General features: G+C 43.5%; 1 protein-coding gene across 4 annotated transcripts; it reads left to right on the top strand.

The window, feature by feature from the left end:
* Positions 1 to 12,966: 12,966 nt before the first annotated feature.
* On the top strand, positions 12,967 to 61,126 carry LOC139410909 (vinexin-like). Of its 4 annotated transcripts, none has more exons than XM_071156567.1 (20): positions 12,967 to 13,087; positions 34,234 to 34,311; positions 35,278 to 35,472; positions 35,822 to 35,900; positions 38,891 to 39,027; positions 39,254 to 39,317; positions 42,581 to 42,616; positions 42,718 to 42,799; positions 43,154 to 43,268; positions 45,922 to 46,050; positions 49,053 to 49,163; positions 49,763 to 49,821; positions 51,276 to 51,364; positions 54,054 to 54,115; positions 55,904 to 55,950; positions 56,237 to 56,351; positions 56,448 to 56,573; positions 58,382 to 58,968; positions 59,109 to 59,215; positions 59,396 to 61,126. In XM_071156567.1, the coding sequence occupies exons 2-20, from the start codon at positions 34,300 to 34,302 to the stop codon at positions 59,455 to 59,457; spliced, it is 2,214 nt and encodes a 737-aa protein (XP_071012668.1). In that variant the 5' UTR covers positions 12,967 to 13,087; positions 34,234 to 34,299; the 3' UTR covers positions 59,458 to 61,126. The 4 variants fall into 4 exon arrangements, with proteins under 4 accessions (XP_071012668.1, XP_071012671.1, XP_071012669.1 ...); XM_071156570.1 differs by lacking the exon at positions 12,967 to 13,087 and adding an exon at positions 16,507 to 16,638 and having other exon boundaries at positions 60,084 to 61,123; XM_071156568.1 differs by lacking the exon at positions 12,967 to 13,087 and adding an exon at positions 16,511 to 16,638 and having other exon boundaries at positions 59,396 to 61,123.
* The last annotated feature ends 10,963 nt before the right edge of the window (positions 61,127 to 72,089 follow it).

The raw sequence follows: 72,089 nt of genomic DNA, 5'->3' as shown, positions 1-72,089 counted from the left end.
GTTAATGTCCACATCCAGGCTCAACCCTAACCACAACCCTAACCCTAGTTCATGTCCACACTCCAGCTCAACCCTAACCACAACCCTAACCCTAGTTCATGTCCACACTCCAGCTCAACCCTAACCACAACACTAACCCTAGCTACATGTCCACATCCAGGCTCAACCCTAACCACAACACTAACCCTAGTTCATGTCCACACTCCAGCTCAACCCTAACCACAATCCTAACCCTAGCTACATGTCCACACTCCAGCTCAACCCTAACCACAACTCTAACCCTAGCTTCATGTCCACACTCCAGCTCAACCCTAAACTTAATCATTATTAATTTATAAATTATTTTCTTGGATCTTTAGTGTGTGTTCCTTTTATTTGTATGATACTTTATGAGGGAGGCTTCTATAGCACTTCATTTGCCTCTCTTAGCACTTACACTTTTCTTTTACCTTTAGTTTGTACCTGTTTTATTTGCATGATACTTTAAGATCTTTGAATGTGTTTTTTTTCTCCAAATATATTGGAGGTTTTATTAGCATTTACTACCGTTCCCTTAATGCAATTTATTTTTTCATATTAGCACATAACTTTATGAATTATAAGACTTGTTGATTTAGTCATATTTATGATCTGTTTCTTTAAAGCTGCAATATGTAACTTCTTGGGCAACTAACTAAATTCACATTGACATATCTATAGCATCCATTTCTTTCTCATTGAAAGCAAGTCTAAGAAGCGGTAGATCTGTTCTATGTTTCTATACTTCCCATTCTTCAGTTTCAGCTTCAAACAGCTGAAAATACAATATTTTTGGTTATGGAAAAAGTATTTCACAATGGTTTAGATTGTACGATGACTCTCTACACGATACTTGATTCTTTTGTCACATAAACCGAAATTAGTCAAACTATTAGAGAATTTTAGCAAACAGGATATGGCGGAGCGATTTCTGCATTGTGCATCTTTACGGGTCTAGATATTTACAGATTTTGATTCTGTGTGGTCTCTTCTCCCAGCAAAAAGGCCTTATATTGGACTTTATTTCCACAGCTCCTGAATGCGTACAATATGAGCTTCATGCATTTGGACCACCTGTGTCCATAGGATGCCATCTAGTGGCCCTTTGTAAACACTACAGAGAACTCTTTATGGAGTCGGGTCGGAGTTTGGAGCTTTCTGGAGGATCACCACCCATGAACTCTTAACAGCTTGTAGAAATGTTCTTTTAACTAGAGGTTTATAAAATGAGTTGGCCAAGTCCCTATGTGCCAGTGCACCCTGTCTCCCTTGTGTGTAACAGACCTCAGTGCCCTTATCTAACCCTAATTTCTACTTTAGGCAACATGTTCAAAATGATATTGGGTTAATTAAATGACCGTTAAGCAGTGTTAATGAAGAACAACAGTCAACATCCACCAGTGCCCAATCATGAATGTTGATTTATTCCTACAAATGCCCACATGGCAGGAGACTTAAAATACAGGGAGGTGTTCAAGGTGAGTCAATGATTTGTCATTTTTAGAACAACATGATGTTAAATATCTTACAATTTTCAATATGTGAGAACTTCTAAATTCAAGAGGTAGCTCACAAACCCATGAGTTTAACAATCGAACAAAGCCACAACCAGTGACGTGACTGGAGCCACATTGATGCCAATGCCATAACCCACTAAATATCTCATAGACCTTTTTAAAGCATTGTTAGTGTGACTCGGGTGATGGTCATGTGCCATGATGATGAAAGTCTGGAACCGTGGGCTTTCTCTGATGAGGAGATGAGGTGGAGAGAGGAGAACAGAGAGGGATGTGACCTTTGGTTGTTGATCTCACAAGCTGTTCAATATTTATCTTGGATGGCAGACCAGAGTTGGGTGCAGTCAAGACAGAGAGAGAGTCAGAGAAAGGAAGAATTCACCAGTCCGATAGGCCTGAGGAATATCTGATGACTGAGTCAGACACTGGGAAAGACAGAAGAACCAGCCAGCCACTCAACTAGGTTGACAGGAATACTAACAGAACTAAGGAAACGCTGTGGACAGACACAAGAGCAATAACTTATCATGCCCATAGGGGGCACAAGGGCACGTGCCACCTCAGATTTGTCCTGTTTAAAAAACTTTTGATGTTGAATTAATTACTAAAATACATTTTTAAGCCAATGTTTTATCATCATTATTTATTAAAAGATCTGTCAGCTGTATTTTGCAGAGGGGCCACACCGACTGGACCAGGCAAAGAGTATCCCCATTCCCAGCAAACACAGCTGATTAAACTAATTGCATTCTAAACTGAAGATGATGATTAGTTGATTATTATAGTTAGATATAGGGGCGCAACTTTGGTTTTAGAAGTGGGGGGGGCATAACTTCATTATTATTATTTGTATTTTTTTTATCCAGTCGGATAAACACTCCAAACAGCCTACCCGACCGCTTGGAGGTGGTATAACATTCCTGGGGGGACTAAAATGCAATTTCAGAATGTGGGGGGGCAGGTCCCCTCCATCCCCAGTGAAAGTTGCGCCCCTGGTCAGATGTGTTATCTGGGGCTGGGGTAAAAGTGTGACACCAATCAGGTCCCCTAAGACTGGAGTAGCCAATCCCTGCTCTAGTGCATGCAGACACTGGTCATGTCCGAATACCCATACTTGCATCCTAAATAGTAGGCTGTTTGATAAGTTCAATAGTATGCAACATTTTGAAAATCGAGTATACTTTAAATGCCCCAATGTCATACTCTTTTCGGCTTTGACAAAAGCTGATCAATTAGATATGGGGATGCCCTACCGGAGTCAACGAATGGGAAACAACGCAATTGTGCATGACGCATTCTCAGTATGCAAAAATAATAGTAGGTTATTTTTAAATTTTTTTAATATGGTTCAAATGCCAGGATGTTATACTAATTTCAAGTATAATTTGATGCACACTTTTCCACAATGCATTGTGTTGAGGTCATGGCATATGCATACTTTTTACTAAACAGTACGTGCAAAATATTATGTGACGATGAGTACATAGTATGCAGTTTAAGTAGAGCCTGGTTCCTCTCTAGGTTTCTTCCTGGGTTGCTGCCTTTCTAGGGAGTTTTTCCAAAACACCGTGCTTCTTCATCTGCATTGCTTGCTGTTTGGGGTTTTAGCCTGAGTGTCTGTATAGCACTTTGTGACATCTGCTTGTGTAAAAAGGGTTTTATACATGCATTTGATTGAAGTACAATACCAGTCAAAAGTTTGGACACACCTACCTATGCAAGGGTTTTTCTTTATTTTTAATATTTTCTACATTGTAGAATAATAGTGAAGACATCAAACTATGAAATAACACATATGGAATCATGTAGTAACCAAAAAAGTGTTAATAGAAATCAAAATATGTTTTATATTTGAGATTCTTCAAAGTAGCCACCCTTTGCTTTGATGACAGCTTTGCACACTCGTGGCATTCTCTCAACCAGCTTCATGAGGTAGTCACCTGGAATGCATTTCAATTAACAGGTGTGCCTTGTTAAAAGTTCATTTGTGAAATTTATTTTTTCCTTAATGCGTTTGAGCCAATCAGTTGTGTTGTGACAAGGTAGGGGTGGTATACAGAATATAGCCCTATTTGGTAAAAGACCAAGTCCATATTATGTCAAGAACAGCTCAAATAAGCAAAGAGAAATGACAGTCCATCATTACTTTAAGACATGAAGGTCAGTCAATGCGGAACATTTCAAGAACTTTGAAAGTTTCTTCAAGTGCAGTCGCAAAAACCATCAATCGCTATGATGAAACTGGCTCTCATGAGGACCGCCACAGGAAAGGAAGACCCAGAGTTACCTCTGCTGCAGAGGAAAAGATCATTAGAGTTACCAGCCTCAGATTGCAGCCCAAATAATGTTTCACAGAGTTCAAGTAACAGACAAAGCTCAACATTAACTGTTCAGAGGAGACTCCATGGTCGAATTGCTGCAAGGAAACCACTACTAGAGGACACCAATAATAAAAAGAGACATGCTTGGGCCAAGAAACACGAGCAATGGACATTAGACCAGTGGAAATCTGTCCTTTGGTCTAATGAGTCCAAATTTGAGATATTTGGCTCTAACCGCTGTGTCTTTGTGAGAGTAGGTCAGCAGATGATCTTTGCATGTATAGATCCCAACATGAAGCATGGAGGAAGAGGTGTGATGGTGTGGGGGTGCTGTCTGTGATTTATTTAGAATTCAAGGCACACTTAACCAGCATGGCTACCACAGCATACTGCAGAGATATGCCATCCCATCTGGTTTGCACTTAGGGGGACTATCATTTGTTTTTCAACAGGGCAATGACCCAAAATACACCTCCAGGCTGTGTAAGGGCTATTTGACCAAGAAGGAGAGTGATGGAGTGCTACATCAGATGACCTGGCCTCCACAATCACCCGACCTCAACCCAATTGATATAGTTTGGGATGAGTTGGACCGCAGAGTGAAGGAACAGCAGCCAACAAGTGCTCAGCATATGTGGAAACTGCTTCAAGACTGTTGGAAAAGCATTCCTCATGAAGCTCGTTGAGAGAATGCCAGGAGTGTGCAAAGCTGTCATCAATTCAAAGGGTGGCTATTTTGAAGATTCCATATGTATTATTTCATAGTTTTGATGTTTTCACTGTAATTCTACAATGTAGAAAATAGAAAAATAAAGAAAACCCCTTGAATGAGTAGGTGTGTCCAAACGTTTGACTGGTACTGTATGTAGTACGCTAGTATGTTTTTATTGACACGGCCATTATCATCCGTGGTGGAGGAGAGAAAGTGTCGAGTGACACACACAGCGTTTGATTTGATTTTAGCTGCAGGTGATGTGCAGGACTCGCAGGTGCTATGTTTGTAAATGAATTTGATCGTGGCTATTGGATAAATACATCTAAAACGTTTTGTTTTTAATCTGTAATACTAGCCACCTATCTATTTATGTAATTTATGTATCACTAGCCACTTTAAACAATGCCACTTTTATATGTTTACATACCCTACATTACTCATCTAATATGTATATACCGTACTCTATACCATCTACTGCATCTTGCCTATGCCGTTCTGTACCATCACTCATTCATATATTTTTTTATGTACATATTCTTATTCATTCCTTTACACTTGTGTGTATAAGGTAATTGTTGTGAAATTGTTAGGTTAGATTACTCATGGGATATTACTGCATTGTCGGAACTAGAAGCACAAGCATTTTGCTACACTAGCATTAACATCTGCTAACCATGTGTATGTGACAAATAAAATTTGATTTGATTTTATGAAGTTGGCTTTAGCTAGCCAGCAAGCTAGGTTTCCAATCTCCCAACCTCATAACCAGCTCCCAAGCCATTTCTGGCTATCAATCGAGTTAGAGTAGCGTGTCTAACTATTTTCGTTGCCATGCCTGCTGGCAAGGTTGCTAGACTTCAGAAAAAAACAAAAATCGCTTTAATTATTGGGTTATGATACAATATACCAGTGTGGCATTAATAAAATGACAATTGAACAGGTATAGAGATATGCTTAGATAACCTATGCAGATTTTTTTTCTCCAGCAAACTAGGCATAATGATTGTGGCTCTAGAAGGCTGGTAAAATCTGCAAAAAGCTGCACCCCCCATGTTCTTCGTGCCTTCTCTAAAATAATGGGTGCATGACACCCCTTACTGTGTACCTGAATGTGTTAATTGTTCTACAGCATTATTGATACTCTAGAATTAAAAGCATTTACCAATGTGTCCACTGCAATCTACATACTATAGTAGTTTCCTCTGCCACACACTCATTTCCAAACTGGGTGGGCAAGTGAGGCTGCCTTTGCAACATGGGCATGGCTGCTCTTGGAGCAGACTGTGGAAACACTGATTCCTCTCCTCCAGCTGTGGGCATGTGTGTATGTGAGTGTGTGACTAAGTCTGTTAGAGTGAGCCCAGGTCTGGATTTTGAATTTGTGTATTTGTGTGGAGTGCAACCCTAGCCGTGTATGAATTGCTCTGTGTCAACCAACCTTGTGACTCAATGTTTATGAAAAAAAGGCTAGCTGGAGCTCATTTGAGCGGTTGGCTTTTGAGCCCTCACCCAGTATGTGCTTAGTACTGATCGTTAAGGTTCTGACTCACTATATTCTGTTCGTCAAGAACAGTATGGATGCTTCTCAGTCCAGGACTTTAATTTATCGTTGTCACCACCACACATAGTATTAACACACACACACATTTTGTTCTTCTATCTTCGTGGAGACCTAAACTTACTTTCCATTCAAAATACTATTTTCCCTAACCTCTAACCCTTCCCCTTCCTATATCCCTAACCCTAACCCAAACCCTAAACCTAACTCCTAATCCTAAAGCTAACTACTAACCCCTTACCCTAATTCTAACCCTAACCCCTAAATTTAACATAGCCTTTGTCCCCATGGGGACGTGGGAAATGTTTTCCTTGTTTTACTGTCCTTGTGGGGACTTTAACACACACACACACACACACACACACACACACACACACACACACACACACACACACACACACACACACACACACACACACACACACACACACACACACACACACACACACACACACACACACACACACTCTCTCTCTTCAGTTATTTAGAATGGACTTGTGGTTCTATAAATGAAGGAAACATAAACAAACAGAGAGACGCTCCATCATTGCGTTTGCATAGTTTAGCCCTACATATTTGTAGGGCTTAGATGTATTTTTTGTTCTGGAAAATCTTTTTTTTTTACATCAATTGTTTTATTTACGTTCAAAGCAAGAAATAGGCAGAATAAATTATTAGTGGCCTCAGTCGGCATGGGTTCGAATCCGGCCCACTGTCCTTTTGACTCCCCCTCCCTCTCCCCCTATCTTCCCCTTTCCACCACTGTTCTATCTCTTCAACAAAAGGAGTGGGACTGCCACCACTCCTTAAAAATACCCTTAAGAAAGAATGAATCATTGGACAAATAACAATTATAATAATTGTGAGGGCACATCCAACATAAAACATGATTATGAATCATACAAGGTAAGCTAAATTGATTCATAGAACACGCACAGACCAAGCAATCATCAATAGATGCTATGCTAACTGAATCCACTATTGAAAGAGAAAAAAAAAATAGAAACTAAACTCTACAGTATATGCTGAGATTCAGGTTGGAGATTTTGAGGTGAAAATTAAAAACTTCAGAGGACTTTTAAGCCTCGATTACATTGCAAGTTTGCTCTTGGAGTTCCGCCAACGGATCTTGAATTTTAAATTTGATTTAGATCGCTAATACCAGTCAAATGTTTGGACACACCTACTCATTCCATGATTTTTCTTTATTTCTTACTATTTTCTACATTGTAGAAGACATCAAAACTATGAAATCAAAATACATTTTAGATTTGAGATTCTTCAAAGTAGCCACCCTTTGCCTTCATGACAGCTTTTCACACTCTTGGCATTCTCTCAACCAACTTCATGAGGTGGAATGCATTTCAATTAACAGGTGTGTCTTGTTGGAATTTATTTCCTTCTTTAATGAGTTTGAGCCAATCAGTTGTGTTGTGACAAGGTAGGTGTAGCAGTGTAGACATTGTTTGTTGTTCTCCTGTGTAATTTTTTTTTTCTTCGTCTGTCTTTGTATATATTTCAATATATTTTAATCTCTTATAGATATTATCCTGACCAACTTGCCCTCCAAATATACCTCTGCTGGTTTCAATCAGGTTCTCAGCAATCACTGCCTCATTGCCTGCACCCGCTAGCGGTGAAACGACCACCCCTCATCACTGTCAAATGGCCCCTAAAACACTTCTGCGAGCTGGCCTTTCTAATTGACCTGGCCCGGGTATTCTGGAAGGATATTGCCCTCATCCCGTCAGTAGAGGACGCCTGGTTGTTATTTAATAGTGCTTTCCTCACCATCTTAAATAAGAATGCCTCTTTCAAAAAATGTAGAACTAAGAATAGATATAGCCCTTCACTCCAGACCTGACTGTCCTTGACCAGCACAAAAACATCCTGTGGCGGACTGCACTAGCATCGAATAGTCCCCGCGATATGCAACTTTTCAGGGAAGTCAGAAACCAATACACACGGTCAGTTAGGAAAGCAAAGGCTCGTTTTTCAAACAGAAATTTGCATCCTGTAGCTCGAACTCCAAAAAGTTTTGGGACAATGTAAAGTCCATGGAGAATAAGAGAACATCCTCACAACTGCTCAATGCACTAAGGCTAGGAAACACTGTCAGCACCGTTAAATCCATGTTAGTAGAGAATTTCAACAAGCATTTCTCTATGGCTGCTTTCCTCCTGGCTACCCGAACCCCGGCCAACTGCTCTGCATCCCCTGCAACTACTTGCCCTGCAGCTACCTGCACAAGCCTCCCTAGCTTCTCCTTCTCCCAAATCCAGATAGAAGATGTTCTGAAAGAGCTGCAAAACCTGGACCCGTACAAATCAGCTGGGCTAGACAATCTGGACCCTCTCTTTCTAAATGTTGCTCTTGGACATTTAGACTCTCTCTTTCTAGATGTCGCTCTTGCTGAGGGTGATTCCTTGATCCACCTCTATGCAGACGACACCATTCTGTATACATCTGGCCCTTCTTTGGACACTGTGTTAATAAACCTCTAATCAAGCTTCAATGCCGTACAACACTCCTTCCGTGGCCTCCAACTGCTCTTAAACCCTAGTAAAACTAAATGCATGCTCTTCAACTGATTGCTAGCCGCACCCGCCCACCCGACTAGCATCACTACTCTGGACGGTTCTAACTTAGAATATGTGGACAACTACAAATACCTAGGTGTCTGGCTAGACTGTAAACTCTCCTTCCAGACTCATATTAAACATCTCCAATCCAAAATGAAATCTAGAATCGGCTTCCTATTTCGCAACAAAGCCTCCTTCACCCATGCTGCCAAACATACCCTCGTAAAACTGACTATCCTATCGATCCTCGACTTTGGCGATGTCTTTTACAAAATAGCCTCCAACAATATACTCAGCAAATTAGATGCAGTCTATCACAGTGCCATCCGTTTTGTCACCAAAGCCCCATATACCACCCACCACTGCGACCTGTATGCTGTGACAATATTGCGTTAGGAGGTAGGTGAAGGAGTCAGGCGCAGGAGAGCAGAGATGTCCGAGATGCGTACTTTTAATGGGCAAGTCCACCAAATACAGGTAAGGCACAATACAAAAGTCAAACGCCCTCGACAACAGAGAAACCCATTAATCACGAAAGGAGGAACAAACACATCTCCTACATTTATACACACTCAGTATAAATGCGTGAAACAAAAAATGGGCACAACCGAACCGAGCAACATCACAATAAAATAATCCCACACAAACCTAGGCAGGCAACAGGGTAAATTATACACACAGAGATTAAGGCAACTGAAACCAGGTGTGAAAGAACCAAAGACAAAACAAACAGAAAAGGAAAAAGGGATCGGTGATGGCTAGTAGGCCGCCGACACCTACCGCCGAGCGCCGCCCAAACAGGGAGAGGAACTGCTTTTGGTGGAAGTCGTGACATATGCTCTCGTCGTCTTGCCCTCCCTACATATTCGTCGCCAGACCCACTGGCTCCAGGTCATCTATAAGTTTCTGCTTGGTAAAGCCCCGCCTTATCTCAGCTCACTGGTCACCATAACAACACCCACCCGTAGCACGCGCTCCAGCAGGTATATCTCACTGGTCATCCCCAACACCTCCTTTGGCCGCCTTTGCTTCCAGCTCTCTGCTGCCAATGATTGGAACGAATTGCAAAAATCGCTGGTTGGAGACTTATATCTCCCTCACTAACTTCAAGCATCAGCTATCTGTGCAGCTTACCGATCGCTGCTGCTGTACACAACCCATCTGTAAATATCCCATCCAACTACCTACCTCATCCCCAAATTGTTTTATTTATTTTTTGCTCTTTTGCACACTAGTATTCCCAGTATTTCTACTTGCACATCATCATCTGCACATCTATCACCCTAGAGTTAATTTGCTAAATTGTAATTACTTCGCTACAATCAAATCAAATTTTATTTGTCACATACACATGGTTAGCAGATGTTAATGCGAGCGTAGCGAAATGCTTGTGCTTCTAGTTCCGACAATGCAGTAATATCCAACGAGTAATCTAGCCTAACAATTTCACAACAATTACCTTATACACACAAGTGTAAAGGAATGCATAAGAATATGTACATAAACAAAAAAAGATATGAATGAGTGATGGGCAAGATGCAGTAGATGGTATAGAGTACAGTATACACGCATGAGATGAGTAATGTAGGGTATGTAAACATTATATGAAGTGGCATTGTTTAAAGTGGCTAGTGATACATGTATTACATTAAATGTTCCATTATTAAAGTGGCTGGAGTTGAGTCAGTATGTTGGCAGCAGCCACTCAATGTTAGTGATGGCTGTAGTACATCCTATTTATTGCCTTACTTCCTTACGCCACTTACATACACTGTATGTAGACTTTTTCTATTGTGTTATTGACTGTAAGTTTGTTTATTCCATGTGTAACTCTGTGTTGTTGTTTGTGTCACACTGAGTTACCTTTGCTGCAGAGGATACGTTCATTAGAGTTAACTGCACCTCAGAAATTGCAGCCCAAATAAATGCTTCACAAAGTTCAAGCAACAGACACATCTCAACATCAACTGTTCAGAAGAGACTGCGTGAATCAGGCCTTCATAGTCAAATTACTGCAAAGAAACCACTACTAAAGGACACCATTAATAAGCAGAGACTTGCTCGGGCCAAGAAACACGAGCAATGGACATTAGACCGGTGGAAATCGGTCCTTTCTGGTTCCAACCGCCGTGTCTTTGTGAGACGCAGAGTAGATGAACGGATGACCTCCGCATGTGTGGTTCCCACCGTGAAGCATGGAGGAGGAGGTGTGATGGTGATTTATTTATAATTAAAGGCACACTTAACTTGCGTGGCTACCACAGCATTCTGCAGCGATATGCCGTCCCGTCTGGTTTGCGCTTAGTGGGACTAACATTTGTTTTTCAACAGGACAATGACCCAAAACACAGCTCCAGGCTGTGTAAGGGCTATTTGACCAAGAATGTGTTTGGGTCGACGCTGGTAGAGACAAGAAGCAGGTACAGGGAGTGAACATTTAATGGCGACGGATATTGAACGGGACAGGACAGCGTCTGAACGTGAACACATAACATACATTTTTATTGTATTTTATTTATTTAACCTTTATTTAACCAGGTTGGCTAGTTGAGAACAAGTTCTCATTTACAACTGCGACCTGGCCAAGATAAAACAAAGCAATGGGACACAAACAACAACACAGAGTTACACATGGAATAAACAAACATACAGTCAATAATACAATAGAGTAAGTCTATATACAGTGTGTGCAAATGAGGTAGGATAAGGGGGGCGAGGCAATAAATAGGCCATAGTGGCGAAATGATTACAGTATGGCAAATTAAACACTGGGGTGATCGATGCAGACACAGGGAACAAACGGGGGAGCAGACAGTTATAGACGGGGCAATCAGCAAAGGGAAGGATCCCAGGTGAGTCCAATGAGCGCTGCTGCGTGTTATGATGGTGACAGGTGTGTGTTATGAAGGACAGCCAGGCGCCCTCGAGCGCCAGAGTGGGAGAGCGGGAGCAGGCGTGACAGAAGGAGAGTGATGGAGTGCTGCAACAGATGACCTGGCCTCCACAATCACCCAACCTCAACCCAATTGAGATGGTTTGGGATGAGTTGGACCGCAGAGTGAAGGAACAGCAGCTGTATATCACTTTGTGGCATCTGCAGATGTAAAAAGGGCTTTATAAATGTATTTGATTGATTGATTATCTGGTTGGCCATGAATCAAGTGCGCATGCGCACCATACCTGTCACGTTCTGACCATCGTTCGTGTGTGTTTTCCTTGTTTTAGTGTTGGTCAGGACGTGAGCTGGGTGGGCATTCTATGTTGTGTGTCTGGTTTGTCTATTTCTATGTTTGGCCTGATATGGTTCTCAATCAGAGGCAGGTGTTAGTCATTGTCTCTGATTGGGAACCATATTTAGGTAGCCTGTTTGGTGTTGGGTTTTGTGGGTGATTGTTCCTGTCTCTGTGTTTGCACCAGATAGGACTGTTTAGGTTTTCACATTTCATTATTTTGTAGTTTATTCATGTATAGTTTTTCCTTTATTAAACAAACATGAATCATTACAACGCTGCATTTTGGTCCGACTCTACTTCACCCGAAGAAAACCATTACAATACCGCTTAGAATCTTCCAGAATTGACTTACTAAACTGCCATATAGCACAATTTTTTGCTGTAATAGTAACATGCACATAATGATAAATCCAACCATGCAATGATTAACTGCCAATTCTGTACTTAGGAGATGGCATGCATTAGTTACACAGGTATTAAGTTATATATAACAAGATAACTAACACTAGCAAGGTTTCAGTAGCATGCATTAATCCTAAACAACCCCCAACAATATAAAGCGCCTATTAGAATAAACACTTAAAGCTTGGTTGCAAACTAAACTTGTGTCTTCTTCTGTTGATGACTAAAAACTATCTGAGCTAGAGTGGGCAGAGCCCAAGTCCAAATGTAAATTCAAGCACCCTGATTGGCTGGAAGGAAGGGCATTTTTTACAGTTTAGTTTAGCAAATCTGCATATCTTTCTCTCAAATAGGCCTCAGACTCTGAATGGAGCACCACACTACTACTGGATTGATCTCAAACACAAGTCTGTATATTTAGGTTGATGTGAAAATGGCCTCCTCTGTTCCTGCTCATGAAAAACAAAAGTGTGGTTCCACTGAAGCTGTGCCTGCATGGGAATTTCTATTATTTCCAGCTGCAGATGGAAACTATTACAGAGTCCCTGATGAGCTGTAGAGTGGAGTGAGGGGTGTTGCACACACACAAAACACACACACACACAAGCTGAGTCACTCGCAGAAGATAAAAGACACCCTGTTGGCCAGCAGCAGTGGTTCTCTCCCTCCCTCCTTCTCTTTCTCTCTCCCTCTGTACTATACCAAGAAGACCTCTCTACTCGGCCTGCGCTGCACTGATCTGTAAGTACAACTCTCTCTGTCTGTCTCTGCTGCTCCACGCCAAGACTAAAACACAAACAGTTCATGTTGTCAGAGTCTCCCGCTAGCTCTGGCTCTATCACCTAGAGGGCTGGAGAGATCAGGAGCGTAATGACCGGATTATACACTTGAACTGTGGGAAATGGAACTGTGTTTATCTTTAGTTCTCCATGCATGTCAATTACTTTTCTTTCTGAACATTGTTGTGCAACAGTTGAGTTGCAGCCGAATTGTTCTTGTAGGGTTCTAACATTGTCTTAGGAAGGAGCTATCTGTCTTTGGTTGAGCAGATAGGAATCAGACCTCCTCCACGGAAAGACAGGTTTCTGATGTTGTGGCTGTTGTTTTGGGCTGAGAGCTATGCTGAATGTAACCACTTCAGTACTGCTCCTCTGGTTATACTGTGCATGTTCATTTGTACATACTGTATACATTAACATGTTCATTCATTCAACACATCAGTGTTTTGTCATAATATATTTATTACCAAACGTAAAGGGAACTTAACCCATCTAAGGGTTTTTCAAGAACAGAAGTACAGTAGGATCTTCATTTGATCTCTCTTTTGTTGCTGAGAAAAATTTATCAACCCTTACAAAAATGTCCACTAATTATAATCCACATAATAATTCACATTTCCTGTTGCTGCAGGATTACCTTACTGCTGTAGCAAACTGGCTCAAATTAAGATCCCACATCTGTATTTTAAACCATAATGTCCACTTCTATGTTTGTGGTCCCTGTTGTCTTTGTTTAGCTGGGCTCTTTATACTGGAAGTAGCTAACCTTAAGAGCTCCAAATGGATTTCCTCTTTGGGCCAACAACCACGACATGCATATCTTCATGTGTCCATTCGTCTACTCTGATACTCAGTGTGCATGAGGGCTGTGAGCTCTGGTGCTGAAAGAGAGAGGGTTCTTATCATAGCTTACCTCCCATACCAGAGGAGACAAGCATTCCCCCAGAGGAGAGTCTAATATAGGCAGAGGAATGCATGGGAATGGTTGGCTTCATCATCAGTCTGCATGGCTCATACGGTTGTGGGATGCACCGACCGCTGACCAGACTGTTGTTTACATGCAAAGCAACACACAACCCCTATGGTGCTGTTGTGTCCTTCTGAAAGGCATTTTAACAACACCCGCCCCCCTAGGTTGGGAACCCCCTGATGTAGGCATAAGAAAGAAAAACAGATGAACTGACAGTTCTTTCACTTTATTGGATGTCTTTCAGTGTTAAACAATATTTAGTTACATTAAACTCTTAGTTATTAAATCTCTCTAAAAATCTGACTGCCTGATTGAAACCAAATGGCTTGTTTTATAGGCAGTTTGTTTCCAAATGCATGATGAATGTTCAGATAGTTTAGTGCTTCACTGGGAAATGTTTTCCCCAACCAGTAGAAAAGTACCCAGCCGTTAGCCATCATCAAGTTAGGTAGTTGACTGTTATGTAACAGAGCTTTATATCATGATGTATTCCCTCACTTGGTATGGTCTTTGGTTGTTGCATGGGATTTTAATGACCCATGCAATGGGTATGATTGCTTCATAGAAACATACGGAACATATTGGAACATACCACAGAGACAGAACAGGGTTTGAATGTGTTTAAAAGTTGAAAGTTGCTAGGCGGGATTTACTACTCTGGCACAGAGCTGAGAGTTGCTAAGGTTGATTCATTAGAATCCCATCACTGTTACAAATACCACACTATGGACTCGGCGGGACAGTGGAAAAAACAGGCTACAGTTCCCATCCCTCCAAATATAATATTTATCACTGGAGGGAGGTACAGACAAAATGACAGTGATGGAAAGAGAAATGTGTATGGGAGAGAAGAAGACAGGGAGGGGGGAGTGTGTTTGTGAGAGAGGTGCTGGGTCCTCGGCCAAAGCAGCAATCACCTCTTGCACCTCATTGAGCCACAGAGTGACAGGGTGTAGGATTGGGTCACAGCGGGGGACTGTGCCTGCCTGACTGCTCTAACTGGGCCCTATAGCCTCTTCCACTACAGCACAATCTATCCAGAAGCGTTCCTTCTTCTAGGGGTGAAAAACAACATTCTCAACAATCTCTGGAGCAGTGGTACAGACTCAGTAAATGGACACTGCCTGGTATTTGCCTGAGTTTCACTGTCCCAAGCCAGACCGCTGAATTATTCAAAAAGAGCTGACTCCTTCGATTCCAACCTGAAACTCTCCGAGGCATGGGGCTTACACATGCACACACACACACACACACACACACACACACACACACACACACACACACACACACACACACACACACACACACACACACACACACACACACACACACCCTGCTTACCAAATAATGTCTATTTTTTAGCTGGTGTGACTGGTTAAAAGGTTAACGTGCAATAAAGGTGAGTGTACTACCACCTACAATGTAAAACATGTAAAGGCTAACTCAGTACCTGAGACATATGAGACAGAAACAGTTATGTCAGCATGTAAATCCTCAGGTTTGTATCCTGTTTCTCTCCATTGGCAAACACTGCAGACAACCTGGAAAACCTAGTTCTAATTTGCCATGTATGGTAGCGAGAACAACTGAGGAATTTGAGAGCATGTGCTTCACCCTGCTTGTAAGTTTAACACTGTGTAGTTCCGTTTACTGTATTCTCTCATGTACTTGTTCTATGATCTGTATGCTCCAAGGGCTACATATTATGAAAGACAATCTAGATATCTGAATACAGAATGTCTGGATTATTCTGTATATCAGCTGGCAGTGGTTGAAGCAAATTCAAATGGATTCACCTCCCCTCACATATAGTTTCTCTCTAGTCATCGTGCCCCTCAGTCTAAGCTGTTGTAGCTGGATGTAAATGATCTGGGGAAGGGCAGGGGATGTGAGAAAGACAAGCTCTATCTGTCTGTCTGTGTCTGAGTGAGTGAGTCAAGTGGTGGGTCCAGTGTCAGTGTGATCCATGGGGGTTGACCACCTCAAAGACTAATGATGTCAGGGGACCCTCAAAGAACCCTCCTGGACTGAGAGAGTTATTTTTCTCCCCTCCTCTTCACTCCCGTCTCTCTTTAACTGGAAAGAGACCTGGCCTGTATGTGCCCCCAGAAAAGACACAAGCAGCAGCACAAAAGAGAGGGAGTCATGGGAGAGAAAGAGAGAGTGGGTGATAGAGAGAGGGGCAGTGTGGGGTATTGGGGAGGTGGAGGTGATTCACTATTTGCATTCCCCTTTGGTTAACCCTGCACTGTGTGAAATATCACTACGATGAGCACTCTTCATTGAAGAAGCCCCGCGCTGACAAGCCAAGAGGAGGGTGCCTTTTGAACAGGGTCCAGGGGTTGCCACGGCAATGCCTGTCAACCGGGAAGTCCTTCACAGGAGGAGGTAGTCGAGAGAGAGAGAGAGAGAGAGAGAGGGAGAGAGGGAGAGGGAGAGGCAGGTTGTAGAGTGGGACTGCCCACAACATATTGGGCTTACATGCATCACGGAGAAGATAGAACTTTGAGAGGTGTGGTGTTCCCTGGGATTCTTTATCAGAGGTGAGTAGCCTAAACTTTTCCCATGCTGAGGAAGTAGGATGACATAACTTTAGATACACTTGTCAACATAGCCAGATATTTTACACAATAACTAACTATGTGATCATGGGGCTGTGGTAGGTTCTGCTTTGCTCTGTTTTTATTGAAGGGTTGAGTAACCTGCCTGTTTGCCTATCTGCTCCGGGCTTATTTGCTTGCTTCACAGGATTAGTGCAGCAGACTTCCCAAGAATTTGTCAGTGTTTTTTTTAAAAGAGACTCAGCAAACTGAGAGGATGGTCACAGCGAGATCCAGTACAGTATAGTGTACCTGAAGTTACGGCTGTTTCATTCTGACAGAAGAAGGCTATTTTATTCTGCTACCCTCAGTGATGAGGTCTGTGCTGTGAACTGTCCTAGAGAAACAGTCTTAGTTGTGGTTTGTGAATGAGTGGAGGAGAGGGCAGCTCTGATGCACCCCTGCCACATTACAGGAACACAGAGGGTGTGAATGAGAGAAGGGGGCTGTGTTATTATGGTCATTACTCACTGCTCTATCCATGGGTTTGGGTATACTGTGCTATAATCATGGGGGCTACCTTATTAACGGTGTGGAAATAGATATCCCTATCATGGACAATGCCCTTAACACAGGGCTCCTTGGCCCTCTGGCTCCAGACATGTTCACCCTTCATCTTGGGGCTTATTGTGGATGTCAGGATGATTTCTATACCCTGCACGGATCCTCTTTGAGTTCTCCTGAGATCTCTTCCTCCATCACCACAGCCTATACTCACTCTGTTTTGCATATATACAAAAAGCTACCCATATTGCTGTGTGATTGTTTTTGTGTGCCCTGTGATGGCATATTTGGCTACACTGTGTAAGGTTGTGATTGTTCTTTTGTAGTTGTGTAAGGGCTGAACTACCTTGCATAGCACTGCGTGAGCTCTAATATGAGTACAGTAACCTCCCTGAAATCTCCAATCCCTCTCTAGTTCAGCAGTCATATTATTATTGGCCCCCTCAAAGTGAGGCTGTATAGTGTCTCTATTGACAAGTGACACGGAAGCCTTGGCTCCCCCAAGCAGCAGGCTGAGGGGAGGGAGCACCATACAAGGAGGCAGAATAGTTTCTTTCTGATAAATGTGTGTATCCCTCAATAAGCGCATGTAATAAACAGGACGGGTCCAGGTCCTTGTATGGTCTATGGCAATGTGTTCACATGTGCCAAGTTGTAGTCTGGAGACAAGGCAGTAGTGTGTGATTAACCTTTAGAGAACATCTTTATAATAACAACCTGATGATGAGTCACCCCTCAGGTTTTTGAAAAAGATCAGATTGTTTGTGATTATCTTCCAACATCCTGTTCAAGTAAAAACATACTAATGATCATTTCAGGTTTACTGCTTTCTTACATAATTTATCCCCTGGAATTTACTACATTGTGTGAGATTATGTGATAAGGCATTACCTGCCTCCCACTCATCTGGAGAGTAGTAGTGTAGTAGACATGAGTGTTGTTTCCCCCCAAGAATGAAGCATCTCCATTAAAGGATAGAGATGAAGGGATGTTATGCGGCCTGATATTAAGGAAAGGCCAGAAGTTTTTAGGACCTGTATAGCACTACAAACAAAATCACCACCTTAAGCAAACATGTCTGTGTTTTGGTTGGTCTGTGTCCTTAATAGTCTAACTCTGAGCAGGACTTCTCATGGCTGGGAACAACATTATGGAGCCAATGATTAACCTGCTCTTTCTGCTCAGCACAGCCCTACACACAGAAACCAATGGAAGAGGTCAGTCATAGAAATACAATCAATAGAGAGGATGTCACTAGTTTGGTTAGTTGTGTGTACTTCTTTAAGGGTCAAATCGAGTTATCCATAAAGTGACTTTGCACACCAATTCACTATACTGAAGCTATGCTACTACCTTGTACTGTACTTTTTGGTAATACACCTCATTATGATGGATTTATGTCACATAACGTCAAATGTTTGTATCACTGTACCAATTGTTGAGTTCCGCCCATTCTCTTTCAAGCTGAAACATATTTCCATGATGTTTGGTATGAGGACAATATAAGGGAAAGTTTAGCTATTGTTACTTCACCTGGCCTTAGACACTCCCTCTACCCAGGCGGGGCTCTGGCAGGCTGCCTGTTGTGGTGGATACTGTTGGTAGCAGAGGTTCTACAACTCATAAGGTGTCATTTGTGGCTGTCCTGACAACCATACTTCCTGGGATAACAATGCAGTGGAGGAGATTAGAGCTGGACCCAGTCACAGAAAACCTCCTACCACAGACAGGAGGAGGAGAGGTCTGGGTGACAATGCATAGAGAAACATAGAGTGCCAACTCATTTTTCATAAGATCATCCTGATGCAACACTTGACTCAAAAACACAGCTGGTGAGAGAAATCCTGTTGTGAAACACTTTCTTGTAATAACAGTTATTTTTTGGGCTTCCAGATTAGAGTTAATATATTAAAAGTTTCCCTGTAAGTTACCGGCGAAGATGAAAGCTAATATAGTCATGGCTTTGTTGTAAGTTCTATTTCAAATAATTGCTCGGTTATTCAGTATGGGTAGCGCCTTCGTTGGGCGTGGTCAATAAGGAACTCATTTCATGCAAAGCCGTAGACAGACAGGAGCAACAGCCAATAGGGGGGACCCCGCTCCTTTCTAACGCGCTGTTGCTCCATCACACCTCACTTGGTTCTTCCTTATGAGGTCAAAATACTTCTGAATACTCTCTTCGGGATCCGGTACTTCTCCGTTTTCGACTGTTTTGTTCCGGAACCTATTTAGCCGGATCCAGTACATTATGTAACATTATTTAGCAATATACAAATTTGAATAAAAACATGTTCATTGGAGTTGCCTCTTGATTAATTGGTTTGCGCAACATTGTAACCGCTGTTTGAGACCAATGTGTGGCTGTGGCTTTGTAATAAGTGTGCCGGTATCTCTCACAGAACTAGAATGAGATTCACTTTATATATCTCCCTCCCTCCCTCTGCTCTGATAGACATGAGCCTGCAACTCTCACCGCACTTCATCATTTATTTCCTTATACAAGCATATACGCGCAAAGGATTCTGGAGGAGCAGAACACCCCTGATTGAAATACATTTACTAAAGTTATAGAATTACTGTTGTCTGTTCAGAAAGAAATTCAATAATTCAGAATACCCTACTGCACCACGAGAAGGCTTATTATATAACCACCGACTATCAATAGCTTCTTTAAAACATGTGCCTAGCTATGGATTGTGTGTAGCCCAATAACAAGGCTCAGTTTACAGTTGGGAACGCACGGCAAATCTGTCAGTGAACAGCATGCAGACAAAACAGGCCTTTGGCAATATTTCAAATACAATCGAGGGAAAAAAACAGTTTGGAAAGTAAATGGCTCCTGCTGAAATGACAAGACAAATCTGTCTGTAGAGGCTGCCAAAATATTATATCAAATTCCAAATATTGTTTTACAAAGTAAAGCAAGAGAGAGATTGCCTTTTGGCACGAGCGCATCGGCCATCACCGGCGAGTAAGCCGTGCATCATTGGGTGAGTCATTGAAACTGAAAAGCATGTTTAGGACTACAATTTCCTCCTCATATTGTAGTTTACAATATGCGTCTCCACACACCTAGGCTTAGGCTAATGATGGATTCAAAACAAGGTCGTTTTTATTGATCTCAGATTCTCAGTTTGTCAGTGTCAAAGTAGCCTGTCATTTCGATTATTTCTGCTGTATTAAAACCTCTTAAGGATTTCCAATTTTCGCCTAAAATGATATACCCAAATCTAACTGCCTGTAGCTCAGGCCATGAAGCTTGGTACCATTTGAAAGGAAACACTTTGAAGTTGTGGAAATGTAGGAGAATATAACACAATAGATCTGGCAAAAGATAAGACAAAGAAAAAAAACAACCGTTCTTTTGTAATTTTTTCGTACCATCTTTGCAAGAGAAAGGCCAAAATGTATTATTCCAGCCCAGGTGCAATTTAGATTTTGGCCACTAAATGGCAGCAGTGTATGTGCAAGGTTTTAGACTGATCTAATGAACCATTGCATTTCTGTTTGTATCAAGACTGCCCAAATGTGCCTAATTTGTTTATTAATAACTTTTCATGTTCAAAATTGTGTACTCTCCTATCATGGTATTATTTCACTGTAATAGCTACTGTAAATTGGACAGTGCAGTTAGATTAACAAGAATTTAAGCTTTCTGCCAATATCAGATATGTCTATGTCCTGGGAAGTTCTTGTTACTTACAACCTCATGCTAATCGCCTATCTTAGCTCCAAAAAGAAAAAAGAAAAAGATCCTCCCAAAGTCTCCAGTCATGTAAAATTCTGTACAATTGCATGAAATGCGTTTAGAAAAGGCCACGTTTCCCAGACCCCAGGCTACTAAAAATGTGTGTGCAACTTCTAAAGGTGCCTCTACTCCACTGCTCTATGCCACTATGCAAATGTGATTATATGCATGCAATGCTTTATTTTAAAGGTTTAATTTTCTTCGTGCATTCCGGTACCTTAGAGCTCCTCAGGTCACCCCCCTCTCCGTACTCACTTTTTGTTCCGGCACCTCCCAATTTACAAATTAAGCACCGGGGAGCAGTTGCCACAAAGCACTGTACCCGTTTCGTGCACAAACACTGCCTTTTCAATAAACATATACCACTGTTGCACACAAGATTCTTGCCAAGGGCACAGAACATGAGTATAACCAATAGTTGAATCCCTATAATGCCACCAGAGGGGCGCTACGGTCCGTAGCCATTTTGCCACAAGTGTGGAGAACTGGTGCAAATATGCAGTCTTGCCCATGGTTACCAAGGGGTAAGTTTGACAGAAGACCACCTGTTTTTATCAGAATGGTGTTGTCAGTAGTGAGCGCAACTCGGCTCAAATACTAGAGCAGGAAATCTCCTCTCTTTTCACCTAAAGAGCTATCAGAGCAATACCAGCAGATGAAAGCCAACTAGGCTTCTACACTCGTTATATTTTGGTTCACAAAAGGACCTACGGGTCCTCAGCAGCTATTTTAAAAAGCTCACGTTCTGTATGCTTATGCACAACGTGCTGTCTTGCTCCATTCGTCAAAGCGAAGGGTTCAGTTGATCTGCAGTTGATCTGCAGGATGCCTATTTTCAAAACAACATTTTGCCAGCACACAGGAGATTTCTCAGGTTCGCCTTTCAGGTCCAGCCCTATGAGTATCAGCCTTTCACTAGCCCCACTGACTTTCAGCAAATGTGTGGATGTGGCACTGACCCCTCTGAGGTCCAGGGGGCTCAGAATCTCTGCCTACATAGACGGTTACCTGCTCTGTACCCAGACACAGCAGCAAGCAGTGAGAAATACAGCTATCCTTACAACCCTCCTCACAGAGCTAGATTTCAGGATCAATCAGATAAGAGCTGTTTGGTGCACACACAGATCATAGAATATCTTGCGTGAAGAGTAAATTATATTTTGTTCTAGGCCCCCCTATTGGAAAGGCAAATCACTGCGTTTTGCCAGTGCATCTCCATGTTCAGACTTGGGCATACGGTCACGCTCAAAAACGTGTCTCTGTTTATTGGGTTTGATGGTCTCCACCATATCAATAGTCCTGCTGGAGTGGAGAAATATCGCAATGGGTCCTGTTCGTACGTCTGTGTTATCTTCGTCACCTCCATCACAAGATAAAAGCATCCCTACCATAAGTTTCGGCTCTCCGCCACTGGAGGGATCCCTTGATCTTAGTCAAAGGCAGTCCCCTAGGGGTAGTGTCTGCAAGGAAAGGGTGTGACGACAGACGCATCTGTCACAGGGCAGAGCAGTGAATGGATTGTGGCCTCCACAACTCCGTGTTACTCACATAAACTACCTTGAGTTGCTTACAGTGCTTCTGTATATTGGAAGCTTCAGCCCTTTGTAGTGGCCCAAATATGGGAGAAATACTGTAAGGACGGCTGTCCCTAGTTCTCTTCGCACCGCGTAGAAACGCGCACTGCCAGTTGTTATTTTCAATGGAAAATGACAATGTGCCACTGGGGGTGGATGCGCTAGCGTACCCATGGCCAAGGGGACAGCTTTACATGTTTCCCCCTGTCAGTCTTTACCTCCCCACTCTAGCCAGAGTTAGGGAACAGAGGTTGTCTCTTATCCCGGTAGCCCCCCGATGGCCAGGACGGCTGTGGTTAGCAGAGATTATTTTACACAGGGAGATTTTCCATCCTCATCTAGACACCATGAGAGGATGAATCTTAATGCAACAGGCCTACTGCTTAGGTTTGTTGAAATTATTCAAAGCACTTGGGCCCCTTCTACGCCCCTTCTTCACTGTATATATATATCAAGTTGCGTGTGTTTGAGAGATGGTGCGAGCAGGAACGGGCCATTCCCTTTCAGTGTTCTGTTTCAGAGGTACTTTGCTTACGGGAGGGGCTTCTGGACAGGGAGAAGGCTTACTCCACTGTTAAAGTCTATCTGGCCTCCATCTCTGCCTGCCATATACTGTAGACTTCAACAACGACACAGTGGGAAATCATCCCCTTATCTGTCGTTTTATGAAAGGTGCACGTTACTTACGTCTGTTGTCCAAACAGCTCGTCCCAACTTGGGACCTATCTGTTGTACTTGAGGCTATGTCTCAGTCATTGTTTGAGCCACTGGAAAGTGCACATATGAGACTTTTCTCATTCAAAACTGTCTTACTTTTAGTCATTAAATCCGCAAAGCGGGCGGTAGAGCTGCACACAATGTCAGTTCACCCCTCTTGCCTGGGTTTTCCCACTGGGATATCCAAGGTTAACTAGAAACCTAACCCCTCTTTTGTGCCTAACATTAGTAGAGCTTATCATTGCCTTACTTTGGAGCTATCAGTATTTCACCCTGCGCCATTTTCCTCTCTGGAGGAAGAGCGGCTCCGCTGGTTGTGTCCAGCAGTGGAGGCTCGTGGGAGGAGCTATAGGAGGATGAGCTCATTGTAATGGCTGGAATGGAATAAAGGAACGGAGTCAAACATGTGGTTTCCATATGTTTGATGTGTTTGATATCGTTCCAGTTACTACATTCTAACCATTACAATGAGCCCGTCCTCCTATAGTCCCTCCCACGAGCCTCCACTGTTGTCCAGTAAAGGCTTTACGACGAGAGCCCTGAGAAAAGAGACTAGCTCTTTAACTCTTGGGCACTCTCCCACGCAGTGAGGCCCATTTCTCACCAGTGTTCATCACATTGGACACAGTGACTGAGTTCATCAGGAATTGTGTAGGGGATGTTGTTCCCCCTGTGACTATTAAAACCTACCCAAACCAAAAACCTTGGATAGATGGCAGCATTCGAGCAAAACTGAAAGCATGGACCACCGCAATTAACCACGGCATGGGAATATGGTTGAATACCAACAGTGTAGTGATTCCCTCCGTAAGGCAATCGAACAGGCAGACTGTCAGGACAGAGACAAAGTCTCAATTCAACGGCCCAGACACGAGTGGACACTGACATCTTGCTCCGGACAAGCTAAACACCTTCTTCGTCCACTTTGAGGATAACACAGTGCCACCGACACCCCTGCTCCCAAGGACTGTAGGCTCTCCTTCTCCGTGATAGTTCCAAAGTAAGACATTTAAGCATGTTAACTCTCGCAAGGTGGCCGGCCCAGACGGCCGTGTCCCCTGAGCATGCGCAGACCATCTGGCTGGAGTGTTTACAGACAAATTCAATCTCTCCTTATCCTAGTCTGCTGTCCCCACTTGCTTCAAGATGTCCACCATTGTTCCTGTAACCAAGAAAGCAAAGGTAACTGAAGTAAATGACTATCACCCCGTAGCACTCACTTCTGTCATCATGAAGTGCTTTGAGAGACTAGTTAAGGATCATATCACCTCCATCTAACCTGACACCCTAGACCTACATCAATTTGCATACCACCCCAATAGATCCACAGATGATGCAATCGCCATTGCACTCACACTGCCCTATCCCATCTGGACAAGAGGAATACCTATGTGCAAATGCTGTTCATTGACTATAGCTCAGCCTTCAACACCATAGTACCCTCCAAGCTCATCATTACGCTCTGGGCCCAAGGTCTGAACCCCGCCCTGTGCAACTGGGTCCTGGACTTCCTGACAGGCCACCCCCAGGGGATGAAGGTAGGAAACAACACCTCCACTACTATCACCGCCTGGTACGGCAACTGCACTGCCCGCAAACACAGGGCTCTCCAGAGGTTGGTGCGGTCTTAACATTGCCTGCCCTTCAGCACACCTACAGTACCCGATGTCACAGGAAGGCCAAAAAGATCATCAAGGACATCAACCACCCGAGCCACAGCCTGCTCACTCTGCTATCATCCAGAAGGTGAGGTCAGAACAGGTGCATCAAAGCTGGGACCGAGAGACTGAAAAACTGCTTCTATCTCAAGGCCATCAAATTGTTAAATAGCCATCGCTGGCCGGCTACAACCCGGTTACTCAACCCTGCGCCTTAGAGGCTGTTGCCCTATGTACATAGAAATGGCATCACTGGTCACTTTAAAAAATGTAAGACTATTCACTATAATAATGTTTGCATGCTGTTTTTCTCATTTCATATGTACATATTATATTCTACTGTATTTTAGTCAACGCCACTCCGACATTGCTCGTCCTAATATTTATATATTTCTTAATTCTAATACAATTTGACTTAATAGCGGATGCTATTATAAATGCTTATAAAAGCAAGGGTGTATCATCCCTAAGGGCTCATTCCACCAGAGGTATGGGTGCGTCATGGGCACTGTTCAAAGGCATCTCTGTGCAAGACATCTGCAATTTAGCATGTTGGGGCACCGTCCATACCTTCATGAGGTTCTACCGACTGGACGTCACTGTACCCACTTTGGCATGTGCGTTGCTTAGTTTTGGGGCCTCTGAGGGTTGATTAGCTGGTTTTGGAGAGTATACCAATGCTACTTCAGTTTGCCATATCCCATACTGAGTGACCAAATTATTATTTGAAATGGTTTACTTAACGTAATCCTAGTTCTATGATTTATATGTGTGAGGTCTGTCTACGACACACGTTGTGTGATAGGAGTTCCTTATTGACCACATCCATTGAAGGCTTAACCCATAGTGAGTGACTTCACTCATATTGTCATAGAACCGGGGTTACGTACAGCAACCTTACGTTATTGGGTCGGTCCCTTGATCTTCGTCGACTACACACATCTATTGATGTGACCTATGGACTGTATTTGAGCATCTCTTTTCTACTCAGTTACGCGGTTGCTATTCTGGGCCGTGAGGGAAAAGTCCCATAGATTTCCTGGGAGTCAGCAGCAGGGTGTGGTGAAGTTCAGTGACCCCATGCTGACTAACACTATTCTGACTCACTACATAATTATCCAATGTCCCTGTAACTAACACCAACTCTGTCTTCCTCTCTCTCTCTACAAAGTAGTATGTTGTCTCAACACAATCTAATTAGTCTACATGTCTCTACTGATCTCTGTATCTAACAGCTGAGTTTGTGAACAACTACACTACATGACCAAAAGTATGTGGACACTTGCTCGTCGATCGTCTCATTCCACAAACAGGGGCATTAATATGGAATTGTTCTTCTCTTTGCTGCTATGACAGCCTCCACTTTTCTGTGAAGGCTTTCCACTAGATGTTGGAGCATAGCTGCGGGGACTTGCTTCCATTCAGTCACAAGAGGATTAGTGAGGTCAAATCAAATCAAATGTTATTTTATTGGTCAAATACATATGGTTAGCAGATGTTATTGCGAGTGTAGAGAAATGGTCGGGCACTGATGTTGGGTGATTAGGCCTAGCTCACAGTCAGTGTTCTAATTCATCCCAAAGGTGTTCGATGGGCTTGAAGTCAGGGCTCTGTTGCAGGCCAGTCAAATTCTTCCACACCGATCTCGACAAACCATTTCTGTATGGACCTCGCTTTGTGCATGGGGGCATTGTCATGCTAAAACAGGAAAGGGCCTTCCCCCAAACTTTTGCCACAAAGTTGGAATGCTGTAGCGTTAAGATTTCCCTTCACCGGAACTATATCAAATCAAATGCTTTTTGTCATATGTGCCGAATACAATAAGTGTAGACCTTACCGTGAATGCAGTTCAAGAAATAGAGTTACCTACTAAATAAACAATATTTACTAAATAAACTTAAGTTAAAAAATATATATCAAAAAGTAACACACGAAAACTACATAACAATAACGAGGCTATATACAGGGTATCAGTACCGAGTCAATGTGTGGGGGTACAGGTTAATCAAGGTCATTTGTAAAGTGACAATGCATAGATAATAAGCAGCGAGTAGCAGCAGTGTCAATGTAAATAGTCCGGGTGGCCATTTGATTACTTTTTAGCAGTCTTATGGTTTGGGGGTAGAAGCTGTTAAGGAGCATTTTGGTCCTAGACTTGGCGCTCCGGTACCGCTTGCCATGCAATAGCAGAGAAAACAGTCTATAACTTGGGGGAATCTTTGACAATTTTTTGGGCCTTCCTCTGACACTGCCTAGTATATAGGTCCTGGATGTCAGGAAGCTTGTCCCCAGTGATGTACTGGGCCATACGCACTATCCTCTGTAGCGCCTTACGGTCAGAGGCCGAGCAGTTTCCATACCAGGCGGTGATGTAACAGGTCAGGATGCTCTCGATGGTGCAGCTGTATAACTTTTTGAGGATCTGGGGACCCATGCCAATTTTTTTTGTCTCCTGAGGGGGAATAGGCATGGCGTGGCCACCTTCACATCTGTCTTGGTGTGTTTGGACCATGATAGTTTGTTGGTGATGTGGACACCAAGGAACTTGAAACTCTCGACCTGTTCCACTTAAGCCCGTCAATGTTAATGGGGGCCTGTTTGGCCCTCCTTTTCCTATAATCCACGATTTGCTCCTTTGTCTTGCTCACATTGAGGGAGAGGTTGTTGTCCTGGCACCACACTGCCAGGTCTCTGACCTCCTCCCTATAAGCTGTCTCATCATTGTCGGTGATCAGGTCTACGGAGCACTGTTGTTTTGTCAGCAAACTTAATAATGATGGTGTTGGAGTTGTGCTTGGCCATGCAGAGAGTGTGATAACACGGTGCTCCGGAACAACTGGTGCTCTCATGCATGCTTCAGTGTTGCTTGCCTCAAAGCGAGCATAAAAGGCATTTAGTTTGTCTGGTAGGCTCACGTCACTGGGCAGCTCGCAGCTGGGTATCCCTTTATAGTCCGTAATATTTCTCAGGCCCTGCCACAATCGATGAGCGTCAGAGCCGGTGTGGTAGGATTCAATCTTAGTCCTGTATTGACGCGTTGCCTGTTTGATGGTTTGTCTGAGGGCATAGCGGGATTTCTTATAAGCGATTAGTGTCCCACTCCTTGAAAGCGGCAGCGCTAGCCTTTAGCTCTGTGCGGATGTAGGGGAAATATATTGCATTTGTGACAAATGTCCAAGGTGAATAGAGCACTCCAAACTATATGCGACTTAATCATGGTATCCAGAGTACAAGAAATATCTCGGAAGTCAAGTTCACAGACCTTTTCTCGTTTGGGAAAACGTTTGTCCTCTGTCCTCTCCCCTCCTCGATATCCTCCTTTTGGCGTGGAAGCTTAAGTGTATCCTCCCTGACACGGAACCCAAACCGGCTGCGTGCGTGCACCATCGTGCGCTATCGTGCATACATTTATTTTGTCCCCCTACACCAAACGCGATCACGACACGCAGGTTAAAATATCAAAACAAACTCTGAACCAATGACATTAATTTGGGGACAGGTCAAAAAGCATTAAACATGTATGGCAATTTAGCTAGTTATCTTGCACTTGCTAGCTAATGTTAATTTGTCCTATTTAGCTAGCTTGCTGTTGCTAGCTAATTTGTCATGGGATATAAACATTGAGTTGTTATTTTACCTGAAATGCACAAGGTCCTCTACTCCGACAATTAATCCACACATAAAATGGTCAACCGAATCATTTCTAGTCATCTCTCCTCCTTCCAGGCTTTTTCATCTTTGAACTTATATGGTTATCGCATCTAAACTTTCCTTGTATTACCACGACAACCGGCAACAAAGTTTGTCTTTCAATCACCCACGTGGGTATAACCAATAAGGAGATGGCACGTGGGTACCTGCTTCTATAAACCAATGAGGAGATGGGAGAGGTAGGACTTTCTGCGTGATCTGTGTCAGAAATAGGAATTACTTATATTTTAGCCCATGGCGTTGCAGACGCTCGTTGGCGCGCGCGAGCAGTGTGGGTGCAATAATTTAATAACATGGATTTCTACATTTATTTTGCGACGCTCGCGCACGCGATGTTTCCAGTCTGGTCAGCATGTGAGTCCTTCAACGAAGAGTTTTGAAATTTGCCACAGCCCCTTTAAATCAGCTTTTTTTTCCCCGAAAACATTTAAAAATGATATGTTACTTATTCTGTTATCTATAACATTTCTTGCACTAGCTACATTTGTTTTTATCACTTTATACATTTATTTTGGGATTCCACCCTGTAAACACAATTTGCCTGATGATGCGCGATTGGAGAAGGATAGTCTTGTTTTTTACAATCCCATTTTTGTCCAATTTCCCTCCAATTTCCCTCTCCTCACAGATATGTATTACTCATGTACTGCATATTGCATTTAGATCAGTAAAATGGTGTCTGTTTTTATTGAATTATTCTATAGTTTACTCTTGGAGGAATCCCGTCCATGGTGTTTGCACGCTTGTAATCCGATAAGAATGTGTGGGGTGTTCAAAGTAAACATATTCCAGCAAGCAGCAAGGTTCTGGAGCAGGATTTTTCACCAGATATCACAGCTGATTTTGCCTTATTTGGCTGTGTGGCAATCTAGGAGTGGGAATGTGTTCAGCTCTGGCTGATTTCTGAGTATTTAGTCCTCCATCCTCCATTAGGGAATGAGAACGGTGGAGGCCAAATGCACAGACACAGAGAAAAGAATACGGTGGAGATACTTTTAGCTACGGTTTTTATTTTAAATGTTAATGTTGCGTTGCCAAAGATACTAAAAAGACATGCCACACTGGATTCAGACGTCAGTTCAACGTCTAGTTTTCATTTACAACTAATGTGAATTCCAACTAATGCGAATTCAACAGGAAAAAAAGTTAGGTGAACAAAAGATGAAATGCCTTTAAATTTAAGACTTTTCGCTAATCCAATCAGTTTTCCACAGTGATACAATGTTTTCACTGATTCTTTTGGTTGAGATTATGTGGAAACAATGTTGATTCAACCAGTTTTTGCTCTGGTATTTTGGCAACTAAGAAAGTATTTTCTAAACCTTCTGCTTTGGGCTGGATGTGTCAATGTGTAGGTTATATTTAGTTTTTTATTTTACCTTTATTTGACCAGGTAGGCTAGTTGAGAACAAGTTTTCATATACAACTGAGACCTGGCCAAGATAAAGCAAAGCAGTTCGACACATACAACAACACAGAGTTACACATGGAATAAACAAACATACAGTCAACAATATAGTAGGAAAAGTATATATACAGTGTATGCAAATGAGGTAAGATAAGGGAGGTAAGGCAATAAAATAGGCCATAGTGGAGAGGTAATTACAAAATAGCAATTAAACACTGGAGTGATAGATGTGCAAGTAGAGATACTGGGATGCAAAGGAGCAAAAATAAATAAATAAATACAGTATGGGAATGAGGTAGTTGGATGGGCCATTTACAGATGGGCTATGTACAGGTGCAATGATCTGTGAGCTGCTCTGTAGGCTGGTGCTTGAAGTTAGTGAGGGAGACATGAGTCTACAGCTTCAGTGATTTTTGCAGTTCGTTCCAGTCATTGGCAGCAGAGAACTGGAAGGAAAGGCGAACAAAGGAGGAATTGGCTTTGGGGGTGACTTGACCAGTGAAATATACCTGCTGGAGCGCGTGCTGCGGATGGGCGCTGCTATGGTGACCAGTGAACTGAGATAAGGTAGGGCTTTACCTAGCAAAGACTTGTAGATGACCTGGAGCCAGTGGATTTGGCGACGAGTATGAAGCGAGGGCCAGCCAACGTGAGCGTACAGGTCGCAGTGGGGGGTGGTATATATATATGCATAATCTATGAGCAGAATTACTGTTTTACCTCAAAAAGCCATGAAATCCCTAGTTTGAAAGCGATAGCTGAAACTGTGCCATGCCATTTTCCCTACATTTGCCCTCACGTGGGCCAGCTCCCTAACAATGCGAGTTCTAGCTAATGAGCTTCATCCCCTCGCATTTGAGTGACAGCTAGCAAGAGGCTTTCCCAGCAGCATCCAATGAGGTTGCAGGGCAGGCCCAACGTCTCAGTGGACACAGCAGAGAGAGCAAGAGATCAATGACGTGGTGCACATATCTGCACATATGTGACATAGTACGCAGTTTTCGGGGACCACTTTTGGTTTGTAAGTGCTACTTTCAGAACTACTGGCTAAAAAGTATGCAAAAGTACCGGAGAATATCTTTAAATGAGACTTTTCTAATAAAAGCATGCATTTTTGCAGTGCATGAGTTACTTGTGCCTATGCGGTATCCAGTGGTGGTGGGTGTGCCACAGTGGCTGTTTGACTTGATCCCTCCCTCAGAGTAGATATTGTAGTGGTGTTTGTTTGTGAACTGAGAGGATGTTTGCCTTCAACTGTTTTCTTTCCAAGTCTGTCACAAAACAGTTTGCATGTTGATGTCACGTCCTGACCTTTGTTCCTTTGTTATGTCTCTATTTTTGGTTTGGTCAGGGCGTGAGTTGGGGTGAGAATTCTGTTTTGTTCTATGTTTTGTATTTCTGTGTTTGGCCTGGTATGGTTCCCAATCAGTCTATCGTTGTCTCTGATTGAGAACCATACTTAGGTAGCCTGTTCCCACCTGTGTTTGTGGGTAGTTGTTTTCTGTGTCTTCACCTTACAGAACTGTTTCATTTCATTCACGCTCTATCTTTGTTGTTTGTTGGTTATTGCAGTGTTCAGTTTATTTATTAAAATTCGCATGGACACTTGCCACGCTGCGTTTTGGTCTGATCCTTCCTATTCCTCATCCGAGGAGCACAACGATCGTTACAGTTGATCCCACTCTTAATTGATCATGATTAGATACAGTATGTCTCTCCTGCGATAACACAATTTTTAATATTTATACATGAAAAGAAGAAACAAAAGACAGCCCTATTACTCCAGCGATTGACGTTAAGACCTGAATGGCAGCAGTGTTTGGAACAAAAAGGAGCTCAGTTGTTTGCCATTTTGGAATATTAGATTAAACAGTCCTCCTGTGTGGAATGGCTGTTTGTCTAAAATGTCAATGCATCTGAGAGATGGGATCTCGGAGTGAATGTCAAAACACAGAGCATCACAAAGAACCAGCCCTGAGGGTCATAATGACCACAGAGTTTCGAGAAACCAACATGATGTCAAACATCTATAATGCTGCCTGCCCTAAAGGCCATTGGAAGTGTGAGTATTTATGTTGAAATACCACAGATACAACAACCAGAAGGCCGGACTAGTTAACACTGTTGGAAAATTTGATATACTGGTACAGTGTCCCTCACATAAACATCATAGATAAGGATCCCCTTATTTTCCCTCTTATGTAATCTGGTTTATCCGGAAGTGAGGAGTCAGAGAGTGACATCATTGTTTGGAACCAGGAACACTGCTTGGCTCTCTCTGCTACATTGGTTCCTGTGTTGTACTACTGTTTACACACAGAGTGCATATATCTGTCTTTGAACACTGACCATAATGATTACAGTCTCTAATGTTCAGTTACATGGGCCACATGGAAAACCAATCAACCCAAATACTGTTGGACAGCTCTCAACCTTACCTGGCCAAGGCCCAAATTGGAGAATGTTCACCTTTAGAATCATGTATCAATTCTCAAGTCCCATAGTATCAATTGTAGAGGTTTTCAGGTCTTGAGTTTCCATGCCAACTCTGTTATTATGTTTTGAGCCACTGTAGAGGAGAGGTGCCTCCAACGAGAGTCCCCATCTCCTTCATGTAGAAACAGCTCTCCTAATAGGATTTTCCAAGGTGCCGGTGATTAGGACCTGACTTCAGTCTGACATAGTTCACTTTCTCTACACTGTCCATTCTCACATATCTCTTTGCTTTATGTTATGGAAGAGTTTAGGGAGACTTGTGACTCATTGTGATTGTTTTGAATGGCCTCTGCTGTGGTAACAGGGAAAGGAGGATAACACAAACTTTCCACTTTCAGAATGTGTGGACAATGGGTTTATGGAATCTCAGTCAACTCTGCTCAGGACAGTTTTGATTTATGGCAGAAAAGGTTGTTCGGCAGATGACTAATGACTTAGAGATGAAATGTTAAATCTTCCATGCAACGTTTTCTAGACAGTAATGCTATTTTCATCTGGAATGAGTTCACTCATCTTTCTGTGCTCTTCTGCCGGGAAGTGTATCAAGGTTCAGATCTCTGGGAGTGATTCTCAGCATGCATAACGAATTAACCAATAACTGTTGTGAAAGTGGAAAAGCTGTTTGTTGCTGGAAATACACTGTGCTAAAAATATTAGGAACACCTTCCTAATACTGAGTTGCACTCCCTTTTGCCCTCAGAACAGCCTAAATTCATCAGGGCATGGACTCTACAAGGTGTTGAAAGCGTTCCACAGGGATGCTGGCCCATGTTGACTTCAACGCTTCTCCCAGTTGTGTCAAGTAGGCTGGATGTCCTTTGGGTGGTGGACCATTCTCGATACACATGGGAAACTGTTGAGCGTGAAAAACCCAGCAGCATTGCAGTTCTTGACACACTCATACCTGTCACGCCTGCTCCCACTCCTCCCCCCTGGCGCTCGAGGGTGCCAGGCTCCCCAGCATTACGCACTCCTGCCACCATCAGTACGCACACCTGCCTTTCCCCGTCACGCGCATCATCAGCGTATTATTGGACTCACCTGGACTTAATCACCTGTTTATTACCTCCCCTATATTTGTCAGTTCCCCATCTCCTTCCCCCGCTGCTGCATTGATTGTCAAATGTTGTTGTTTTGCCCGGGTGCTGACGCTGTGCCTGTCTTGTTTCATGTCTGTTCCTTATTAAATGTTGACTCCCCGTATCTGCTTCTCATCTCCGGCGTCGGTCCTTACAATACCGGTACACCTGGTACATACTACCATACGCCGTTCAAAAGCACTTCAATCTTTTGTCTTGCCCATTCACATAATCCATGTCTTATTTGTCTCAAGTATTCAAAATCCTTATTTAACCTGTCTCCTTCCCTTCATCTACACTGATTGAAGTAGACTTAACAGGTGACATCAATAAGGGATCATAGCTTTCACCTGGATTCCCCTGGTTGAATGACATTCTAAGTTGCTTTCATTATTGCATCTCCTGAGCTTTTTGGTCAGTTCCTTATCGGTCTTCAATACTTTGACGTGACCCAGCTCAGAGGCATAATGCAATTGTCTCTGGATTAAGAGGGAATTGACTATGAATCTCTTTGTCTCCTTTGGGGGTGTAAGAGAATATGCTGCCGTGGTGTGATGTGATTGTTCTCTGTGTGTGAGTGAGTAAGCATGACATCAATTATTGGTCATGATCTAACCTTTTATGTGTGTTTTGTTTATCTCAGTTGGATACTTTGGCATCTGCACAAAGATTTGGACATCAGAGACTATCCAGGACCACAACAGATGACATGAAGTCTCAGGTACAGGCATTTTGGCATGCTCCCTAACTCACAAATAATTTATAATGTAAGACACACAGGAAGAGCGCTAGATCCTTAGTAGATCTGAATTCTATGAAATAATATATTCAGGCAGACTCAAAGCATTGAAGGTTTGCTAGAGAAGTTAAAAAGAAAAATATTTGCTCTGTCAGAGCCAATAATTCTTATCTTTGAAGTCTGCCTTGGCAGAGTTGGCATGAACAGCAGACAGAGGGAGGCCTTTTTAAATATGCTAAACAACAAGGAAAAACACTAACACGTACAAGGTAGAATGAAAATAACAGCTATTTATGGACGGGCTAGAATTTCCATGAAAATGCCCCAGTCCTGGCTCCACAATGGCATCTCTCTGATTTAACTAGATACAGTTTCACCCTGTGTAAGAGGCGCAGGAACTTCCCATGACCCCCAGAGTCCACACTGGAGAGCTCAAATGCCCCCCTTATGCATTCAAACACGCAGGAGTTGGATAGGATGGGTGGTTTGGGGCAGCAAGGGGGGGCGGACCCGCTACGGAAAGGAAGAGAGCAGGGAAGGGCTTTGGGAGCATCGCTAACGGTGGTGCACTTTCACTGTGGTCAACATCAGCAACCCCTTTCCAACCCCCTCGGCCTGGGCCACGCCCCCTGGTTGGAGAATACGCAGCCCAGCTGAATGGATGGTTAATGGGTTTATAATGTGCCTCTCCTATTTCAGCCCCCTGATTTAGGTCCTGAATGGGCCTTTTCTCCAGCCTCTGCAAGGAAGATGATGAAGTGGATGGAACAGCACTTCCTTCTGCTACTCTGCTTTAGTTAAATTCGAGGCCTTTTCACCAGGAGAGAGAGAGAGAGAGACAGACAGACAAATGAACATAAACATTCACAGAGAGACAGAAGGGTGAAGTGATCATCTCAACATGACATGGCTGTATTTAGATATAGTGTTCTACTGTCTCTCCTGTAGCATCGTGTGGAAGTCCGGGACCATCTGAATGGCTCTTGTATCGTCTTCTCTGATGATGGTCCCTCCTCCAATCAGCAGCATCACCTGTCCCCTCCAGACCTAACCCAGGAGGTGGTGGTCATCTTCCCGGAGCTCCCCACCCCCCCTCTCAGCCCCTTCCGTTCCACAAGACTGCCACCTGTGGAGCAAATTAAGGTAAGCAACACTCTCAAGGAGATACAACTGGTTATTGTAGCACTGCAATGATAACAGCCGTTTGTCTGAGGTTACTGGTTGGGTTAGGGTTAGAGACCACATGTCATATTCATCAGACAGCTGCTTCACCCTGTGGAATTGTCTAGTATCACAGGTTCAATGTTATGCCACTGGAATGGAATGTACTGGATAATGATAGTGGTCCTGTCTTTGTGTTGGATAATGCAATATATGCTAATGTATCCTGCACTACACACTAAGTTGTTCATTTTCCATTTGACTGCGACAATACTCAGTCAAATGCTCTCCAACTAATGCTAATATTGGACTGACTGGGTTTCCATCCTAGGTCTCCGAGGTCAATGGGAGTGGCCCTCTTACTGACCCCCTTCGTTTTGGATCATACTATGGCCCTGCTCAATCAAATGGTAAGATTAGAATTGTCTTGAAATTATAATATAGAGCATCACAGTTTGAGTTTGATTTAAATATGTATTATGTTTAACCTGCCCCCCCCCCCCCCCCCAACAGGACTTGTTAATGTGTGAAAGTTAAATATTTCAAAAAAATATTTTGGAATTTCCCGCGTTGCCTTTTCAATTTTAAAAATTGGACATGATGGGTAGATTAACAAGATGTTTAGCTTTCATTTGCTGTATTGGACTAATACAGCAAATGAAAGCTAAACATCTTGTTAATCTACCCATCATGTCCAATTTTTAAAATGTTTTACAGCGAAAACACAACATATATTTGTTAGATCACCACCAAATCCAAAACAACACACAGCCATTTTTCCCAGCCAAAGATAGTCACAAAAGCAGAAATAGAGATACAATTAATCACTAACCTTTGATTATCTTCATCAGATGGCACTCATAGGACATCATGTTACACAATACATGCACTGCCAGAAACCTGCTAAATGACCTCCAGCAGGCCACAAATGTGCATGTGTCTGCTCAAACGGTCAGAAACAGACTCCATGAGGGTGGTATGAGGGCCCGATGTCCACAGGTGGGGGTTGTGCTTTACAGCCCAACACCGTGCAGGACGTTTGGCATTTGCCAGAGAACACCAAGATTGGCAAATTCGCCACTGGCGCCCTGTGCTCTTCACAGATGAAAGCAGGTTCACACTGAGCACGTGACAGACATGACAGAGTCTGGAGACGCCGTGGAGAACGTTCTGCTGCCTGCAACATCCTCCAGCATGACTGGTTTGGCGGTGGGTCAGTCATGGTGTGGGGTGGCATTTCTTTGGGGGCCGCACAGCCCTCCATGTGCTCGCCAGAGGTAGCCTGACTGCCATTAGGTACCGAGATGAGATCCTCAGACCCCTTGTGAGACCATATGCTGGTGCGGTTGGCCCTGGGTTTCTCCTAATGCAAGACAATGCTAGACCTCATGTGGCTGGAGTGTGTCAGCAGTTCCTGCAAGAGGAAGGCATTGATGCCATGGACTGGCCCACCCGTTCCCCAGACCTGAATCCAATTGAGCACATCTGGGACATCATGTCTCGCTCCATCCACCAACGCCACGTTGCACCACAGACTGTCCAGGAGTTGGCGGATGCTTTAGTCCAGGTCTGGGAGGAGATCCCTCATGAGACCTCCGCCACCTCATCAGCAGCATGCCCAGGCGTTGTAGGGAGGTCATTCAGGCACGTGGAGGCCACACACACTACTGAGCCTCATTTTGACTTGTTTTAAGGACATTACATCAAAGTTGGATCAGCCTGCAGTGTGGTTTTCCACTTTAACTTTGAGTGTGACTCCAAATCCAGACCTCCATGGGTTGATACATTTGATTTCCATTGATAATTTCTGTGTGATTTTGTTGTCAGCACATTCAACTATGTAAAGAAACAAGTATTTAATAATAATATTTCATTCATTCAGATCTAGGATGTGTTATTTTAGTGTTCTCTATTATTTTTTGGAGCTGTGTATATATCCAATAACATTCCAACCTGAGCATTCGTTTTTGTCTACAGAGTAATGGAACGTATATCATGAGAAATGTGCCTGACCAGGAACTGGCATTCTCCCAGACCACTGACTCAAATAGCTGCCATCCGGCCCCACACACTAGAGGCTTCATTCCACGTTCTACTGACTGTTGCCATCTAGTGGAAGGCTTGGGAAGTGCGAACAGATCCATATCTTACTGGGATGTGAATAGGCGATGAGTTGAAAATCAACCAGCCCCAGAATTTCCACTTCCTGTTTGGAAGTTTGCCTGCCATATGAGTTCTGTTATACTCACAGACATAATTCAAACAGTTTTAGAAACGTCAGAGTGTTTTCTATCCAATAGTAATAATAATATGCATATATTAGCATCTGGGACAGAATAGGAGGCAGTTCACTATGGGCACGCAATTCATCCAAAGTGAAAATGCTGCCCCCTATCCCTAAAAATGTAAAGCTGCAATATGTAACTTTTTGGGCAAACCGACCAAATTCACAAAGAAATGGTTTGTTATAAATCTGTCATTCTCATTGAAAGCAAGTCTAAGAAGCGGTAGATTGGTTCTATGTGTGCTTTTTCTATGCTTCCAGTTATTAACTTATGTTTTTGAGTCGTTTACTTTCGGTATTGTACACCAGCTTCAAAATGCTGAAAATACATGTCACGATCGTTTGTGGAATTAACTGACCAAGGCGCAACATACGTAGAGTTCCACATGTTTATTCAGAATGAAACTCACAAAAAATATAAACAGCAAACGAAACGTGAAGCTAATGGCGTGCTCACAGGCAACTAACCAAAAAACAAGATCTTACAAAAACCCAGTGGGGAAAATGCTGCCTTAATATGATCCCCAATCAGAGACAACGATAGACAGCTGCCTCTGATTGGGAACCATACCAGGCCAACATAGAAATAGAAAAACTAGAGTACCCACCCTAGTCACACCCCAACCTAACCAAATTAGATAATAAAAGGTCAGGGTGTGACAATACAATATTTTTGTATATGGAAAATATAAAGTAGTACCCTCAAGGTAGACATGACTAATACTGTATGTGATGTAGTCTCTTCCCAGTGTTTAGGCCAAGTAGAGCATGGGTTGAATCTTGTGCTAAAATATTTGTTCATGTGTCAAAGCTTTATGTACCACTGAAGGACAGATCTTTTTTATAACCAGCTTCAATCAAGTCTTTACAATCATGTTATTATCACCCTAAAATAAATGATATGATGTAGGATATTAACCACACAATTAACAAAAGTGTTTCATAAATTAAATCAAACTCCATTTCACAGTGGCACTCTATGGCCACCCAGTGGCAATGATGGTGAAGGCAGCTTGAATGTTCATACTGTTACTCAGCTGAAATGTAGAAGAAGAATGAGGACAGTTTAAACTGCCTTTGATAACAGACCTGTGCTGTCCTCTCTCTCTGTAACAGGGGGTCTGTCTAATGGAGTCCAGACCAGGGGCTCTTCCACTCTGCCGCGGAGGGCTGCTACAAGGGAGGAGCGCCTTATCAAATTCTCTGGGATCGGCCCAGTGGATGAGACAGGGATGCCCATCGCCTCCAGATCAGTAAGATACACATCAGTGGAGCTCAAGAGTCACTATACACATATGGTCCTAGGGCCCAGAGTTTATCCTAAATTGGTCACTCACACAGAAAAAACACCTTGGTCTGCTCCTAGTTGTCATTTATGTGGAGCCAAAATGTTCTAATTTATGTACTCTGAAACTTCTGAGTCTACAAACTTCTATGTCTACAAACATGTTTTTGTCATTTTCCCTTTTCTCACACCAGAGTGTGAACCAGCCCAAAGACTGGTACAGGAGCATGTTCAGACAGATCCACAAGAAGCCAGAAGGTATGACCCCTCCTCCCTCGCCCCTGCTCTCACACACACCTGCCCACACAGACAATTCCTTTCTGTCAATGTCAGCCTCCAGAAAGCTGATCCAGGGTGCAGATTATTCCAAGGAGAGGAGAGAACGCTCAATGTCAGCCTCCAGAAAGCTGGTCCAGGGTGCAGATTATTCCAATGAGAGGAGAGAACGCTCAATGTCAGCCTCCAGAAAGCTGATCCAGGGTGCAGATTATTCCAAGGAGAGGAGAGAACGCTCAATGTCAGCCTCCAGAAAGCTGATCCAGGTTGCAGATTATTCCAAGGAGAGGAGAGAACGCTCAAGCCATTTTGATATCTATACCCAGTCATTCCAACTCCTCTACATATCTAACTCCATCCTACATCTTTCATACTGGTCCTCATCTCCAGTTGTATATCAGTAGTCTATTCCTTTATACCGGTCCTTATCTCCAGTTGTATATCAGTAGTCTATTCCTTTATACCAGTCCTTATCTCCAGTTGTATATCAGTAGTCTATTCATGGTTATGTGTATGCTTGGTGATACTCAGGGTGAGATGACCGGAATTTTCCAGGATGGATCTTGGTTTAAAACTGATTCTCAGGTGTCACCACTCTCCAGGCCGGTTTGTCGGGCTCCCCCGCCTCGGGCCGGTTTGTCGGGCTCCCCCGCCTCGGGCCGGTTTGTCGGGCTCCCCCGCCTCGGGCCGGTTTGTCGGGCTCCCCCGCCTCGGGCCGGTTTGTCGGGCTCCCCCGCCTCGGGCCGGTTTGTCGGGCTCCCCCGCCTCGGGCCGGTTCGTCGGGCTCCCCCGCCTCGGGCCGGTTCGTCACGCCGGGCTCCCCCGCCTCGGGCCGGTTCGTCACGCCGGGCTCCCCCGCCTCGGGCCGGTTCGTCACGCCGGGCTCCCCCGCCTCGGGCCGGTTCGTCACGCCGGGCTCCCCCGCCTCGGGCCGGTTCGTCTCGTCGGGCTCCCCCGCCTCGGGCCGGTTCGTCACGTCGGGCTCCCCCGCCTCGGGCCGGTTCGTCACGTCGGGCTCCCCCGCCTCGGGCCGGTTCGTCACGTCGGGCTCCCCCGGCCTCGGGCCGGTTCGTCACGTCGGGCTCCCCCGGCCTCGGGCCGGTTCGTCACGTCGGGCTCCCCCGCCTCGGGCCAGGTCGTCAGCTTCCCGCGCCTCGGCCCTGCTCGTCAGCTTCCCTCGGGCCGGTTCGTCAGCTTCCCCTGGCCGGTTCGTCAGCTTCCCCTGGCCGGTTCGTCAGCTTCCCCTGCTTTCCTACTTACAAAGCATGTAGAGGTCTGTAATGTTTTATCATAGGTACACTTCAACTGTGAGAGACGGAATATAAAACAAAAGTCCAGAAAATCACATTGTATGATTTTTAAGAAATTAATTTGCATTTTATTGCTTGACATAAGTATTTGATCACCTACCAACCAGTAAGAATTCCGGCTCTCACAGACCTGTTATTTTTCCTTAAGAAGCCCTCCTGTTCTCCACTCATTACCTGTATTAACTGCACCTGTTTGAACTCGTTACCTGTATAAAAGACACCTGTCCACACACTCAATCAAACAGACTCCAACCTCTCCACAATGGCCAAGACCAGAGTGCTGTGTAAGGACATCAGGGATAGAATTGTAGACCTGCACAAGGCTGGGATGGGCTACAGGACAATAGGCAAGCAGCTTGGTGAGAAGGCAACAACTGTTGGCGCAATATTAGAAAATGGAAGAAGTTCAAGATGACGGTCAATCACCCTCAGTCTGGGGCTCCATGCAAGATTTGACCTCGTGGGGCATCAATGATCATGAGGAAGGTGAGGGATCAGCCCAGAACTACACGGCAGGACCTGGTCAATGACCTGAAGAGAGTTGGGACCACAGTCTCAAAGGAAACCATTAGTAACACACTACGCCATCATGGATTAAAATCCTGCAGCGCACGCAAGGTCCCCCTGCTCAAGCCGGCACATGTCCAGGCCCGTCTGAAGTTTCCCAATGACCATCTGGATGATCCAGAGGAGGAATGGGAGAAGGTCATGTGGTCTGATGAGACAGAAATAGAGCTTTTTGGTCTAAACTCCACTCGCCGTGTTTGGAGGAAGAAGAAGGATGAGTACAACCCCAAGAACACCATCCCAACCGTGAAGCATGGAGGTGGAAATATCATTCTTTGGGGATGCTTTTCTGCAAAGGGGAAAGGATGACTGCATCGTATTGAGGGGAGGATGGATGGGGCCCATGTATTGCGAGATCTTGGCCAACAACCTCCTTCCCTCAGTAAGAGTATTGAAGATGGGTCATGGCTGGGTCTTCCAGGGCAACTAAGGAATGGCTCCGTAAGAAGCATCTCAAGGTCCTGGAGTGGCCTAGCCAGTCTCCAGACCTCTAACCAATAGAAAATCTTTGGAGGGAGCTGAAAGTCCGCATTGCCCAGCGACAGCCCCGAAACCTGAATGGTATGGAGGAGTGGGCCAAAATCCCTGCTGCAGTGTGTACAAACCTGGTCAAGAACTAAAGGAAACGTATGATCTCTGTAATTGCAAACACAGGTTTCTGTACCAAATATTAAGTTCTGCTTTTCTGATGTATCAAATACTTATGTCATGCAATAAAATGCAAATTCATTACTTAAAAATCATAGTGTGATTTTCTGGATTTTTGTTTTAGATTCCCTTCTCACAGTTGAAGTGTACCTATGATAAAAAATTACAGACCTCTACATGCTTTGTAAGTAGGAAAACCTGCAAAATTGGCAGTGTATCAAATACTTGTTCTCCCCACTGTATGTCTCTCTTTTTGGTTCTTTCTCTAGGCGTTATTTGGGGCTCCCGAGTGGCGCAGCAGTCTAAGGCACTGCATTTCAGTGGTAGAGGCGTCACTGCAGACACCCTGGTTTGAATCTAGGCTGTATCACAACCGGCTGTGATTGGGAGTCCCATAGGGCGCAGCACAATTGACCCAGCGTCGCCCAGGTTTGGCCGGTGTAGGCCGTCATTGTAAATAAGAATTTGTTCCTAACTGGCTTGCCTAGTTACATAAAGGTTAAATATATATTATTGTTTCTGTTCTGTGTTTCATGTCTGTACGCTACTCATGTTTCTTGTTTGTTCCTTATGTTATTTATTATTAAAGGTCACTCCCTGAACTTGTTTCCCGACTCCCAGCGTACATGTTACAGACCTCCTCTCAATGGGGGGAGGTCTTACTATGATTACTGTTATCTAAATCCCTGTTTCTCTTTGCTGTCTTTGCCCTTTTGATAGAAACTGACGAGGACTCTGAGCGATGGTCTGCTGAAAGTGAGTGCAGAGGAAATATCAGGTTTCATGTTCTGAACTGTAACAAATCTACTCTATTTAGATGACCAGTATTCCTAACACTCATTTCTACTGATCTTAAGGGAGCCGGGCCCTCGCTGCTGACTCAGCCAGTGGGCAGGAGACTCTGACCCATATGGACAATTATGGAGCCCTCCCTGACTGGTGAGACTGAGAGACTGATGAAGGCGACTGTGCGAGTTCATGTTCAACCTCCTTATTTAAAACAACAGTAGAATTCCTGTTGAGAATGTTAAGATGTGTTTGTTTCTACTACTGTATAACCATGACTAAGTTCACAGCACACCAGATGCATGTGATCAGTCATTGTGAAACACGAGGTACATGCAACTTGGGTGAATGGCTATATGTGTGAATTCTAACCCAGTCCAAATGCAAGGAGTTGGGGGAGAGATGAAAACAAGTGCCGGATAGACAAGTTTGGATCTGTTCCTACAGGCACTGACAATGAATCCATGATTTAAGTTGTTTGCGTGTATGTTGGGGATTGTGTTTCAGGAGTGAGCTGGGGGTTAAAGATACGCTTTCAGACCGATGGGGGCACCCTCCACAGCCCAGGAGCATATTTGACTTTGAGCCTGGACAGAGCACCACATCAGAGGTCCAGAGTCAGGTAAAGCCTCACACCCTTTTTAATTTAACATGCAGCATTACTACACACTGGAATTTAGATGGCACCTGGACATAGTGTTTCTGCTGAACGGTAGCACTGTTGCACATATTTTCTTGAAGTTAGATTCAAAATTGCTGATTGTAAAACAACTTGTTTTTCATTGAAGTTTTGAAGTTTTCAAAAGAGTTGTGGCTTAGCCTCAGAACTATGTGCTGTATTCACTAGTGTGGGGGTGGGCTGCCCTCAAGAGCTACTTGTGACAGCGTTCACCTAATCTTTTTCCTATGAGGATTAGTTTGTGTCAATACCCTGGAATGCCTCTCAGCTGAAAGCACAATGAAAATAAGACTCCAGGCGTTTTTATGTTCATTTTTAATGTATGTAATGTTGTCTCAAGCTACGACTTTTAATGATCTAATGAATTCAATCAATCAAGCATCTCACGCCAGGTATTCAGGAACTTGTTAATGCGGTCACTGGTACAATGGCACACCCACACCAGGTGTATTTCCGGTTTCCTTCTTAATTGCGAGAATTTTTTTGGAACAAGCAAAATAACATGAAGAAAGTGTTTGTTTACCATGAACTGCCGTGAACTACCGGGTGGTCAACAGTGTTAGTATTGCTGTTTGTGATGCATGTGTTCCCTTGTCTGGGCTGAAGTTTTGAATGGCTCTTGTCACCACGTCCCAGATCTGGTGCAAATTGAGCCCGGCGTCTCATAATGGGAAGAAAATAAAGCTTTGTTTCCAATCTGCCACAGAGTCCCCCACGGGGCCAGGCGTCTTGTGATACTGATTATGCCTGTTAACCTCTTGTGGTGTGTAATGCTTCACAGCGTGGAGGCTTATTGCATTTCCTCAGGAGGTCATAGCTTGGATTCCTCTAGATTAGATAAAAGTCAACTCACTGATACAGGGTCAGATATTTTTTCTGGACCCGGGTTTTTTTATTTTCTTTTTCTGAGCTTAAAGGTCCCGAAGCTACTCTGGCAAAAGGTGCTTGTTTTTATTTCATGCAGCCACAACTCAATAGTGTCGACCAAAAAAAGATGTACTTTGATTGAAACAAACCACAGGTATGCTACAGTTAACTTCTTATGGCTTACAACAACAGCCAGTGAAAGTGCAGGGTGCCAAATTAAAAACAACAGAAATCTCATAATTAAAATACCTCAAACATAGAAGTATTTTACACCATTTTAAAGAAACTTGTTGTTAATCCCACCACAGTGTCCAATTTCAAAAAGGCTTTACAGCGAAAGCACACCAAACGATTGTTAGGTCAGCACCTAGTCACAGAAAAACACAGCCATTTTTCCAGCCAAAGAGATGAGTCACAAAAAGCACAAATAGAGAAATTAATCACTAACCTTTGATCTTCATCAGATGACACTCATAGGACTTCATGCTATACAATACATGTATGTTTTGTTCGATAAAGTGCATATTTATATCAAAAAATCTCAGTTTACATTGGCGCTTCCAAAACATCCGGTGATTTTGCAGAGAGCCACATCAATTTACAGAAATAGTAATCATAAACAAGGGTTATGCACAGAATTAGATATATTCTTCTCCTTAATGCAACCGCTGTGTCAGATTTCAAAAAAACTTTACGGAAAAAGCACACCATGCAATAATCTAGGTACGGCGCTCAGACAACAAATCAAGCCATACAGATATCCGCCATGTTGGAGTCAACAGAAGTCAGAAATAGCGTTATAAATATTCACTTACCTTTGATGATCTTCATCAGAATGCACTCCCAGGAATCCCAGTTCCACAATAAATGCTTGATTTGTTCGATAAAGTCCATCATTTATGTCCAAATACAAATACTTTTTGTTAGCGCGTTCAGTTCACAAATCCAAACTCACAATGCGCTGGCAGGTCCAGGCGAAAGTTCAGAAGAAAAGTAATATTACAGTTTGTAGAAACATGTCAAACAATGTATAGAATCAATCTTTAGGATGCTTTTATCATAAATCTTCAATAATGTTCCAACCGGAGAATTTCTTTGTCTTCAGAACAGGGCGCTTATCTATGGTTCCGCAGCCACGGCCTATTTTTAACCCCCTAATGGTTAAAGTTAAGAGTGGCGGTACAGTAGTGTAATGTGATCCTAGATCTGTGGTTAGGTACATCTTCTACCTCCAGCAACTTCTCTCCTTAGACCAGGCCTGCCTGTGTACAGAGAATCACACAATCAGAGAACACAGACCATATCAATTGCTACACTCCTAAGTGACATCATGGCCTGTGATTCCGGTGATGACTACTGTCTGAGAGAATACTTTGGCTATAACTGGATCTCACTCTGCCAAGGTATTTCAAGGAACATGAAAAAGAGTTAGGAAGTTGAAGGTTTTTGAAAGAGTGTAGCTTGATGCAATTCTTTCTGGTGTCAGTAACTGGGACAAACAGTATGTCTTCTTAATGAGGGAATGAGTTCTGTTTCATCTGGCTATTAAATTGTGGATGAAGTGTAAACGAATTGACCCAGTTGGATGAAATGCTAGGGCTATAAGTAACCTATAAGGATGCAACCTCTACAGTCGTTTACTGTTTGATACGTCTACTATAACCAACTGACCAAATCTATGTTCTCCCTGTCTGACTGTGTGTTCAAAGTCTTTATATTTGTTTCCCAGCCTCAGGGTCAGCCGGTGCAGAAGCCCCAGCCGCATCCACTACAGCCGTCCCAGCAGCCGCCCCAGCACAGACCCACAGAGGAACCCTGGTCCCCCATAGAGAAGCCGTCTAAGCCATCCGCCTTCGAGGTGAGTGCTCACAGTGATATGATAGCTGTCATAACCTTGACCTTGATGGCCAAGTGCAATGATTGTTTTAATGAGCTAGCAAAGAATAAGGAAAGAATCTTACCAGGATTATACAACTATGGAGACAACAATGTTTTGGAGAATTACTGTATTCAGTGGTACACTACATGACCAAACGTATGTGGACACCTGCTCGTCGAACTTATCATTCCAAAATCATGTGCATTAATATGGAGGTGGTTCCCCTTTGCTGCTATAACAGCTTCCATCCTTCTGCGAAGGCTTTCCACTAGATGTTGGAACATTGCTGCAGGGACTTACTTCCATTCAGCCACAAGAGCATTAGTGAGGTCAGGCACTGATGTTGGGCCATTAGGCCTGGCTCACAGTCGTCCTTCCAATTTGAGGTCAGGGCTCTGTGCAGGCCAGTCATGTTTCTCTACACTGATCTCGACAAACCATTTCTGTATGGACCTCACTTTGTGCAAGAAAAGGCCTTCCCCAAACTGTTGCCACAAAGTTGGAAGCACAGAATCATCTGAAATGTCAATGTATGCTGTAGCACAGGGGTACTCAAGTACTATTTGAGAAGGTCCGGTCACAGAAATGTCCTAGGTGGCAAAGGTCCCCACCTCGCAACCCATACGACCCCAACTGTTCACACTCATCTTGTTGGCAGAGAGAAAATGTTGCAGTTGTAAAGCTAATTTCTTGCAATACTACACATTTTGCATTGGGCAGAGATGTTTTTGTTGTTGCTGTTTTGAAGCTAATTTCCTGCAATTCTATGCATTCTTCCATGTCTTATGCGTGTTTATATACTAGCGGTCGAAACACAGACTGACTAAAAAATATATACAGTAGCAGTCAAAAGTTTAGACACATCTACTAATTTTCATATTTTTTTTTACTATTTTCTACATTGTAGAATAATAGTGAAGACAACTATGAAATAACACACATGGAATAATGTAGTAACCAAAAAAGTGTTATATTTGAGATTCTTCAAAGTAGCCACACCTTGCCTTGATGACAGCTTTACACACTCTTGGAATTCTCACAACCAGCTTCATTAAGTAGTCACCTGGAATGCATTTCAATTAACAGGTGTGCCTTGTTAAATGGTGTGCCAAATTAATTTGTGGAATTTCTTTCCTTCTTAATGTGTTTGAGCAAGTCAGTAGTGTTGTGACAAGGTAGGGGTGGTATACAGAAGATAGACCTATTTGGTAAAAGACCAAGTCCATAATATGGCAAGAACAGCTCAAATAAGCAAAAAGAAACGACATTCCATCATTACTTTAAGACAGGAAGGTCAGTCAATGAGGAACATTATTATTATTATTTTTTTATGTTTCTTCAAGTGCAGTCACAAAAACCATTAAGCGCTATGATGAAATTGGCTCTCATGAAGACCACCATAGGAAAGGAAGACCCAGAGTTACCTCTGCTGCAGAGTTAACTGCACCTCAGATTGCATCCCAAATAAATGCTTCATGGAGTTCAAGTAACAGACACATCAACATCAACTGTTCAGAGGAGACTGTGTGAATCAAGCCTTCATGGTTGAATTGCTTCAAAGAAACCACTACTAAAGGACACCAATAAGAAGAGACTTGCTTGGTCCAAGAAACATGAGAAATGGACATTAGACTGGTGGAAATCTGTCATTTGGTCTGATGAGTCCAAATTTGAGATTTTGATTCCACCGCTGTGTCTTTTGAGATGCGGAGTAGGTGAATGGATTATATCTGTATGTGTAGATCCCAACATGAAGCATGGAGGAGATGTGGGGGTGCTTTGCTGGTGACACTCTGTGATTTATTTAGAATTCAAGGCACACTTAACCAGCATGGCTACCACAGCATTCTGCAGCAATACGCCATCCCATCTGGTTTGCACTTAGTCCCACTATCATGTGTTTTCAACAGGACAATGACCCAACACACCTCCAGGCTGTGTAAGGGCTATTTGACCAAAAAGGAGAGTGATGGTGCTGCATCAGATGACCTGGACTCCACAATCACCCAATTGAGATGAGTTGGACCACAGAGTGAAGGAAAAGAAGCCAACAAGTGCTCACTATATGTGGGTACTCCCTCAAGACTGTTGGAAAATCATTCCAGGTGAAGCTTGTTGATAGAATGCCAAGAGGGTGCAAAGCTGTCATCAAGGAATTAGTGGCTACTCTAAAGAATCTCAAATATAAAATATATTTTGATTTGTATAAAACACTTTGTTGGTTACTACATGATTCCATGTGTTATTTCATCGTTTTGATGTCTTCACTATTATTCTACAATGTAGAAAATATAAAAAATTAATGAGTAGGTGTGTCCAAACTTTTGACTGGTACTGTATATATATTTTTGTATACTTTTTTTGGGACCTGCGGTCCGTATTGACCCAGTTCCAGATCTGGTCCACAGCTTATTATGGAGGCTGTAGCATTAAGATTTCCCTTCACTGAAACAAATGGGCCTAGCCCAAACCATGAAAAACAGCCACAGGCCATTATTCCTCCTCCACCAAACTTTACATTTGGCACTACGCATTCGAGCAGGTAGCGTTCTCCTGGCATCTGCCAAATTCAGGTTCGTACCTCGGACTGCCAGATGAAGTGTGATTCATCACTCAACTGCTCCAGAGTCCAATGGTGACGTTGGACTCTGACGTTGTTTCCAGAGACAGTTTGGATCTCGGTAGTGAGTGTTTGCAACCGAAGACAAATTATTATTATGAGCTACGTGCTTCAGCACTCAGAGGTCCCGTTCTGTGAGCTCAGTGACACTGAAAGTCCCTGAGCTCTTCAGTAAGGCCAATGTTTGTTTATGGAGATTGCATGGCTGTGTGCTCGATTTGTTTTTACACCTGTCAGCAACGGGTGTGGCTAAAATAGTCGAATCCACAAATTTGAAGGGGTGTCCACATACGTTTGTGTATAGATAGTGTATCATTTGACTGATTTTAATTCCTTCCAACCACTGCGCTGCATTGGCCAGGAGTCTCTGCTCTCTGAGCTGAACTGTTTTGAGGCTGAGCTGGACTCAGATATCCAGGGTCTGGAGAGAAGACTTTCCCAGAAGAAGCAGACACGACGAGGCCGGGGTGAGGTACTGAGGCCCTTCTTGTGACTCTGCTGAAGCAACACTCCTCCCTGCTACCCTGCCTGTAAACCCCTCTCTCACTCCTCTAGCAATGAGGTCTGGTTACTTGCATGCATAAGTCAATATCATAAATCCATGTTATCATAAGCAGGGCTTATCCACAGACAGCATCATCACTTTTCTTTGTTGCAATACAGTAATAAGACTTCCCCAATGCTATACCAGAACCTTCACCTAGTTTCAATTGACTAGTCTATCTGTTGTTGATGATAGTCCCTTCCAGCTGTGGAGCATCTCCCCTAGTGAGAACTGTTTGAGACAGACAACCCTGCATGCCAACCCTGACTCTGCCCTGTGACCTTACTCAACCCCCCAGGACATGCCTGCCTGCCTTGCACTTGGATGTGTCTGACTCAAATCACATGCCCCCCCCAGATAAAAATACCATTATCAATTTTATCAATGTATTCAAAGGAGTGTAGGACCCAGGGGAGTTCTGTCTTCCTCTGGCTCCTTTGGGAGTGGTCACCACCTCTGCTCTGTCTAAGTATCTGAGATTTCCTTCAAGAGAGAACAACAGCCTTTAATGTGATTTCTGCTTCCAGGGTGCCAGAAATGCTGATCCAGGAACTGCTGCAGGGACAGGGACAACACAGGACAACAGGTGAGTTATGGGTCAGGTCTGCACAAAGTTGTGGCTCTGTGTGTTGGTGTGATTGTACATACAATGGTTTTTATCCCAAACAGTAAAATGATGTCTCAAGTTGTACAGGGTAGGTCATTGGTTGAGCTGTATCACTTGTTGTTGTGAAATATGTGCAGGGATTGTTGTTGATACAGGAAACAGTTATTATACTGTTCATTGTTGTATACTGCTCCTATAGTTACTGATGTGTGTCCTCAAAACCATGTAATTCACACACTATTATTTAATTTGCTCTGACAAATCTGTTCATAACAGAGGAGATATTTACTCCGCAAATATTTTAGCCTCTCTCAAATCATTCTTGTTCGTTTTTTTTCATCCAGAAATATTTTTGGGGAGGCAAAGATCTGCCAGTTGGTCTCTGACAGAAACTGTGCTTTGTTTTCAGACCATGAAAGTATTTTACAACTTTATTGTCCCACAAAGGCAACACATTTCTGACACCTCATACCACTTGTCTATGAGTAACAAATCCACCTGTTGTTTCTATAAGATCCACGTCAATGGCATTGAAGCTTTTACTTGGTCATTACAGTTGAATGACTGTTTTCAATGACGAAGCATCTACAAGACTGCTCACAACCATTTGGATTGCTGTTGTCTTGGTACTAAACGGTGAAACCCAATCGGCACACATTAGTTGAATCAACGTTGTTTCCACATTTCAAAAAATTACGCTGAACCAACGTGGAATTGACGTCTGTTCCCAGTGGCTTGTATCTGTGTCTGTGCACTGACAGATTGGTCATTGAAGAGTCTATAGACCATGGCTTGATAACCAGTGCAGACAGATGAAGCAAGTCTCAAACTACAATTCAAATGATTGCAGTCAATACATTTTTGCGGGCATGTGAAATAACCATTCTACAGTGACCTGGAACAAAACAGTTTCTAAAAAGGAAAAAAAATAAAATCTTGTGACTTTCTAAAGATATCCTTCAGAATAAAGGTTTTTCTCCTAGTTGTTGTTTGCTAAACATATGTTTTAGCCCAGCGACCTAATGCACTTTCTCAGATATGTTTGTTTTAATAATGACACTGATTTGCTCACGCTGTTATGTTTTGGATGAAGTTTCCCTGTCATTTCAACATGGTAATAATGTCAGTGATTATGATGATGCCTAAAAGTTCTTTCCAAAGACATAAGGTCCCCAGAGTCTCCTCTCTCACGCTTGAGTCATCTGATTCTGCATCTGTTTCATGTTTATTTGATCTTTACATGCAAACCATCAGCTGTGGCCAGAGGCCAAGTCTGCATGGCAAATGTGTCTACTGCAGCACACAGCACTCTGTCCTCTCATATTGTGTGGAGCTCCACCATGTGGGCTGTTAAGATTTGGAAAAATCTCATTGACAGGAGTTTGTGGGAGCATACAGTCATAAAGTAAACATGCTATCTTTTTTTTTTCCAGCTCCTTGACTGATTCAAAGCAACCTCTCCATTGTCCCATTGTCCCCACATCAGCTGTTGCTCAGAGGGCAGCCCTCAGTCCCACACATGGTAAGATTAGGAGTTGATCCTGGATCCAAGCATTCAGAAAGAGTGGTGCTATGGCTACGCCACTCAAATCAAATTTGATTGGTCACATACACGAGATTAGCAGATGTTATTGCGGGTGTAGCGAAATGCTTGTGCTTCTAGCTCCGACAGTGGAGTAATTTCTAACAAGTAATATCTAACCAATTAAACATATACCCAATACACACATCTAAGTAGGAATTAAGACTACAGTATATACATATGGACGAGCGATGTCAGAGCGGAACGGACTAAGGTATAGAATACAGTATATACATATAGATGAGTAATGTGAGATATGTAAACATTATTAAGTGAGTGAGATACCGTAGAATAGTATAGAAAACAGTGTACCCTCTGCTGTTTCCTGAAGTCCACGATCATCTCCTTTTGATTGTTGACGTTGAGTGAGAGGTTGTTTTCCAGGCACCACACTCCCGGAGCCCTCACCTCCTCCCTGTAGGCTGTCTTGTCATTGTTGGTAATCAAGCCTACTAGTGTTGTGTTATCTGCAAACTTGATGACTGAGTTGGAGGTGTGCTTGGCCACGCAGTCATGGGTGAACAAGGAGTACACGAGGGGGCTGAGCACTCACCCATGTGGGGCCCCAGTGTAGAGGATCAGCGGAGTGGAGGTGACGTTTCCTACCTTCACCACCTGTGGGCGGCCCGTCAGGAAGTCCAGGACCCAGTTGCCCAGGGCAGGGTTCAGATCCAGGGCCTCAAGCTTAATGATGAGCTTGGAGGGTACTATGGTGTTAAATGCTGAGCTATAGTCAATGAACAGCATTCTTACATAGGTATTCCTCTTGTCCAGATCGGATAGGCTAGTGTGCAGAGTGATGGCGATTGTGTCATCTGTGGATCTATTGGGGCGGTAAGCAAATTGAAGTGGGTCTAGGGGTATCCGGTAAGGTAGAGGTAATATGATCCTTGACACTCAACATTCAGTCTCAGTAAAATAGTTCTGTAAAGACTAGTAACAGTAGGTTGGACATAATACTGCTATGTACTTGAATTCTGTAATATGAATTGCTTAATTTAAAAGTGGGTAATATACATAATGTAATGTGTATATACTGTAGTGTACTTTATATAGTCTAATCAGTGAAAAGTCCATGGAAAAACAGCCTCTACTAACAGAATACAGTAATTCAATACGGGACTATTGTTGAAGTCTTTTGATTCCTTGTGATTTCCTGTAGTCTGTTACCTGATCTGTGTAAACAAATTTGATATGAAATGAAAGCCAAGAGTTAATATTCTAGAGAAATGAAGGCATATATACATTTTTTCCATTCCAAGAATTTGGAATAAGCAAAGGCTTTGATTTCTTGTGAAAGAGTAAAAAGTATTTCAAGGTACTAGATATACATCAAAACACAATTTTGAAGTAAAGACGACTGCCAACTAATACCAACACTTACAATTAGTTTAGAATAGTAAGTTTTTCTGCCTTCTGTAAGTTTAAAAAACATTGCCTTGTGCCTTTTAAATTCCGTTTTCCAAAAACCCACAATCTTGAAGATATTTTGTAATTTATCTCCCTCATGAGGAGGGAGGACAATGGAAGTTCACAGAAGTAACAAGTAAAGGTAGACCTATCAATTGGTTATAGTGTTTTTTACTGATATCAATTTTGTTTATGAATTAAGTGATTAAAACCAAATCTGTAACATAATTTCTGAAAAATCAGTAATGGAATTTCTGCAATTTGAATAGGCTACAATGGGAAATCATAGTCACAAACCACAGTTGGGCCACCTGCTATTGTCCTCCCTTCGGCTGGCATTCTGGTATGTTCAGCTCATAACTGTTTTCTTTGTCTTTCTGTCATTTGGTGGTGACAGAACTCTCTCTCTCTCTCTCTCCAATGATGTCTCCTCTCCCGGGTCTTACTCACACCTACCCATGAGCCCCCTCTCTTTCCATTTACTGTAACAAGCATACTCACCCACTGAGCACCGACCAACACTGAACGCCCATTGACATTGAAAAGTAGTTGAAATTTGGTCAGTCCGTCCTGGCCTTGATTTCAACGTCCACAGATGCCATTTTTTGTCTTAATTTGCCCCAAACATAGATGTCCATGATTGGTTCAGATTTTGTCCGGACCAGACCAAATCTGAACCAATCATAGACATCTGTGTTTCACAAGTTTGGACAACTCAGCACAGCACCGTACAGTAAATAAGAGAGTAGTTTAGTACAGAAAGGTAGAGTATAGTTTAGTACAGTACTGTACTGTAGAGTAGACTAGAGTGAAGAGTTCAGTACAGTACACAGTAGAGAACTAGAGTTGAGTGCACTAATGTACTGAATTATACTCCACTTTACTGTATTGAACTCTACACTACTCTACTGTTATGTGCAAAATTATGTGCAGTAGTTTTTGGAAGACATGGTCATATAAATAACTGAGTGAGATTTACCGAAATTCTGTTACCAAACTTTGTATCTGCACAGTTTTTCCAGTATGTGTATTTGTCAAATGTTAAGTGTAAATGGTTAAGTGTAGTCCTTGTACATAGAGTTATATGGTTTGTTAAACTTTTAAATTAATGGTTTTTTTTGGCATACATTTTGAAAAAGTCTCAGTGCAATTCGGTTACCGTGGAATGCCCTATACCATCTGTCTTGTTTCGTCACTAACCCCTGTTGCTGTTCTACAGTAGAACGCCTCTCCCCTGCACCTGAAGCCATGGAGTTCCCACCCAAGAGATTGGAGAAGCAGGTAAATGCATTTCTCTTTCTTAGTTATTGGGATATCCAACCTCTATAGGTAACTGTGTTGTACACAATGTCAGACCATTTTGAAAAAGTAGCGACTATCTTTGAGGAGAGGTTCCTCGCAGTAGGCTTTTGTGCTTTATCTTTTGTGCTCTGTCAGGAATCTGTATTTATGAACATACTTTTGGCCATGTAGTGTATGTGGATACCTGCTCATTGAACATCTCATTCCAAAATCATGGGCATTAATACACCCTTTGCTGCTATAACAGCCTCCACTCTTCTGGGAAGGCTTTCCACTAAATGTTGGAACATTGCTGCGGGGACTTGCTCAGCCACAAGAGCATTAGTGACATCACTGATGTTGGGCAATTAGGCCTGGATCGGCCTAATTCATCCCAAAGGTGCTCAATGGTGTTGAGGTCAGGGCTCTGTGCAGGCCAGTCAAATTCTTCCACACCGACCTTGACAAACCATTTCTGTATGGATGTCGCTTTGAGCACAGGGGAATTGTCATGCTGGAACAGGAAAGGGCCTTCCCCAAATGGTTGCCACAAAGTTGGAAGCATAGAATCGTCTAGAATGCCATTGTATGTTGTAGCGTTAAGATTTCCCTTCACTGGAACTAAGGGTCCTAGCCCGAACCATGAAAACCATTATTCCTCCTCCACCAAACTTTACAGTTGGCACTATGCATTCGGGCAGGTAGCGTTCTCCTGGCATCCGCCAAACCCAGATTTGTCCATCGGACTGCCAGATGGTGAAGTGCGATTCCTCACTCCAGAGAATGTGTTTCCACTGCTCCAGAGTCCAATGGCAGCGAGCTTTACACAACTCTAGCCGACAGTTGGCATTGCGCACGGTGATCTTAGGCTTGTGTGCGGCTCCATGGCCAAGGCAACCCACTTCATGAAGCTCCTGACAAAAAGTGATTGTACTGACGTTGCTTCCAGAGGCAGTTTGGAATTCAGTAGTGAGTGTTGCAACGGAGGACAGACGATTTTTACTTGCTTCAGTACTCGGAGGTCCCGTTCTGTAATCTTGTGTGGCCTACCACTTCGCGGCTGAGCCGTTGTTGCTCCTAGAGGTTTACACTTCACAATAACAGCACTTACAGTTGACTGGGGCAGCTTTAGTAGGGCAGAAATTTCACAAACTTACTTGTTGGAAAGGTGGCAGTGCCATGTTGAAAGTCACTGAGCTCTTCAGTATGGGCCATTCTACTGCCAATGTTTGTCTATGGAGATTGCATGGACGATTTTTATACACTTGTCAGCAACGGGACTGGCTGAAATTGCTGAATTTACCAATTTGAAGGGGTATCGACATACTTTTGTATAATTTGGCTGATTTAATTCCTTCCAACCACTGTGCTGCATTGGCTAGGAGTCTCTGCTCTCTGAGCTGAGTTGTTTTGAGGATGAGCTGGACTCAGACATCCAGGGCCATTTACCTTTATTTAACTAGGCAAGTCTGTTAAGAACACATTTTTATTTTCAATGACGGCCTAGAAACTGTGGGTTACTGCCTTGTTCAGGGGCAGAATGACAGATTTTTTACCTTGTCAGCTTGGGGATTCAATCTTGCAACCTTTCGGTTACAAGTCCAACACTCTAACCACTAGGCTACCTGCCGCCATGTAGTGTATTGTTTTATTTTCTGTTAGCTGAACTTGCCCTGATTTAGGATCTTGCAATGACTATCAACAACTGCAAGGAGAAAGAAGCCTGTGCCCTTGTGAAAAGCAAACTTCCTTTCAATCTTGCCGATAAACTGTTTTGTGTTTATGTAGATGAAAGCAGCACGAGCCAAGTTCACTTTCCAGGCTCAGTCACCCAAGTGAGTTATAATGCCTACTGATCGCCTGCAAACCATTTGCCCTCTCACACATCTGTTAAACAATATTGTCAGTAAAAAGAAGCACACACTGTAATTATATCACATTTAGGGCAGCCAAATGTAATTGTATGAAACCATTTTTCTCAGCAAGCCCAATAACGTAAATGTTAATACAGAATTACTAGAAACAAACCCTTGTAACAAAGGATTACAAAAAAGCAGACCTCTTCCTTTAATCTAATGGATGTCCATCGTGCCATAGTTTGACCTTTTTTTCTCTTCCTAGGGAACTGTCTCTACAGAAGGGGGACATAGTTTACATCCACAGGCAGGTAGACACCAACTGGTTTGAAGGAGAGCATCATGGGAGAGCCGGTATCTTCCCCACAACCTATGTGGAGGTTGGTGTGCATCCATCTAACTTCTGAGCATGGGTCTTATATGAAGTTCTCCGCATATCATTCTGAGCCTCACCCGTCTCTCATTTCTGCCCCCAGATTGTTCCTCCTACAGAGAAGCCCACGCCCATCAAGTCTCCAACCATCCAGGTGCTGGACTATGGAGAGGCAGTGGCTCTGTTCTCCTTCAATGCAGACCTGCCTGTTGAGCTGTCCTTCCGCAAAGTGAGCATCCTACTATGTACTCTTTAGGACATTGATTCTCATTTCCAATCTAATCATTTCCAGTATTGTACCTATACCGTATTTCTCACATTGCATGGGTTAAATTCTCTGAGAGACCCTGCAACATTGACAGAGTTTGCCCTACAAAACCACTTCCCCAGCAGTGGTGGAAAGGGTAGTGGTTCCCATAGACTTCGAGTCAACGAGCCAATGACTATCCATTTAAAAGTGCGTCACAGCAGAAATATACAGTGCCTTTGGAAAGTATTCAGACCCCTTGACTTTTCCACATTTTGTTACGTTACAGCCTTATTCTAAAATTGATATTTTTTTCTCAACAATCTACACATAATACCCAATAATGACAAATAAACAGATTATTTGAACATTTGCACCAAATTCTTTTATTGCCTTTCAGTGTTTACATAGGTATTCAGACCCTTTGCTACGAGACTTGAAGTTGAGCAAAGGCCCATCCTGTTTTCATTGATTCTACAACTTATATTGGAGTCCACCTGTGGTAAATTCAATTGATTGGACATGATTTGGAAAGGCACATGCCTGTCTATATAAGGTCCCACAGTTGGCACTGCATGTCAGGGAAAAAAAACAAGGTATGAGGTCGAAGGAGTTGTCCGTAGAGCTCCGAGACAGGATCGTGTCAAGGCACAGTCGGGGGGAGAAGGGCCTTGGTCAGGGAGGTGACCAAGAACCCGATAGTCACTCTGACAGAGTTCCTCTGTGGAGATGGTTGTCTTTCTGGAAGGTTCTCCCATCTATGCAGCACTCCCTCAATCAGGCCTTTATGATAGGGTGGCCAGACGGAAGCCACTCCTTAGTAAAATGCACATGACAGCCCGCTTGGAGTTTGCCAAAGGGCACAAAAAGACACTCAGACCATGAGAAACTAGATTCTCTGGTCTGATGAAACAAAGATTGAGCTCTTTAGTCTGAAGCCAAGCGTCACGTCTGGAGGAAACCTTGCACCATCCCCATGGTGAAGCATGGTGGTGGTGGCAGCATCATGTTGTGGGGATGTTTTTCAGCAGCAGGGACTGGGAGACTAGTCAGGATCGAGGCAAAGATGAACGGAGCAATGTAGAGAGATCCTTGACGAAAACCTGCTCCAGAGGACTCTGGACCTCTGACTGGGGCAAAGGTTCACCTTCCAACAGCACAACAACCCTAAACAGACAGCCAAGGCAATGCAGGAGTGACTTTGGGACAAGTCTCTGAATGTCCTTGAGTGGCCCAGCCAGAGCCCGGACTTGAAGCCAATCGAACTTCTCTGGAGAGACCTGACAATAGCTGTGCAGCAATGCTCCCAATCAAACCTGACAGAGCTTGAGAGGATCTGCAGAGAAGAATGTGAGAAACGCCCCAAAGACAGGTGTGCCAAGCTTGTAGCGTCATACCCTATGTAGACTCGAGGCTGTAACCGCTGCCAGGGGTGCTTCAACAAAGTACTGAGTAAATGGTCTGAATACTTATGGAAACCTGCTTTTGCTTTGTCATTATGCAATATTGTGTGTAGACTGATGAGGGAAAAATACAATTTAATACCTTACAGCCTTATTCTAAAATGTAACAAAATGTGGAAATCATCAACGGGTCTGAATACTTTTCGAAGGCACTGTGTGTATATATACAAAACATTATAACATATTTATTGCAGCAGTGGCAACAGTTCAGCAGCAGTAGGCCACCACTACTAAATTGATAAAGGGGAAACACTGGATGACTACTGTACCTGATATCTGAATGATACTTATGTCATGAACCATATTTGTGCTCCCCTCTTGTCTAAGGGCGAGGTGATCTGTGTGACCAGGCGTGTGGATGACAGGTGGCTGGAGGGCCGGATCCCAGGGACCAGCCGGAGTGGCATCTTCCCCACCAACTACGTCCAGGTTAACAAGTTACCCCGCACCAAATCATCCTCTGATGACTACCCTGCATGCCCCATGTCACCCACATCCCCAGAGCCAATGAGTCCAGGACGCCCTCTACACTCACCTTGTTCGCCTTTGACCCGCTCGCCTCTGAGTCTGACCCCCTCGTCCCGCAGCCCTGAACCAGGATATTCCCCCCTGAAGCCGTCTTCACCCATACCCCATGGAATTGTAGCTTCCCATTCACGTTCATCCCCCCAGCCCTCACTATCCAAAAAAGCACCCAATCCCTGGCCACACCCCACTTCTGGGCCTGCATTCCCCACCACCCAGAACAACCACTGGGGAGGAGCACACCCGGCTTTGCACAACTCCATTGGCAGAGCTGTTTCACCATCCAATCAGATATCACCATCTGCCCACAGGGGAGGAGCAGCCCCGACCAATACCCCCAAACCACAAACGACCAACAATGCTGGCTCAACAATGATGCAGCACCAACCGTGAGTAAAACATTGTAATCAATCAAAATGTGATTTTATACTGCGTGATTGAGGGTACTGTCCCTCATTCTTCATTGCCACAGTCTATTAATCTTGCCCAAAATGCAATCCAAAACCCCGGCCTGTGCTCTCTCACTCAGATACAAGGCAGTTTACAACTACAAACCACAGAACAAAGATGAGCTGGAACTGAGAGAGGGGGACATAGTACAAGTGATGGAGAAGTGTGATGATGGCTGGTTTGTAGGTAAGGAATTTACTCAAACCTTATATTCAGAAGACAAATGAAGTGCACCCTCTATTGGGCATCACATGACATTACAAGTATGACTTCAGATGACTGGGTTTAATTTTCATACAGTATTTGTAAAGTGTACAGTATGAGAGAACAACCTTTGGTTTATTTTGTGCTCTGCTCTTTCCTTAGGTACGTCAAAAAGGACACATGCCTTTGGGACTTTCCCAGGGAACTATGTGACACCAGCGTAACTGCTTCACTCTGCCTGTCCACTCCACAACCACTTGGGTGCTGGACATATTTAGACCAGCTTGCTTTAACCAGCACATCAAATCACTCCAGCAGCCATATGATCAACCCCTGACCCCAACACCCCCTGTCCTCCCCCTTTCACCAACCTGGTTAAGTCAGGTGTGCATGTTCACGTCAGCCAGTGACCACAGCTGTTGGCCAGTGTGGCGATGGAGGCAGGAAGACTGTGTTGTTTTGACACCCCACCCCCAGCATGTGTGTTCCATCACTGAATAGACTTGGAGTTTTCACAGACACTGCTTGATTCGGATAGAATTAATGCTGATGATGATACTGTTCCAGGTGTAAAGAAATAACTTTGTCCTCATTGACTACAATCATTTATTATAGCGACAACTCAAATGACATTCCTTCAGTACATTTAAGCTACTGCTTTTATACAGCAATGGACCTCCAGCTATCCTCTTACGGAGTGTTCCCCTTAGCACGCACCTGCTCCTCTTTCTGTCACCCAAGTGCCATCACAGACGCAAATGCCAGAGAATATCATTAGTCTGACGTTCTCTATAACGTAATGACAGCATGAATGTTGCCTTTGAAATGTCTTCCTCCACTTTGATTTCAGATCTATAAAAATGTCCTGTGTGTGTCCAAGGCTCCACCACAACACTGATATGACCGTCCAATATACATGAAGGGATCACTTACTCTATTGTTTTGAACAATGCCATAAAAGATTTGTTACTTAGTTCTGTTAAAAACAATTGTTAAAGCCTGTATAAGTACTGTATGCAGCAGAGCAAACAATGTATTCATGTCCTTCAGTGTGTTATTGTTAGCTACTAACGTATTTAATGAAGCACACAGGTAATGATTCAGCCATTTGTGCAGTTTGTATTTCTGTTGAGAACAGGAAGTGTTGTGTCAAAGTGGAAGTTTAATACAATGGAAGAGAAGCGGAGGTATCTTTATAAAGATCTGTTGACATAACCCCCAAATGAATGCAACATGGAAAGTCTTGACAAAACAGAAGTGGAACTACATCAATTGTATCAATTCAGTGGACCCTCTGCCATTTTTAGGCCATGACCCATGGGATAACAAAAAGAGATGCCTCAATTTGCTTCACTTCGGAGCACAGATCTTTTCTAAAACAAGAATCCTACAACATCAAACCCACAATGGTGTTCAAACATTTCAAAAGGACAGAACAGTAAAATGGACCTGTAGATTGATTCATAGGGATACTGTACATTTGATTTGGTAGCTCATTTCCACTGAAAACTGTTTGTTTACTACTGTTTTTATAATCTGTTGCTTTACAAATTAACAAACTTGCTTTTACATATAAATTAAGAGCTAATCGGAGGTGTGCATACAGTTCAAGTGTAACCAATGGAAAATATAATATGGTAAGCAATTAAGCAGTCCTTTCATTTATTAACTTTTACAAACCCCTATTATGATGTTGCCAACTGAAATATTTCTCTGCTTTGTTCATTCTTACCATTGTAAAACTGCACCATACCTTTTCTAGCAACAAAATGTACAGGGTTTTAACTATGTATCAGATAACAAATATAATATATTTCCTTTAATACCAAGCAATTTATCATCTATGATACACACTCTGTAGTTCAAATAAACCATACAGAATGATAAAACTGTTTTGATGTGTAACTCAAATTGATTCCCAAGATGTTTGACATTAGTGAAGTAGCGTAACCTAGGCCTACCTCTATTTAGTTAATAAACATGATTTCACAGTTCAAACCCAGGCTGGCGTAGAAGCTCATAACTGGAGGACTATCATAGAGATAGATAGACAGATAGAGGTCCCTAGCTGGATATAACCCGTTTTAGCATGGACATTGCCATTGAGGGCTTCCACCATTTTAAAGTAGTCAACTGGGTGGGGATTCCTATGGGCTGTGAACAATCAGCCAGTGATCAGAGCATTGTGTTCTTCAAATTGTGTTGTCTATGGTTTGTCAATGGCTTTAAGCTATATCACCGCCATCTAGTGGTTACAATAAATTATTGACACAAGTTTTGATTCAGCACTGCAGGTGGTGGTAAATCACCAATATTAGCTTTATGCTTTTTTTCAAACAAAAGAAGAACATTTACTACTTTGAAATGGAGATGGCCTTCCTGTCAGACGCCACAGATACAAAGATGAGTCCTCTATCTCTATGAGGACTTTCTATTTTATTGCAAAGTGTGTCCAGAGAGGAAGAGGTGAAAGGATTTACTCCGCCCAAGATCTGTCCACATTAAGCAGATCATTCATTACTAATCAACAGAGGCGTTTTTGTATGGGGGGCAATGAGAGAGTGTCAAATCTAGTCAAGATAAAAATGAATTGCTATTTTGATACGTGAGACTTATTTGATATAATATACGTTTTGAAATGGTTAGGTTGCTAGGGGTGTATTGATGTGTATGATGCACATTACATCCTGGCAACTTTGAGAAAAAATACTTCATATCGGAGTTGTCCCTGTTGAAATTCGAGACGGTCTATCCATATTCATTAGGCTAGCATAACATCTCACTCTCCATTGAAGACATACGGTTGATATTAACACCCCTAATAGAATATTGAAAAATGTATTCAAACAACGAGATGTATCCATCAATCCAAACAAAGGAATAGGCGGGACTTTGACAGCCCACTGTTTCGCTCTGTGGACAACGAATCCCATAGTTAGGATGGAGACACAAGCATCTCATCATTATATCCAGTATCTCTGGTGTGATAATGAGCCCAGAGGCGCACTTGACTATGGCTCCATTTCCGCTTCTCGCGTTGTGAAAGACAGTTTGACATTCTCTGATAAAATGTGTAGAATACTTTATGCCCTACACTGAAAACATGTTGAGTGTTTTACATTTCAGTTATTTTGCAGACACTCTTATCTAGAGCGACTTACAGTAAGTAGGAAGTGCAAACATTTTCATATTTGTTCATACTGCTCAGTGGTGGGAAACACACCCACAAACCTGCCGTTGCAAGTGCCGTGTGCTACCAGCTGAGCCACACGGGGTTTGCAGCCTTTGTTGCCATTAATGTCCATTAGTTGATTAAGCCTACATGCATTGATTGCAAATGCTGTTTGCAGTGGTGATTTTGCATGTAAATCTTGTTGGGGCAAACCACACATTTTTTTTTAGACACATGCCAGCAAAGTCACTACACAACACTAAACAATACATTAATTGCACTATAACGGTGTCAAACGGTGCCCACAGGGCCTACTTAAAGCTGTCCCCGAAAGCAGAGCTTTCTTTTCAGCACCATGTAGTGTACAGTAACACTGCCACACCTGGCTATCATCAGAGCCTTGTGTGGCAGCGAAACAGTTCATTCAGCCTCATTTACTGCTTTTTTAAAAACATAGCTAAAATGGCCGACTTGCTCAAACAAATGTTGTTTCTGCTGACAATTGAGATGCACAAACTATGGCATTAAGGGACGACAAGCGAATAAGAGGCAATCCGTAATTTCGACAGAAATTAGCGAGCTACGACGGACGCAGTCAATATAACTATTTGCTCAGTACTTTGAAATGCACAACGACAGAATTCAGAACATTGGCCATTCTTACACTATTCTCCCTGTAAACCAAGTCAGAACCGTAGGATAAATAAAGAGGGCATATAAGCAGACAACAAAAGCTCTTACAATATTCAATGATTACATTTCTTGAAATTTCTTTAACCCCCCAAGTCAGAACAGTAGGCTAAATTATGAAGGGGAAAGGGACCAAATTATTAGGGTGAGGCATATGGGCTACTAACAGTTTACTACACACACTTAGTATTGCATTCTTATCTACAGTATATATATCTCCCTGGCATATTGCATCATTTATGCAGCAGCATACAATACATTTTTTGACTCACCTTGTAGTCCTTTACTCACTTGAACAGGAAGGTGTTGCGGCGGTCCTTCGTGGGCAATTTCTGTCATGTCATCAAAGTCGGGCAATCCCTGGATTTATGGTGCTTTCAAGACAACTGGGAACTCTGGAAAAAAACAATGTCAAATCATGAAGTCAGTGATCTTCAGGTTGGAGCTCTAAAAAAGAGGCCCGAGTTCCTGACTTGGAATTCCGAGTTAGATGACCATATTTTCCCAGTTGGAGCTCGTTTTTTTCTGAGTTCCCAGTTGTCTTGAACTCACTGAAGTCTGAGATTTCCCAGTTCTGAGTTTCCAGTTGTTTTGAACGCGGCAGAAGTCATGCTGGATTGACAGCATGGCCATTGTATTCAACCTTTTATGTCCCATGATGTTGAATATTTATCCTTTTAAACTTGGAAAAAAGACCCTTAAACCCAGACTTGGACCACAAACCCACTCCACTGAATAGCAGGCTAGTAATTGATGGTGAGATGGCGCCGACAGATAGAGCAGCCGTGCTACAAAATCAGTCTTAGCCAAGAAATGATTTTGTATTATTACATACAACCTGAAATAACTTTAGGATATGCGAGTGGCGGTATCTCACCAGCATTAGCAGCATTACAACCAGGAATACGAATTTCCCGAATTGGATCCTTTGTTCATACCCCCCAGGGAAATGTAACTATTCCAAAGGATCATCAAAAACAACTCCGGCAGAGAAGAGGTATTCGGAGTAGACTTCTAGTCCGACTCAGGAGGCGCGCACACCATCCACCGCTTCCGAGTATATTACTTGCTAATATTCAGTCTCTGGATAATAAAGAAGACGAGCTCAGGGCGAGAATCTCCTTCCAAAGCGACATCAGGGATTGTTACATACTCTGTTTCATGGAAACATGGCTCTGTCGGGATATACTGTTTGTGTCAGTACAGCCAGTTGGGTTCCAGTTCATCGCGCAGACAGTAAGAAAGATCTCTCCGGGAAGAAGAAGGGCGGAGCTATTTGTTTCATGATTAACTACTCATGGTGTGATTGTGATAACATACAGAAACTCAAGTCCTTTTGTTCACCTGACCTAGAATACCTCATAATCAAATGCCGACTGTATTACCTCCCAAGAGTATTCTCTTCGGTTAGAGTCACAGCCGTGTATATTCCCCCTCAAACTGATACCACGACGGCCCTCAAAGATCTACAAACTGGAAACCACATATCCTGAAGCCGCATTTATTGTAGCCAGGGATTTTAACAAAGCTAATCCGAGGAAAACGCTACCAAAGTTCTACCAACACATTGACTGTAGCATTCGCTCAGAGAAAACATTGGACCACTGCCACTCAACATTTCGAAATGCCTACAAGCCCCCCCCCCCCCCACCACCCCTTCGGCAAATCTGATCATGACTCCATTTTCAAATCAAATCAAAGTTTATTTGTCACTTGCGAAGAATACGACAGGGAATAGTCCGGGTAGACCTTACAGTGAAAGGCTTACTTACAGGCTCTAACCAATAGTGCAAAAAAGGTATTAGGTGAACAATAGGCAAGTAAAGAAATAAATAAAAAACAGTAAAAAGACAGTGAAAACAGTAGCGAGGCTACATACAGACACCGGTTAGACAGGCTGATTGAGGTAGTATGTACATGTAGATATGGTAAAGTGACTATGCATATATGATGAACAGAGAGTAGCAGTAGCGTAAAGAAGGGTTGGGGGGAACAAATCTTTTTAGTTTCCTGAGGGGGAATAGGCTTTGTCATGCCCTCTTCATGACTGTCTTGGTGTGTTTGGACCATTCTAGTTTGTTGGTGATGTGGACACCAAGGAACTTGAAGCTCTCAACATGCTCCACTACAGCCCAGTCGATGAGAATGGGGGCGTACTCTGTCCTCCTTTTCCTGTAGTCCACAATAATCTCCTTAGTCTTGGTTACTTTGAGGGATAGGTTGTTATTTTGGCACCAACAGGTCAGGTCTCTGACCTCTCCCTATAGGCTACCTCATCATTGTCAGTGATCTGGCCTACCACTCTTGTGTTGTCTGCAAACTAAATGATGGTGTTGGAGTCGTGCCTGGCCATGCAGTCATGGGTGAACAGGGAGTACAGGAGGGGACTGAGCAAGTGTTGTTGAGGATCAGTGTTGAGGATCAGTGTGGCAGATGTGTTTCTACCTACCCTCACCACCTGGGGGCGGCCCGTCAGGAAGTCCAGGATCCAGTTGCAGAGGGAGGTGTTTAGTCTCAGGATCCTTAGCTTAGTGATGAGCTTTGAGGGGACTATGGTGTTGAACGCTGAGCTGTAGTCAATGAATAGCATTCTCACATTAGTGTTCCTTTTGTCCAGGTGGGAAAGGGCAGTGTGGAGTGCAATAGAGATTGCATCATCTGTGGATCTGTTTGGGCGGTATGCAAATTGGAGTGGGTCTAGGGTTTCTGAGATAATGGTGTTGATGTGAGCCATTACCAGCCTTTCAAAGCACTTCATGGCTACGGACGTGAGTGCTACGGGTCTGTAGTCATTTAGGCAGGTTGCTTTTGTGTTCTTGGGCACAGGGACTATGGTGGTCTGCTTGAAACATGTTGGTATTACAGACTCAATCAGGGACGGGACATGTGGAAAATGTCAGGGAAGACACCTGCCAATTGGTCAGCACATGCCCGGAGTACATGTCCTGGTAATCCATCTGGCCCCGCAGCCTTGAGTGTGTTGACCTGTTTTAAGGTCTTACTCACGTCGGCTATGGGGAGCGTGATCACACAGTCGTCCAGAACAGCTGATGCTCTCATGCATGCCTCAGTGTTGCTTGCCTCGAAGCAAGCATAGAAGTAATTTAGCTCGTCTGGTAGGCTCGTGTCACTGGGCAGCTGGTGGCTGTGCTTCCCTTTGTAGTCTGTAATAGTTTGCAAGCCCTGTCACATAAGACGAGCATCGGAGCCGGTGTAGTATGATTCAATCTTAGCCCTGTATTGATGCTTTGCCTGTTTGATGGTTCATCGCAGGGCATAGCAGGATTTCTTTTAAGCTTCCAGGTTAGAGTCCCACACCTTGAAAGCGGCAGCTCTGCCCTTTAGCTCAGTGCGAATGTTGCCTGTAATCCATGGCTTCTGGTTGGGGTATGTACGTACAGTCACTGTAGGGACAACGTCCTCGATGCACTTATTGATAAAGCCAGTTACGCCTCCCTTTCTATAGGCAGAAAGTCAAACAGGAATTACCTGTGCCACAGAATATTCAACGGTTGGTCTGATCAATCCATGCTTCAAGATTGATTTGATCACATGGACTGAGATATGTTCTGGGTAGCCTCTGAGAATAATATCAACAAATACACAGATACGGTGACGGAGTTTATCAGGAAATATATAGGAGATGTTGTTCCCACTGTGACTATTCAAATCTACCCAACCAGAAACCTTGGCAGCATTCACGCAAACTGAAAGCGCAAACCACTGCATTTAACCATGGTAAGGTGACTGGGAATATGGCTTCCCTCCCCTAATACGGATTCCCTCCGTAAGGCAATCAAACAGTCAAAACGTCAGTAGAGAGACAAATTGGATTTTCATTTCAAAGGCTCAGACACGAGACGCATGTGGCAGGGTCTACAGACAAGACACTGATGTCTTGCTTCCGGACAAGCTAAACACCTTTAATTCGCCTGCTTTGAGGATACAGTGCCACCAACGTGGCCAGCTACTAAGGACTGTGGGCTCTCCTCCGTGGCCGACCTGAGTAAGACATTTAAGCGTGTTCACACTTACAAGGTTGCCGGCCCAGAGGGCATCCCTATTCCTTCAGAGCATGGCAGACCAGCTGGCTGGAGTGTTTACAGTCATATTCAATCTCTCCCTATCCCAGTCTGTTGTACCCACATGCTTCAAGTGGAGACAACCACTCTTCCTGTACCCAAGAAAGTAAAGGTAACTGAACTAAATTAGTATCGCCCTGTAGCACTCACCTCTGTCATCATGAAGTGCTTTGAGAGACTAGTTAAGGATCATATCACCTCTACCTTACCTGACATCCCTAGACCCACTTCAATTTGCTTACCGCCCCAATATATTCACAGACAATGCCATCGCACTGCACACTGCCCTATCTGATCTGGACAAGAGGAATGCCTATGTAAGAATGCTGTTCATTGACTATAGCTCAGCATTCAACACCATAGTACCCTACAAACTCATCATTAAGATTGAGGCCCTGGGTCTGAACCCCACCCTCTGCAATTGGGTCCTGGACTTCCCGATGCGCCATCTCCTAGGCGTTAAAGGTAGGAAACAACACCTCCACTTCGCTGATCCTCAACACTGGGGCCCCACAAGGGTACACGCTCAGCCCCCTCCTGTACTCCCTGTTCACCCATGACGGCGTGGCTAAGCACACCTCCAACTCAATCATCAAGTTTGCAGACAACACAACAGTAGTAGGCCTGATTACCAACAATGACGAGACAGCCTACAGGGAGGAGGTGAGGGCCCTGGGAGTGTGGTGCCAGGAGAATAACCTCTCACTCAACGTCAACAAAACAAAGGGGCTGATCGTGGACTTCAGGAAACAGTAGAGGGAGCACCACCCTATCCACATCGACGGGACCGCAGTGGAGAAGGGGGAAAGCTTGAGCAGGCATGAGCCTCGGTGTATAAATCACTGACAAACTGAAATGGTCCACCCACACAGACAGTGTGGTGAAGAAGGCGCAACAGTGCATCTTCAACCTCAGGAGGCTGAAGAAATTTGGCTTGGCACCTAAAACCCTCACAAACTTTTTCAGATGCACAATGGAGAGCATCCTGTCGGGTGGTATCACCGCCTAGTACGGCATCTGCACTGCCCGCAACCGCAGGGCTCTCCAGAGGGTGGTGCAGTCTGCCCAAAGGATCACTGGTGGTGCAAACTACCTTCCTTCCAGGACAACAACCACTGCCTGTTCACCCCGCTATCATCCAGAAGGCGAGGTCAGTACAGGTGCATCAAAGCTGAGACTGAGAGACTGAAAAACAGCTTCTATCTCAAGGCCATCAGACTGTTAAATAGCCATCACTAGCACATTAGAGGCTGCTGCCTATATACATAGACTTGAAATCACCTGCCACTTTAACAATAGAACACTAGACACTTAATTTTTTTTTAACATACATGTATTTTGCATTATTCATCTTATATGTATATACTGTTTTCTATTCTACTGTATTTTAGTCTAAGCCGCTACGACATTGCTTGTACAAATATTTATAAATTCTTAATTCCGTTCCTATACTTCAGATGTGCGTGTATTGTGTGCATTTTTTAAAATTCTCATTTTTTAAAATATATATGTATATCTTTTTTAACCTTTATTTAACTTGGCAAGTCAGTTAATTAAGAACAAATTCTTATTTACAATGACGGCCTACCCCGGCCAAACCCGGACGACACTGGGCCAATTGTGGGCCGCCCTGTGGGACTCCGAATCACAGCCAGATGTGATACAGCCGAACCAGGGACTGTAGTGACGCCTCCTGCACTGAGATGCAGTGTCTTAGACAGCTGTGCCACTTGGGAGTATTGTGTGTATTGTTGTGGAATTGTTAGATATTATTGCACTGTTTTGGATGAGTGTAATGGGGGCAACTCGCCCCCACTTACTAGGGGGTAACTGGCTGCTGGGGGCTAGTTGCCTCTTTATGGTTGTGAATGTTTTTCTACCAGTCATTTAGACAATGACTAGCCCAGTTAGCGCTAGTTGATGCTAACTTGCTAGCTAGCAAATTCACTAGCAGTAAATGCTAGCCAGCTAGTATAAGTTGCTAGGAGTACTAGTTAGCAACCTTAACTACCAGATCGTCTGATGTAAAATACACTAAAAAGATAATGTAACTTAATTGAAGTTGTAAATGTTTCCACTAGTGACTGATAGCTTTAGAGTTAATGTGACTTCATAGCCTTTTAGCTGTTTTATGCAGAATTTTATGTCAAATAGTGCATCAAAGCTGAGACTGAGAGACGGAAAAACAGCTTCTATCTCAAGGCCATCAGACTGTTAAATAGCCATCACTAGCACATTAGAGGCTGCTGCCTATATACATAGACTTGAAATCATAGACTTAGCTTGCTACGTTTTTAAGAGAGAGCTTTTCATTGGCATCTCTCCCCATTTTCAGTCACAGGTGGGGACTGGATTAGGTGTGAGCAGTGCAGGAGGTTGGCTCATGAGTTGTGCTCCAATTTTACTGGGGACAACTTTATTTGTGACCTATGTACAAATTAGAATTGTGCAATAGCAGAGCATAAGAGAGTTGCCACGTCAATGTTTCACTGAATTAATTAGTTAAGTTATTGTTATTAAGTGTTATATTATGTTGATGTTATTAGTTAAATTCCATTCCAATATTATATTCCAAGTAATATATTATTTTTATTTTTATTTTTTTATGAATAAAAAATATCTATTGAAAATCTTTTGCTGCTGAATGTCATTTTAAAGACTGATGGAATTTAAAATATTGTATTATATATTGTATATACAGTACCAGTCAAAAGTTTGGACACACCTACTCATTCAAGGGTCTTTCTTTATTTTTATTATTTTCTACAATGTAGAATAATAGTGAAGACATCAACACTATGAAAAACACATATGGAATCATGTAGTAACTAAAAAAAAGTGTTAAACAAATCAAAATATATTTTATATTTGAGATCCTTCAAAGTAGCCATCCTTTGCCTTGATGACAGCTTTGCACACTCTTGGTATTCTCTCAACCAGATTCACCTGGAATGCTTTTCCAACAGTCTTGAAGGAGTACCCACGTATGCTGAGCACTTGTTGGCTGCTTTTCCTTCACTCTGTGGTCCAACTCATCCCAAACCGTCTCAATTGGGTTGAGGTTGGGAGATTGTGAAGTAATTTATAAACGTTGTGTAGGCACAAAAGGCGTTTGCCACTTTCTAAGCAAACTATGGGATTTATAAAAAACAAACTTGACGGGAGAATGCGTGGTCCTCCACGGACACTTTGACCCATACGTACACACATAACCTGGGAAAATGAGAAACTGCGACTGATGGCAAAAGAATGAAACTCGAGAAACGCTTTGAAATTGATACCATTGTGTAAAATAAAATTGAAATATTACCTCTCATGTATTATATATGAAGAGTTCCCTGGCGTGCACACAAAAAAACATGATTTAGGATAATAAATACAAATGGAGATATCTGTTTTTGCAAAATAACCACTCAAATATGTTGTACAGTTTAATCAGGAATCATATGTAAATGGATCTGTAATTATTAAACAATACTTGCATGTTATGACATTTATTCTCATAAATAATAAGGTGAACAGTAAGACAGTAAAAAGGTATGCAATTACAATGAGTAATGACGCACAATGGTTGCTTTGGCACTGTTGGAATATTTGAATGGAAGAATTCGGAGAGAGCGAATTTTCAGAGACTAGCAAGATTTACTGGCCAATGATGAGGAGTGCTTATGAGCCGGTTCCAATTACCAAGAGCTGTTCTTTTGGATCTGTGCTGTACTGGGCCCAGCTTTACAGAGAAGCACCCGCAGAAACCAAGCAGTGCTTGTTCCACTTCAACTCCTTGGCAACCTCGTTAATAGCGTCAATGCGTTTGCAGGACTGCATCTGTGAGGACACGGCCGCTGGAGGGTTGTGACGCACGAGGTGCAGTGGAGACCCCGGGGCTGGGCGCACTCAGCTCCTGCTCAGCTGCAGCACCACCCCCCCGGTGGAACACTCAGCTCCTGCTCAGCTGCAGCACCACCCCCCCAGTGGAACACTCAGCTCCTGCTCATCTGCAGCACCAGCCCCCCAGTGGAACACTCAGCTCCTGCTTAGCTGCAGCACCACCCCCCCGGTGGAACACTCAGCTCCTGCTCAGCTGCAGCACCCCCCCCCAGTGGAACACTCAGCTCCTGCTCATCTGCAGCACCACCCCCACGGTGGAACACTCAGCTCCTGCTCATCTGCAGCACCACCCACCCAGTGGAACACTCAGCTCCTGCTCATCTGCAGCAACCCCCCCCCCCCCCCCCCAGTGGAACATTTAGCTCCTGCTCATCTGCAGCACCCCCCCCCCCCAGTGGAACACTCAGCTCCTGTTCAGCTGCAGCACCACCCCCCCGGTGGAACACTCAGCTCCTGCTCAGCTGCAGCACCAACCCCCCAGTGGAACACTCAGCTCCTGCTCAGCTGCAGCACCAGCCCCCGGTGGAACACTCAGCTCCTGCTCATCTGCAGCACCACCCCCCCAGTGGAACACTCAGCTCCTGCTTAGCTGCAGCACCACCCCCCCGGTGGAACACTCAGCTCCTGCTCAGCTGCAGCACCACCCCCTCCAGTGGAACACTCAGCTCCTGCTCATCTGCAGCAACCCCCCCCCCCCCCCCCAGTGGAACACTCAGCTCCTGCTCATCTGCAGCACCACCCCCCCAGTGGAACACTCAGCTCCTGCTCAACTGCAGCACCACCCCCACGGTGGAACACTCAGCTCCTGCTCATCTGCAGCACCACCCACCCAGTGGAACACTCAGCTCCTGCTCATCTGCAGCACACCCCCCCCCCCCCCCCCCCCCCCCCCCCCCCCCGCAATCACGACACGCAGGTTAAAATATCAAAACAAACTCTGAACCAATTATATTAATTTGGGGACAGGTGTCACGCCCTGACCTTAGAGATCCTTTAAATTCTCTATTTGGTAGGTCAGGGTGTG

The sequence above is a fragment of the Oncorhynchus clarkii genome, chromosome 6, assembly GCF_045791955.1.
Source record: "Oncorhynchus clarkii lewisi isolate Uvic-CL-2024 chromosome 6, UVic_Ocla_1.0, whole genome shotgun sequence".
Taxonomy (NCBI): Eukaryota; Metazoa; Chordata; class Actinopteri; order Salmoniformes; family Salmonidae; genus Oncorhynchus; species Oncorhynchus clarkii.
This window is presented reverse-complemented; position numbering and strand designations above follow the sequence as displayed.

Excerpts from the sequence above, each read along its gene's own strand:
- LOC139410909 (XM_071156567.1), top strand. Across the intron at positions 49,164-49,762 it reads CACGACGAGGCCGGGGTGAG|GGTGCCAGAAATGCTGATCC; the intron begins GTACTGAGGCCC and ends TTCTGCTTCCAG. Across the intron at positions 56,352-56,447 it reads TCCCCACAACCTATGTGGAG|ATTGTTCCTCCTACAGAGAA; the intron begins GTTGGTGTGCAT and ends TTCTGCCCCCAG.